The sequence below is a fragment of the Mustela nigripes genome, chromosome 6 (genome assembly GCF_022355385.1).
Source record: "Mustela nigripes isolate SB6536 chromosome 6, MUSNIG.SB6536, whole genome shotgun sequence".
Lineage (NCBI taxonomy): Eukaryota > Metazoa > Chordata > Mammalia > Carnivora > Mustelidae > Mustela > Mustela nigripes.
This window is the reverse complement of record NC_081562.1, coordinates 88,772,830-88,831,542: the sequence shown is the minus strand read 5'-3', so window position 1 is coordinate 88,831,542 and position 58,713 is coordinate 88,772,830. Positions and strand designations below refer to the sequence as shown.

The following is a 58,713-nucleotide window of genomic DNA, read 5'->3' as shown; positions in this document are numbered from 1 at the left end:
CTTTGCAGGTATTTTACTTCTATTTACACTTCTACTCAACTTTACTAGCTCCAACAATGAAAACTTTCAAGTTCTGATAGACGCTCTACACAAATAGCTGTGAGCTATGAAAAGCAGATGATGATCAAAGTGGTATGGAGTCTTTATGCTTTAAGATTCTCAGAAATGTGGTCTCGAAGCTGGGTTAGGGAATGAAAAGTTTAAAGCTTCTGATTCCTAATAGATCTGAAAACAGACGCCATGTCAACTTTCTCGAGAAATTGAAAATGCAGAATCAAGTTGTGAAGGGAAGTGCCTGGGATTACCTGTTCAGAAACTTGTTCACCTAAGGGACATCAGTTAAGATTTCACTTCTAAGGAAGCTCCCAAGTAGTAATTCTGAGGCAAAATTTGACCTGTACCCAACACTGAGCACCTAGGTTCTAGAACAGTTCTAGGCACTGATTTTATAATGGGGAAAAATGCCCCCATCCCACAGATAAACTGCAGCAGGTCAAGACCATACAAACAACTTAATACCTAACTAAAGCAAAAGGTGGAACGGTTTGGAGTATGACCTAGGTTCTATTCTAGAGGTTGCAAAAACTTGCAACAGGTAATCATCTAAAATTATAGTAACTTACCATCAACCTTGTATTTGTAAAGCATGTAGCAAAATACATGACAGATACAGGACTCCATTTTTTCCAACAGCAATGTTTTGCACACTGATGGCCTGAGTTGCCCTCCTTCTAAACCATGACCGTGAAGAGAAACCTGTTCTAGGTAACTTCAAGCAACATGTGATAATTAAAATCACAACAATGGAGACTGCATATACATTTACATCTTCCTACCCCTTCTATTAGCTGAAAATTGAGGCTGGATCTTCTCTTGAAGATGATTAAAGTTCAAACATTTGCTGGGGGATTTAATTACAGCTCCCAAATTTTGGGGTTACTTCTGAAAAACTTGTTCTTCCCCTCCAGTAAGCTTTACCTGGTTCCAGATTTTTTGGAAGCCAGAGATAGCTGGCCAATAAAGGCTTGTGGAACAGTTAACAGCTTACTTCTAAGTGAGCAAGAGCCAGTTTCATTTCACTAAACCATGCTGCTGATGGGATAAATTTTACGTAATGTAATAGAACCACTTACATTCCTAAAGGCCAAATAAGTTATCATTCACTATTTAGTTTGGGGAGAGGTGGGGTGGGGGGAGAAGCACTCCCAACAACCTAATTGTTCCCCCTGAATCTCAATTTCAACCTGTAATTTTAACATGTTTATGTTGTCCCACCTTTAACATACCTATTTTACTTGTTCATTTAGAAGGATCCAAGGAAGCATAAGTTAAGGAATGAAGGGGAAGGACTTCCAACTCCACTAAAAAATTCTGATTTATCATTATCATTTAAGGAAAAAAGTGAAACAGAACCAAGTTAAAAGCATTTTATTAAAAAGTCCATTCATAAAACTGAATGATTAATTCAAGCTGCATAGCAGCTAATAACCCCATGGCAGTGAAAATGAGGGGCAGTGGCTCAGATAAAGGTTGTCCTCATTAAAGAAGGATGTTGCTGCAAGAGAGAAAGAAAGAAAAAGTTATGAAGTGTTTACATATGCACTTGAAAGATTCTGCCAATTACTCATTCTGTTTACTGGGAATTCAACCGCTTTAGGTATTTTGTGGGCAAAATGGTAGACTATGAGATCCCATTTTTTTTTTTTTGTTCTTAGGCAGCTTGTCATTCTCTACTTTGGTAATACCAAGCACTTTTGCTGATTAAGTTCATAAAAAGCTTACCTTTTAGCCATAAATTTGGACAGATGAGTTTCTGATTTTTTTTGTATTTTTTTTTGTATTTTTTTTTGTTTTGTTTTTTTAAAGAGAGTTGATTAGCCTGGAGTAGCAGACTCCTCCCTAGAAAAGTAAACAACCTTTAGAACTAGCTTTTCTGAGACCAAGTCCCAACTCCGGGTAAATCCCCCCACCCGCCAAAATTAATGGTCCACCCTCCCTCCCACCATGTTTTGGGGAAGATTCTAATGCATTACTTTGAGCCATTGTTTTAAGGAAATGGATTAAAGGAAGGCATGAAATAAATTAAAATTAAAGGGCAAAAATATATTGTCATAGAAGAATTAGTGTTTACTTCCTTCATTTGGGAGCCAAGTCTAGGGTGTCAATTTAAAGCAATTGATCTCCAGAAAAACCAAGTTCAGCTTAACTGGACTAGTATTGGCTCAATACATTAAGAAAAATATAACAGAAAACTGGATTTTAGGTAACACTATATGGATGGAAGTAAAATCTGTTCTTACCTACCAGCATAGCAATAAAACCTTTCCTCCTGGTTCTGACTGCTAGTCCTAAGAGTCAGGTGTGCCTTACTCTTGTCTGCCTCCTTTCTTGCGATGGTCACTGAAACTTCACTCCCTCCGTGGCCTGCCCCTGGCTTATCTGTACTCCACATACCACAAGTGTCTACTCTCAGCTGTAGAGTGTCTGAGCTCGGAGCCATTCGCGCTATACTTGCTAGCAGTTCCTAGTAGCTGAACATCTCTCCTGGATCTTTACAAGGCATTGTCACGAATCCTGAGGTATCTGCAAACTCCCTCAATAGTTAAGGTTCCACCTGCCATTGCAAACTCAGCCAATATCAAACTCATGGAACTATCAACCATGCTTTCCCACCCGCCTCCCCTCCACCCCCCCCACCCGCCTCCCCAAACTTCCAAGTAACACACCCACGGGATGGAATACACAGTCCTAGTGATAAACAATTCTCTATGCTACCAGGTACAATGGCACTGAAATTGAGGGTACCAAGGGAGGGCTCAAAAGAACCTATGTAACAAATAACAATGATTGGATATTAAGTAACTGTAAAAGGCTTTAAATAAAAATCATTTTCTATACAATTAACATTTTAGGATGGTTGTGTGATGTACCATATTTAAAGGAAAACTGCAGTTAACATGAATATAATAAGGTTCCTCACCATCTCCATAATTTTAATGTCCAAACAGATTCAATAGTATGGTTAATCTATAAACCTCTATTAGGGACCCACCCACCAGAACCAAGTAAAACTGCTGTTTTCCTTTAATGTAAGCCTGTTTTTGTATTAAAAATAAGATATTCTTACTGGTGCTGGTCAGTTTAAAAAGGTCTCCCAAACACTTCTAATCTGTGGACTTATGGGGTGGCATTAGCCAGCAGCTGGTTTCTATTCTCTGGCAGAGTTTTGAACTTGAATTGTGATAGAAGCATTCAACATTATGAGGGGTAGTGGGTAGGGAAGTCCAAAGCTCTGCCAGTCCCAAATCCATACAGTTGTCATTCCATTCAAGAGAATATTAAATCGTTTATTGATTACACATGATAATGGATGATACACAAGCTTTAATCCCATCTATAATTTTATCTGATACCATAATTCAATTTAGATATATTGCATAGGATGTGCCAACAATCATATTAATAACCAAATAAACTCCAGGACTTTGCTTGGGTGACCTTTTAATGGTGAACTCCAGGTCACAACACATCAACTGTCAGTTCAACTACACCAAGGTTTGTGGAGACAATGGCTTCTGTGCCCAAGCAGTTTGCAAATAAATTTTGAATGGAACCTGGCATCACCCTGAAGGAATTCTAACTTCACACTGTTGGGGTAGTATACCAAGATGGCTTCAGAGTAGACTAACTTTACACAGCACATTTAAAAAAAAGACACATTTATTCAGCGTCATGATCAGACTATTACATTTAGCAATCAACAGCATGGGTGCAAAAAAAAAAAAAAAAAAATCTACATTAAAACCCTTTGTTGGAATGCTTTACACTTTCCACAGAACAGAAACTAAAATAACCTGTTATACAATTAGTCACAAATACAGTCCTCGAGTTTTTTTGCCCATACACATGAGTATTGTCTAAAACATGTCTTCTTTGTAGCAGCTAGGCCCTGCCACCACTGTGCTTGGCTGAGTTCACAAATCTGTTGTAACCTGTAGCTTCCCTGTCACTTCTCTGGCTCTCCTCTCCTGCTAAGCTTTGTTTCCTGTTGAACAATATGGAATAAAGTTGTTAATCTAAACATATTAAGACTCAAGGCTACAATCCAATAGCAAGTTTTTGTTTCCCACAAATTTTGCTGATCTGAATATTAACTTAATATTCAAAATTTTACTGCAATTATAATGTTAACTACTTTGCACTGCTCAGCTACATTAGGGTTACTGGGTTCATTATCATTTACAAAAATTAACTTGTAAGATAAAAAGTTGTTTACTTACCTGGCAGTAATTAAAACCTTCTGCCACTGCCATAGCTGCTGCTGCTGCTGGAACCACCATAGCCACCTAAGAAGAGAGTATGTCCCTGTTAATCTTTGGAAGTGCCAACAAAATTTTTTATACTGGGGGCAATGGATGTCCATATTTTCCAGAGTTTGAGCTCACTTGACTTTCCCAATTTGACTGCATATACCTAAAAGCTTTGAATTGTCAGTGTTTCACTACTATACAAACATTACCTAAAAATTAGTATTTTTTTGCTAGAACCAGCTACAGGTAACTAGCACTTCCAACACTGCATATATACGATACCTTGGTTTCGTGGTTTGGCGAAGTATTGGCCTCCACCACCATAAGGGCCAGAGCTTCTGCCTCCAAAATTGCCTCCTTTCATGGGTCCAAAATTTGAGGATTGATTGTTGTAATTGCCAAAATCATTATAGCTTCCGCCACCTCCAAAGTTGCTTCCTAGGAATGAGAAGAGGGCCTTTATATGCTACTGAAGATGGCAATTGTGAATTCTATTTAGTCCTCAGAGCCAAAAAAGCTGCATGTTCTGCTTGCCTTCCTCCCAAACTGATGACTCCAACATTCGATTATCTGTTTCCTCCTTTTCTGGGCAAGGCACTCAGCTGAGTAATCCACTACACTTTAAGAAGGTTTACCCAACTTACCATGGGGTTAACAGATGGTCTAGAGCCTTTGAAGGCTACTACCCATCAAGGGCACTACAAACACATGCTGGATATATCAACTAAGTGCCTAAGATCCCAAAGGAGTTGAAATATTAAATCCTGCTAGAAGCTAATCTAATTCTGATTAAAGACACCGCTATCCACTTAACCATCTATCTATCTTGGGAGTGAGGCGGCCCCAGCTTAAAGCTAGGAGGAGGTAGCATTAGCAAGCCCATTAAAAAAGAATACCATGCACTGTACCACATAATGCTTTTAAGAGCATCAAATCCCCTTATGGGCGTAAACTCTAAAGGGCTAATCTAGCTGTTGCACCAAGTACTTGGATCACTGGATACCTACCACTACCACCGCCATAGCCGCCTCCGCCTCCTCCGTTGTTATAGCTGTCATAGCTGCCACTCCCGCCATAGCCACTGCCCTGGTTTCCATAACCCTGTCCACCACTTCCATAGCCTCTGCTTCCTCCAGAGTAACCAGGGCCGCCTCCTCCATAACCACCTACAAGAATACAATTCTTCTCAATAAGACAAAAGTATTCAACAATCAAAACCTGTGCAAACGTAATGCCTAAAAGCCTGCACACCGCATGCTGTTTGTTATCAGAGCTAAGCTTATCATGCACTAGTTTACTAACCTAGTCTAAAGGTTGCCAAACGAAAGTTCACCTATATACTCCTTAAACTTACCATCATTACCAAATCCGTTATAGCCATCCCCACTGCCACCATATCCACCACCACCTCGACTGCCACCAAAGCCACCTGGAAAAAAAAACAAAACAGAATTTTAAACTACTTTTTAAAGTATATAAATTATACACAATTTATGCCCTTAATTTTATACTCAAGATTTAACCTTCTGGTTAGTTGAGAAGCCAGAACTACACTTAGATAAAATTTAACTTTAGGGATAACTGAACCACAAGGCTCACTATTAATTTAGTGGTAAACTATAACCACACATACCTCGACCACTGAAGTTTCCTCCGCGACCAAAGTTGTCATTCCCACCAAAACCACCTCCACGACCACCACCAAAGTTTCCAGAACCACTTCGACCTTTAAAGATAAGTTTTAAAGGTTAAGTTATACAGATTATAATTATTTAGCTGTCTGTAAAAATTATCAAATAAACCCACCTCTTTGGCTGGATGAAGCACTAGCCATCTCTTGCTTAGAGAGCGCTTTCCTTACTTCACAGTTGTGGCCATTCACAGTATGGTATTTTTGAACTAAAAAATTACCGAGAAAACACGATCTCAGGGCTTTGAACAGAATGTGGACTTCAGAACCCCTAGCAAAGAGCATGCCCCTGATACTTACTGACAATCTTGTCTACAGAATCATGGTCATCAAATGTTACAAAAGCAAAACCCCTCTTTTTGCCACTGCCTCGGTCAGTCATGATCTCAATCACTTCGATTTTCCCATACTGTTCGAAATAATCTCTTAGATGATGTTCTTCAGTGTCTTCTTTAATGCCACCAACAAAAATCTTTTTCACAGTTAAGTGGGCACCAGGTCTTTGAGAATCCTAATAGAGAAAGCCCAATTAAGTTTCTTGTATCAGCAAAAGCATCCTTAACAAAGATCACTAAAGTGTGTTAAGAACCCCAAATGGGAAATGCACTTAGTGACACACTTCTAAATTGTTAGAGGCAGGAAAAAGTATCACTCACTTCTCTTGAGACAGCCCTCTTTGGTTCCACAACTCTTCCATCCACCTTGTGTGGCCTTGCATTCATGGCTGCATCCACCTCCTCCACAGTGGCATAGGTGACAAACCCAAAGCCTCTGGAGCGCTTGGTGTTCGGATCTCTCATTACCTGAAATGTTAACTCATTTAACACACAGTAAAACCCCAGAACCCCTGGTCATTTCTATCCCGGGTAACGTAATAAATTCTTTCAGCCCTTTATGCAAAGTCCTCCCGTTTCCCACTACCCGTCTAATCTAAATTAACTAGTACCTTCTAATTAAGTAAAACCACACCTTCCCTTGCCAAATTATTTTCAACCACAATCCTGTTAACAATCTTCATAAGCACAGTACTTAAACAACAAAATAATCCAAGTAAACCGACTAGTTCTACTGGCCTTTTGTCTCTCCCAAGTCTTACCACACAGTCCGTAAGTGTTCCCCATTGCTCAAAATGGCTCCTCAGACTCTCATCGGTTGTTTCAAAGCTCAGACCTCCGATGAAGAGCTTCCGCAGCTGTTCAGGCTCTTTGGGAGACTAGCAGCAGGGGAAAAACTCGTTACATATGGGCTATAACGCTAGACACTTTTCAGTTAGGAACCGCAAAACTAGGCAGCAACGTTACGTAGCCCTTATTGTTCCTTCGGGTCACAGCAAGCCACGTGCTTCTCCCCATTAGTGGAGACGTATGTGGGGGCTGGGAACCACGAGCGCATGCGTCTCTACTGTCCCTCCGACGCACGCGCAACAAAAGGACTAGGCTAAAAAATACATAACCAGCAAGGAACTATAGCTGTTCTTTAGAAAACTCGCCCCCTGTGACGAGGTAAAACAAAACCAATCGAATGTGCCTAACTGTTTTGCCAGGAGGGGCAAGCCTGGCGTGATAACCAAATGTTGCAGGACGGCGGCCTCATGGCGACGACGAGGACAAAATGGCGACCTGAACTTTGGGAGGGGTAGGCCCTGGCAGAAACCGAAGAACTGCCGCAGGAGCTGGCGCGAGCAACCCAACGAGGCTACATCCTACAGAACTCAGGAGGGAGCGAGGAAGAAAATGAGATTGGAGACAGCGTGTTACTCACCTCTGACTTAGACATGACGGCGGTGGGAGGGGAGACTTTAACGATGCTTACTCGGCGGCGTCCACAGGCAGAAAGGAGTAACCTAACGAACGTATCTGCCAGCCTACCTTCGGCCTCGCTTTTTTATCCCGCCTCCTCGCTTTAGGCATTGGTAGACTCCGCCCCTGAGTATCTCTGATTGGATATTTACAATAGCTTCCCCTTGCTATTGGTCTGTAGTCCCGCATTGCTGTTTAACGTCATCCGTTTGGGCGTTCTACGTAGTCTCCACCCCTTAGAGGCCATTGGTTCCCGAGTAATATTACCCTTAACTAGTGTGATTGGCTCGCCAACCAATCATTCATATTTGAATGTACCTAAAGTATTTAAGTAAATTTTTAATCCTTCATGGCCCGAAATTACGTTCAACTCACTTGACAAAGCACGGTTAATACTATGTATTAGGAAAGAAGTTATCAGGTGACTTTTTTTTTTTTTTTTTGCAAAGACCGCCTGCTGAGCGCATGTGTAGTAAAATGGCGAGTTTACGCAGGCGCATTAAGAAGTTCCGCTTGGCGCTTGGAGCACGTGAAATGGCGGGCGGGAGACGGCGGCGAATCTACAGCGCCTGCGTAGTGGCGGGAGTTGTGCCTCGTTTTGCGCAGGCGTAATGGGCGGAGAAAGGGTTCAGTCCCAGGATTGGTCGCGCAGGCGCAAGGAAGGATCCGTTTTGGCGGGCGGTTGGCGTTGCGCAGAAGGCGGCGGCCGTGGTGTCTTGTGGTCCGGCCTCACCACAGAGGATCAGGGAAGACATTAGCGTGAGTGATCGGTCTCGATTCCGGGTAAGTGGCGGATAGTCTTGCCTACCCATACTAGGTCTTGAACTGATTCCAATTGGGTCCGTTATTGTGTGAAATGAATGGACCGCGGGGTGGGGGCTAGTGAAGGGGGAGCGGTGGGTTCGGCCAACCAATGGAAGAACAGGGGCGGGATGTTTTATTCCTGTAAGTTCTGTGGAGCGTTGCAGTCGGAGAGTTTGACTGGCTTCTGTATGGGCCAATTGGCTCTACTTTTAGCTGCCGACTGATCGGTCCTTGGGCCATCGGAATGTGGGAGGCGGGTTTTCCGCTCCTGAGCAGCGTCTCCCTAAGCCAATGAGCACGGAGCGCGCGGTAGGTTGGGCTCCTCCAAGAGGCAGCGGGTTGACTCCAATGGGGAATGCAGGAGTCGGGCGGCTAAATGGATGGACCAAATTTGGAGCCAGTAGGCGGGTACCCTACGGAAAGCGCTCGCGCAGGTCGTCCAATCAGCGTTCTAGAAGAGGAAGGTCTTAAATTTGGGGTTGTGACGAGGATTCAATGTCTGTGATGGCGCGGCGGGCACGTATTTTATTCACAGTGACTTCTCTAACAAAGTCTTTAGGCTCCCATCCACATAGCTTTCTGGTAGGGAAACTATAAGTTTGCTCCTGTGTTGCTTCGAATTTGGCATCCCCCCCCATATCGTTACTTCTCACCACTTCACACTTTTTAGGTTTTTTTTTTTTTAATTTACATATAATGTATTTGTTTCAGGGATACAGGTGTGTGATTCATCAGTCTTAAACAATTCACAGCACTCGTCATAGCACATACACTCCCCCATTGTGCATCATCCAGCAACCCTCAGTTTTTTGGTTTAGAGAGGGGCAGGATATGTCTTTGGGAACTCACTTCTTTAGGACGACTGACTTGCAATGTTTGAACCAAAAGGATAAATCTCTAGTGTCGTGGAAAGGCGCCCAAGAAAAAAATACATAATGATGCATGTTTCTACGGACAAATAGATATTTGTAAATCCATAGAAAAAGTTTTGGAAGTCTACACACTAAAGTGTGTTATCTTTAGGGAGAGACTGAGATCTAGGACGTTGGATCTCTAATGTTTAAGTCTTTCAGGGATTGTAATTTGTGTCTAAAAATGAAAAAGTCAGTTTTTGTGTTTCCAGTCATAATCACCTGCTTCTCATATTCTCTTTTATCCTTACACCTGGAGAAGGTGCTGTTTTTCCAAAGAACTAAGGTGATCCTCTGGATAAAAATACAAATTTTTAAAGATAATTTTTTTGTGTGTATTTAGTACCTGCTAGGGAGACATTGTGCTAAGGACTTTATAAGCAATATTTGTGTCTCAATGCTTTTATCTTAGTCTCTTCTTTGAGGAACTTTCCCCCTATGTATATCTTTACACCTTTAAAGAGAGTTTCTAAGCCTTCTTTCTGCCCTTCCTTTAAGGATGCCTTAATTTTGATAAGTTGCTTAACAAGGGTGGTATTTAGGGTGGTAGGGACAGGAGGAGTCAGCCATCACCTGGATTATTCCATTGCCTTGATTATATTTCCTTCAAAGTGTTTTACAGACATTGTAATCACCTGTTGGTAACAACCACTGAGCTGATTTGAAGATGTTTTATAAAAATAAAGAAATTTTCATTACATGATGGTTTTGTCAGAACCTAAATTGCTCTCTTGTTCACTGACTTAAAGTTAATAGAAAAATGTTTAAATACTGTAAGTTCAACTATATATGAAGTATACTTCTGATTACAGACCTTTGTGACATTGTACAAAAAGTTAATTTTACTTGCTCTTAAAATGAACAGAGGAGAGATTTCTGTGATCTCTGACACTTGCAAGAGGACAAATCAGTTTCGTATCATTAAAAACTGTTTGTAGGTATGCTAATAATGCAGCTGCTTCTGCTGAGTTTATAAGAACTAAAGGACTCTAGATTAAGGTTATTTGTCCCTAATATATTTAGGTTCAAAAGGAATACAATCTTGATCTATAGGGTTTCTTGCAGCATTATTGATGTTTTGAGCTAATATATGCCTCTCACCTCTTCCCTCACCCCCATTTGTGACTTATTAGAATGCCTCTACACGTTGCCAGATGCCCTCGGGGTGTCAGTGGTGGTGGTGCAAAATCACTCGAAAACTATTGATGTAGGGGCGCTTGGCTGGCTTGGTTGGGGGAGCATGTGACTCTTGATCTCAGGGTGGTGACTTCAAGCTTCACGTTGGGTGTGGAGATTACTAAAAAGAGAGAGAGAGAGAGAGAGAAGAAAACCATTGATTTAAAGTGACAGATGCTGGGGGTTCCTGCATGGCTCAGTGAAGGAACATGTGATTCTTGATTTCTGGGTCATAGGTTTAAGCCCCACATTGGGTGTAGAAATTACTTAAATAAACTTATAAAAATAAATAACATGACAGATACTGGAGTTGATTATCTTGTCAAAATCTTTTATTTTAGTAATTGGAAATTGGAGGGAGAAGATGGGTGAAGTGTCTAGGAAGTAGCCTTTGATAAATGGATCACTACCTAACGGTTATCTCTTCAGAAGTAGAGAGATCATCACTCCATTGGATAAAAGGAGAATTTAATTAAGTTTTTACCATTTCTTGCACTCTAAACATGATTGCATCCTGTGTTTGTTTGGCTGCCTAAAATAATGGCAAATGTGTTTTGGACAGAGGTGGACTTTGCATTAGATGCTTATTAGATTTTCTCCTCCTTTAAGCCTTTCCTTTCCTGGAATTCTTTTGGATAAATGTGTCTCAGACTTTTGATCTTGACCCTTGCTAAGATACACATTTACATTGACCCCGTACACATATGGAAATAAGTTTCACTATATGAATATATGTGCAAAGCAGTCTGGTACTTTCTCATCTACAGTACACTTTCATTTTTTTAAAAATGCAGGTCAGTTTTTGGTGGTTTCGTGGCTGTGTTTAGACCACAGATAGGGGAAAAAAGAAAACTGATCTGAAGAATAGGTAAATCATGTTGTCTTAGAGTACTCTGAATGGATTCCACCCATCTCTAGCCCAAGCTCCTTGGATTTATAAACAAATTAACCATGACCCTTTATTTGATTATTTTAATTTGAAAGATTTCAACATAAGCTTCTTGGTTTACTATGGTATGCAAGTACACATTGCTTTTTTGTGAATTCTCTTACAGCGTTAAGAGTTAATAGGTCTGATGAACATTTCTCTCTGGTAGGGAAATTTTAGTGGGTTAATTTTTCATTGATATTCTGAGACTATCACATTGAAAACTTTTTTTTTTCCCCTTAAGATTTACTTTATTTGAGAGGTGCGTGGGTGGCTCAGTGGGTTAAGCCTCTGCCTTCAGCTCAGGTCATGATCTCGGGGTCCTGGGATCAAGCCTGGGATTGAACCCTGCATCAGGCTCTCTGCTCAGCAGGGAGCCTGCTTCCCCTCACCCCTAGTCTGCCTCACTGCCTACTTGTGATCTTTCTCTCTCTGTGAAATAAATAATCTTAAAAAGAAAAAAAAAGATTTACTGTATTTGAGAGAGAGGGAGAATGTGCACGCTTGTGTGCAGGAGCCAGGGGCTGGTGGGGGCAGAGAGTAGGAGAGGGAGAGAATTCTTAGATCCAGATGCGGGGCTCAATCCCAGGACCCTGAGATCATGACCGGAGCCAAAATCAGAAGTTGAATGCTTAACTGACTGAGCTACCCAGGTATATTGAAAATCTTAAGTTTGGACTGACTGACTTGCCTTTGGAGAACCTGGTTTGGTTCATTTATACTGGTCTGTTAACAAGACCAGATGTTTAGCCTTTGTTACAAAATTAAATTTCAAGTACTTGTGCTTACAACTTAAGGATATATTATATAATTGCTGGGACACGTGGGTAGCTCAGATTGTCTTCAGCTCATGTTGTGATCCTGGGGTCCTGGGATTGAGCCCCACATCAGGCTCCCTGCTGAGTGTGCTTTCCCCTCTTCCTTCCTCTCTCCCCTGCTCATGTTCTCTCTCTCTCTCTCTCTCAAATGAATAAGTAAAGTCTTTTTTTTTTTTTTTTTAAAGGATATATTATTACTGCCAAACCTAAAAGGATTAGTGTTTACTAAAAGGGAACATAACACATCTTCACTGGTCTGTCTGAAAACCAGTAAGACAGCTATCTGGATAGTAGGTGAGCAGGATAATGGTTGGGGCAAAAAAGGAAAAAGAGAACATTACTCTGCAGTGGCTGGATTTTTATATATCTGGGAAGGTTTTGGTAGTTTTTTTTTTTTTTTAATATTTATTTATTTGACAGATCATAGGTAGGCAGAGAGGCAGGCAGAGAGAGGGGAGGAAACAGGCTACCTGCTGAGCAGAGAGCCCGACGGAGGGTTCGATCCCAGAACCCTGGGATCATGACCTGAGCCGAAGGCAGAGGCTTTAACCCACTGAGCCACCCAGGCACCCCTTGCTTTGTCTGTTTTTATTTTCAGTTACCTTACGTGAAATTGGATTAAAGCTGTGTGCTGTGGATATTGATTTTAGAAGTAGTAGATTACAGGGGCTCCTGGGTAGCTCAGTCATTTAAGCGGCTGCCTTTGGCGCAGGTCATGATCCCAGTTTCCTGGTATCGAGCCCCACATTGGGCTCCTTACTAAGATGGGAGCCTGCTTCTCCTTTGCCTGCCATTCCCCTTGCTTGTTCTTGCTGTCTCCCTTTCTCTCCCTTCTCCCTCTGTCAAATAAATAAATAAAGATCTTAAAAAAAAAAAAAAGTAGTAAATTACAATGTGAGATACCACTTGTAACTGACTCAGTATGGCTGCTATTTACACATTATTCATGAACTTGAATTCTGAGCAATTAAATCTTTTTTCTCTGACATAAAGTTTGATTTTCCTTTCCTCCTTATAAAGGATGCCTTTTAGCTGATCATTGTACTAATGGGAAAGAGTCCAGGTCATCCTGAGAAGAGTTGGCTTGTGCAGAATCCAAGATACAGCTTTGTTGAATTTCTGTAAGCTACTCGAAGCCACATATTCATTTCTGATGACAACTTTACACTTGTGTTGGCAGAACACCCACAGTGACAACTGGTGCCTATGTTTAGTCTGTCCAGGAGCTCTATCAGCTAACATGTTTGGGGAAAAACCTACACTGTTCTTGTTAGCAGCTATGTAAATATTAGACCTTGCGGAGTTTGTCTTCCTGATCTGCCAGTATTTTGTGGGGTAAGTTACATTCTCTGTTTGCCTCAGTTTACCCTTTGAAATGAGGGATTTAAAGGTTTTAGACATTCTTTGGGTTACTTGAAGTACAATTCTTTTTGGATCAGTAATTGGGTTTATATATATCCAGTTTATGATTTTTAAAAAATTTTATGTCCCCTGTGTAATAGTCTCCTGTGGCTGCTAGCCCAAATTACTGCAGACTTAATGGCTTCAAACAACAGGTATTTATACTTAAAATTCTGGAGGTCAGAAGTCTGTAATAAAGGTGTTGAGCCCCCTCTGGAGGCCCTAAAGTAGAGTCCCTTAATTGCCTCTTCCAGCTTCTGGTGGCTGTCAGCCTCACCTCTTCTTTGTTTTCTCTGTGTCTCTGCCTGTCACAAGGATGGATGTGATTGTGTTTAAGGGCCAACCAGATAACTCTAGGATACATTTTTCCTTTCGCATCTTTTGCCATATAAAGTAATGTTCATAATTTCAAGAGATTAGGACTTGGATATCTTTTGTGGGGGGCACCATGCAGGCCACTACACCCTAGTTCTCTAACCCTTATCCATAAATTTTACCTAGTTCACAAAATAAAAAGTTATAGGGCACTTGGCTGGCTTAGTCAGTTGGTTAGACTGCCGACTCCTGGTTTTCATGATCTGGAGTCTTGTGAAGGAGTCCTGAGTGGGAATCTGTTTCAGATTCTCTCCCTCTAGCTCATGTCCACTTGTGCACTGTGTGCTCACACTTTCCTTCTCTCCAATAAGTAAAATTTTCTAAAATAAGGAAAAAGTTCTTTAAGTGATTTGTCTTTTTGGTTTCAAGAAAAAATTATTATTTTTTAAAAGATTTTATTTATTTGACAGACAGAGATCACAGTAGGCAGAGTAGCAGGTGGGGGGAGGGGGTGGGGGGGAAGCAGGCCCCTTGCTGAGCAGAGAGCCCGATGCAGGGCTCTATCCCAGGACCCTGGGATCATGACCTGAGCTGAAGGCAGAGGTTTTAACCCACTGAGCCACCCAGGTGCCCCAAGAAAAAATTATTTTTAAAGATTTTATTTTACTTACTCCACTAGGGCACACACAAGCAGGGGTTAGTGGGAGAGGGAGAGGGAGAAGCAGGCTGGAGCTGGATGTGGGGCTTGATCCCACAACCCCAGGATCAAGACCTGAGCCGGAGACATGATTGAGCCACACACACACCCCAAGAAAAAGTTACTTATTTATTTTTGAGAGAGAAGAGGGGCAAGGGAGAGAGAGAATCTTAAGCAGTTTCATACCCATCGTGGAACCTGACCCTGGGCTCTATCTCACTACCCTGAGATCATGACCTGAGCTGAAATTAAGAGTTGGACGCTTAACCGATTGAGTCACCTAGGTGCTCCAATAAAAAGTTATTTGAAAAATGAGAGGCAAGTGGGAAAAAAAGCTCAGGAAACCTAGATTCTTTTCCCTCTTCTGTCATTAACTACTGATATAACCTTGGTTGAGCCATTTGCCCTCCTTGGTCCCTAGTTTCTTCATCTTACATGGAAAGAATTGGATAGGTGATTGCCAATAGCTTTCTAGACCAAAGACTTTGATGAAATGACTCCTGAATTGTCTTGGAGTTTGTTTTTTGAAGCCAGTGATTTTAAATGTGAGCAAAGAACTCATTCTAGTATTTTGGGCCAGTGGAGGCCTTTGCCTAGGATTTGAGGGATAGATGATTGACTTGTTGGTTGGCTGTCAAATCCTTGGGGTATTAACATAAGGTAACAAATTTGTTAATTGTGTGTGGTTTTCAAAAATAAGGTATTAATGGACAGGTTGGGCCATTTTTCACACTCATCCTACTGAGGCTGTGGACTGTATAGTCTGGATTTCCTTTCCAGGAAGAGTAGTTTGTCAAAAACACTGACAGATTTTTCTTCATGAAACTAGATAGTGAAGCTGGTTCTACAGTTTTTCACATGCAGTCATACTCTTCAGACTTAACTGAGTGCCTGTTCGATCATACTTCATTGCTAGAAACAACACTTAGAAAATGTGGGATTGAGATGGTGTTGTTGAAGGCACTATTCAAAGGTCAAATTTTTAGTACACTCTTATTATTACATGGAGAGGAGGAGGAACCAAATTGAATTCAAGTTTTTCTCTGATTATAATCTTCATTTCTTAGAATAAAGCAAGTTCATATCTGAGTCAGCAGGCATAATTATGTCGGAATAAAGTGCCCTGCTAAAGAGGTCAACCAACAGGCTGGGAAATCTATCTTAGGTTTGGTTTCTGCGACAGATCCTTGAACTCCATGTACCTTCTTTCTCATCCCTAAATCAGTAAGACTCACTTACCTCACAGGGAGTTGTGGAGGGTAATATACTGCTAATTTGTTCAGTATTTCACAACAATAAATTATATCTAGGGATCTGATAAAACATTGGCAAACTGCATTTATATGAGTACTTGGAGACAAGCATAGATATAACTTACAGATAGTTCAGAAAATTTATTAAAAAGTTATTTTAACTTCCTCTGTTATCAGATATCTTACCTTCTGTTTGCCGTATACTTTCCAAAGAGTTTTTTTCTTGTTTTTTTCCCCTAACAGACATGAGGTAGGTAGGGCAGATAGCCAAAGCCTGATTAGATGATAAAGGGATCAATTCATCACGAAGACACAAGAACCCTAAATTTTACATAACTAATAATAAAACTTGAAAATAAATGAAAGAAAAACAGTGGAATTGAAATATATACATTATAACTATATTAACATGCTTCTAAGTAACCCATGGATCAAAGACATCACAAAATTAGGAAAGATTTTGAACTGAATAAAAACGATGACATGACCTTAAAATTTGTGGGATATAACTAAGACAATGCTTAAAGGGAATTTTATAGTATTAAATGCTTCAGATAAAAAGCAGAAAGATCTAGTCAGTGACCTACATTTCTACCTTAAGAACCTAGGGAAAAAAGAGTAAGTTAAATTCAAATTAAGCAGAAGAAAGAAAATACTAAAGATAAAAACAGAAGGTAGTTGGTAAAGTATAAAACAAAAATAGAGAAAATCAATGAAAATCAAAGTTGGGTTTTTTTAAAATTTATTTTTAATTTTTTAAAAGATTTTATTTATTTATTTGACAGAGAGAAACAGTGAGGGAACACAAGCAGGGACAGTGGGAGAGGGAGAAGCAGGCTCCCTGTTCAACAGGGAGCCAGATGTGGGGCTCAACCCCAGGAGCCTGGGAAACTTGAGCAACTTTCGAAAGTTGGTTTTGGAAAAGATCAATAAAATTAATAAACCAAGCAAGTCTGATTGGGGGTGGGGAGGAGACACAAATGACCAATATCAGGAATAAGAGAAGGAATATCACTACCGATCCTAGAGACAGTGAAAAAGTACTAAGGGACTATTATGAACAATTATGCCAGTGCATTCAGTGTCTTAGATGAATTGAATCATGTCCTTGAAAAGTAAACTGCCAAAGTTCACTTCAGAAGAAATACAGAACCTCACTAGCTCCATATTTATTAAAGAAGTAACATTTGTAGTTGAAAGTGTTCCCCGCCAGTGAAAGCTCCAGGTTTGAATGGCTTCACTGGCAGGTTTCACCAGACCTTCCCCCCATCCCCCTTCCTTTAAGGAAGAGGTAATATCAATTCTACAAACTCTTCCAGAAAATAGGTGAGAGAGGAACAATTACCAAAGCATTCATTATTTTTTTTTTTTTAAAGAGTTTATTTATTTGACAGATTACTAGTAGGCAGAGAGGCAGGCAGAGAGAAAGGAGGAAGCAGGCTCCCTGCTAAGCAGAGAGCCCCATGTGGGGCTCAATCCCAGGGCCCTGGAATCATGACCTGAGCCAAAGGCAGAGGCTTTAACCCACTGAGCCACCCAGGTGCCCCAGCATTCATTATTTTTAACATCATCTGTTATCAGGCAAGCTTATATTTCTGTGTGTGTGTACATTTATATAAATATTTAAGATTTTTTTCCTGAAGATTTATTTATTCTAGATAGAGAATGAGCCTATGGGGCAGGGGAGCACAGAGGGAGAGGAAGAGAAAGAATCTCAAGCACACTCCCTTCTGAGCATGGAACCTGATTCGGGGCTCTATCCCCAGACCCTGAGATCATGACCTGAGTCAAAATCAAGAGTCAGACGCTAAACCAACTGAGCCACCGAGGCGCCCCAAGATTTTATTCTTTTTTTTTTTTTAAGATTTTATTTATTTATATGACACAGAGAGGTATAGAGACCTTGAGAGAGGAGAGACAAGCAAAGGGAGTGGGAGAGGGAGAAGCAGGCTCCCCACTGAGCAGGGAGCCCGATGTATCAATCCCAAGACACTGGGATCATGACCTGAGCCAAAGGCAGCTGCTTAAAGACTGAGCTACAAAGTCTCCAAGATTTTATTCTTTTTCTTTTTTTTAAGAGATTTTATTTATTCATTTGATAGAGTAAGATAGCAAGAGAGGGAACACAAGCAATGGGAGCAGCAGAGGGAGAAGGCGAAGCAGGCTCTCCGCTGAGCAGGGAGCCCAGTTTGGGGCTTGATAGCAGGACTCTGGGATCATGACCTGAGCTGAATGCAAACGCCTAACCATCTGAGCCACCCAGGCACCCCATCAAGATTTTATTCTTTTTTTTTTTTTTTTTTTTTAAAGATTTTATTTATTTATTTGACAGAGAGAAATCACAAGTAGATGGAGAGGTAGGCAGAGAGGGAAGCAGGCTCCCTGCTGAGCAGAGAGCCCAATGCGGGACTCGATCCCAGGAGCCTGAGATCATGACCTGAGCCGAAGGTAGCGGCTTAACCCACTGAGCCACCCAGGCGTCCTCAAGTTTTTGTTCTTAATCTCTACACCCAAGGTGGGGCTCAAACTCAACCCTGAGATCATGAGTCACATGCTCCACCAACTGAGGCAGCCAGACACCCCATTTATATTTTTAAAAGTGTTGTCCAGGTTTTTTTTCTTCCCTTTGCAGCAGACCTATGAAATAAGTAGGGCAAATAACACCGTTAAGATGAACTGAACTGTTTAGTTTGACCTTTAAGTTATCAAACTGGGAGAGGACCACATCTCTTTATTCCTAGTCCTCATATTACTACTGTTAACAAGCTGCCCCTTCAGTAGCTTTTTTGTAACAGCCTTTGGGGACAGGACTAACCAGTGCTGACTTCAAGGAGAAACTTAAAATCCTCAGCCCTTAAATTGAAGACTGGGTTAGACTCTGTGCCCATGCAATGCTTGACACTTATCAAGCCCTCAATAAATATGGCAGAACGAGGATCAGAATTGCAATATTAATCATCCCTTCGGCATAGGATTTAAATTAGGATTGCAGTTGGAACTGGATAAAAAGAAACATCTTATTTGGTTTAAGGAACACATCAGAATGCTCAGTGGAAGAGCTGGGTGGTCTGAGATTGGCTATCCCTTTTAGCCGTTAATCTGGTGGTGGCCTTTCTTTGCATTTAACTATCAATATATCTGAAGTGTAAAACACACTTTTATGATATTGTGGCATAGTAACTCACACTTAAATGTCAATAGAGACACTTGCAAAGACCTACAAGGTTCAATAATTTCTGGTGTGGGTTTGTTTCTCCTGTCATCACCCATTATGTATTTTTTTACAGCTTTTAAATTGCCACGGAGAGAAATTGGTCAGGATCATAATAGATGGCCAAGGAGCTGCCAAGGATACTGTTGCATGGATGGGAAAAAGTTCAATACTGCCTTGATTTTATTTATCTAAATTGTAGGCTATGACTTCAATATAATTCATGTTGCTAATATACCAAGGTAATGGCAAAGCACAAAATTATGCCATATGTTGAAGGAATGCTTTTACTCCATGAAGTTTTATAGTCTGAGATACGTTTCTAACTCCAATTATATAAAAACTCCTTTTTGTCAGCATGTATTAATCAGATTTTAGCATATTGACTTAAATTATAATTGCATCTCAACAGTTAAATTAGAGATATTTTAGAGTTTTTAGTTTATGGTTATGCAAATTAATTTTTATGTCTCTTGAATGTCTTCTCTAAACTAAGGCTATGAGAGAGTATAAATTGTCTGGTAATAGCAGAGGCTTTTTCTTAAAATAGAGGATTTGTTAGAATAACCTGAAGGGGTCTTGGTAACCCTTAAACTGCTGATGTCCAAAATCTGTGCAAGCTGGATGATGCCAGATAAGCACCGTGTCTTAATTTTATGGCTGTTTGAAAAATATGACTGTTACTTTAGTTGGGGGTGGATACTTCAGTTCTCCTTTAACCCTTCCATGTTTTGTGAATATGCTCTGCCAAAGTGGTATGTAAGAACCCAAGATTCATAGTAACTACTCCAACATTGCTATAACCCATTTTTCTTAAGATTTATTTATGGTGAAATTGCCAGGTTCGTCATGAAAGGTGACTGGATCTACTAGTTCATGCTTTATTCCATTTAATTAAGAGAGGAGTGAGTGTCAGAGTAACACCCACCTGGGACTGTGGTGCCTTAAGGGGAGTTCAGTACATTACAAGGACAGAGTTGTTGGAAAGCACCATCTGGAAGACATTTGCCCATAGTGGTGCCAAATTCTACTTTCTCATAAATCTTGGAACAATTGCATATCTAACCTTGCCCAGTGATGGGTTTAGGTGTGGCCTAACTAAATTTAAAGAGGACTGACACTTGAGAGAAGAAATTCAGTAGATTTTAATAAAGGAAAAAAAAAATACCATGTAAAATTATTTTGTGGGATTGTGATCTTGTAATGAGATATCAAGAATTTGTGTGTTACTTACAAATATGCCAGTGAACTAGACTGGTAACTTCAAGCAGTTCTGAGAATTGCTATCGTACACATTCTTTTCTTTTTTTTTTTTTTAATGGTGATCAGAGCTTGGAGGAGACTACAGCTGAGTAAAATTTATAAGGCAGCCTTTATCTCTATTTATAATGTATATGTTTTAATCTAAAAGAACAAAAGGCCCTTTACTCCCTTGCTCACTGGAGCAGGAGGCTTAGATAATCAACAAACAGGATACTTTGCCCCGGAATAATTCTGTGACTGGATGAGGCAGTGCCTTGGCCTGATTTTTAAAGATTCACAAACTGGAGTTGCGCTAGCCAAACGGAGAGCAGTTCCTCTCTCCACACTCCTTTCTATTAATAAAGTTTGTGTTGTCTATATGTGGCTTGTTAATGATATGGGTGTTAACGACCACAGTTAATCTTCCTCCTCAACTCTTTCTTAATCCAGTCTCTTAAATAGACATTTAAAAAGCTTTTAACTCCTCTTGAATTGGGTGCTCATGGGCTTTTGGTGGAGGTGGGGTGATAGTTATCAGCCCATTTAACAAAACCTGAGACAGCCAGGACAGCTGTAATGTGTATCTCTATGCCGTGTTTTTGTTAAAATGCCACATGGCTAATACTTTGGAAATCATAAATCTAGTGGAAGAAAACATCTTTATGGAGGTTATTTTAGTTTTATGCTGAATGTGTTACAAACTTAAAATCATTGGTGCTTCTAGATCCATAAAGAACAAAGAATACAGACCAGATTAAAACGGTTCTGTAGGGGCGCCTGGGTGGCTCAGTGGGTTAAGCCGCTGCCTTCGGCTCAGGTCATGATCTCAGGGTCCTGGGATGGAGTCCCGCATCAGGCTCTCTGCTCAGCAGGGAGCCTGCTTCCTCCTCTCTCTCTGCCTGCCTCTCTGCCTACCTGTGATCTCTGTCAAATAAATAAATAAAATCTTTAAAAAAAAAAAAAAGAAGTGCTTTAAAAAAAAAAAACGGTTCTGTAAATTTGGTTTCTTTTCATTTGTTTTATTTATTACAATAAGGCTATATAGAGGATGCCTTGAAGACAGTGCTGCAGCTGACAATCAAATCTTCACTTAAGCCACTAACTTTACCAAAGCCCTTTGGGGACAAATGGGAATTTCTCAAGCCTGGGCCAACTGAAGTCACCCATCAGCAGCATATTTAATTCATACATGTGATACGGAGCTTTGCCTATGCCCTCACTCCTTTCCCCTCTTTCTGGAGTCTTTCTTTCTGGAGAATTTTACCTTCTTACTGGGCTTACAGATTTTATATTGGAACTCTATAATAGGGGTGCCTTGTTGGCTCAGTCGGTAAAGCATGAGACCTTTATCTTGGGGTTGTAAGTTTGAGCCCCACGTTGGGTGTAGAGATTATGTACATATAAAATCTTTGGGGTGGGGGAAGAAAAAAGAAACTCTAAAATGAAGAGAGAGCTCACTGATGATGTGTTTTGACATTTAGCCTGACTACCACCTCCAGATAGTTCAGTGGGTGGTTCAGTGAGGCAGTTTACCATTTGGTTCTTCATTACTTTTTTAAAAATAACAAAGCAAGCTCAGAGAAAGATTTAGAATTTTGTTGTATATATACTTTTGCTCGTAAGTAGTGATGAAAATAAAATGTGCTACACCAAGATCTAAGAAAAGCCACCAAGACAGCTGGCATTGCCAAGTAGTGACTGGAGGGACTAGAGCAGAGCCTGAACTGGACAAACAGAACCCAGAAACCCTATGTGGGCGATTCTGTGAATCCAGGATTGACAAATGGAAATAGCTAACCATTCCCTCTGTTCTGGATTGCCCCAGTTTTCTCTAATGGCTTCTCTAACTTCTGGGGACTTACAGTTTCTTACATATTTTTTCTAAAAACCTTTATAACGAGTGGAGTTTTTTGGTCCTCTTTCTGCTTCACTTCCTCACCTCTTCCTTCCCACCCCCCCTCCCGTAAGATTTATCTGTTAAAGAAGTCTGTCATCGACTTGGAATGTGGGTTCTGCCTGTGCCTGACCACAGTGCTCTTTGATGTTTTTCCAAGGCTGACTTCTCACCAGATCCCTGGTTTAGGGGATTTTTTGCCCAGCACTCAGAGGCCTGTAAGGTAAATTTGCCTTGTGTCGTTGATATGAACGGTTGGTGGGGCCTGCTCTTTTCTCATGTCCTGATGGGCAGTTAAATTGCCAGAATCTATGTGTAGTTGTTGATGCCTTTACCAGAGAGTCACTCTGTGTCGTTACAAAAGGGCTGAGAGCTGTTATGTCTGAAAGACTTTAGAAACTTGAGAAGCTGCTCACCCCTTCCTATAGAGATTTCCACAAGGATAGGGTTGCACTCAGAGGCTCATCCTCTCTTCCTTCGTCATGGTATCGGGATTCTACCTTAATCACTCCATCATCCTGCCAGCCATGCCTCATTTCTCATACTCGAACTCTCCCTTCTCTCAAGCTCAGCGTGAACCACCAGTCTTGATGCTTTATCTGGTACAGGCTCTAGCCCTTAAATTGTCCGTCTGGCTTTGTGTTTCATTTGACCCTAATACACTGGGTCGCACTGTCTAAAAGAAAATTATGTCCCCTCCGATGTCTGAGTGCATTTCTCATTTCTTACTGCTGCTCCTGAGCAGATCTGTAACTTCAAGGTTAAGATAAGACACATTCCATCAGAACTATGTCGTCATCCTTGCCAGCTTCTGATCTGTGACTGTCCCAGAGATTTACAAGACAGTTGCGTGCCATTCTTTACAGAATATTATGGTTGGACTCTGACTTCTGGCATCAGGCCCAATTTGATTTGTCAGCTGTTAGAAAACCCATTTCCCAAAGAGAAAGGGACCTTAGCTGAGTGCCCTTTAGGCAGTTCTTGAAGAGGGGAAAAGGAGGAAATTGATCTGACATTATTTCCGGATGTTTTAGGAAGGGGGTAGACACCAGAATATTTTTGTCCTTTTCCTTGTTGATTTCACTTTTTTTTTTCCTGAAAGGTTTCACTAAAATAATAATGTTGCTGTCATTTTTTCCTTTATCTCTTCACAGAATTACTGTTAGTCTTTTTATATTGCCATTTCCAGTGCTTTTCTGAGTGTTAGGGAGTAAGACTAAGCTAAGTATTTTGCCTTTAAGAGAGAATGTACCTTGTTCTCTGGAGCTTTATTAGTTTACCCATACCCGTACCTAGTTAACAAAGATAGTCCCCTTCTTTCTTGCTGTCTACTAACATTTTGAGCTGCAGGAGTTACTGCATGTGATAAGGTTTACCGGCTTAGGAATTTGGAAGGTCACATATTTCCTGCTGTTGAATTTGGCCCTATATTTTTACAAAAGCTTCTCTTTGGGGGACTTACCAGCTCTTTGGTCTCTATTTAAACTCACTGTTTCCCTAGGAGGTAGGCAGTGGGGATTTGGCCCATTTTAGTGATTCTGAGGTTAGGTCTCAAACTATTTACTCGAGATCATACATGGCAAGTTGATCACACAGTGAGAACCCTGATCCAATTCCTTTCCATTGTTTTTATATCCCTTAACTACAAAAGTATTAAAAAGTTAGGAAGAGTCCAAAAAGGCCTTTTAATACCCAGAGATTTTTCTGACAGGTATATTCAAATTTTAGGAAATCTTCTATAGTTAAAAACTGTCTGCTCTCATATCCTATAATTTCTTCTGTTTGATAACTAAAATAATCACTGTTCTCCACCTTTTCCTCAGTTGGGGTCTTTGCTTTTGATTGTCCCTTTTTCTTACTCTCTTATGACAGCTGCCTAAAGCTGTCTTAAAGACCAGAATCCTAAAGCAGAGGGAAGGCTTTGGAGCTCTCCAAAATGGTCTTTAGGGCCAGGAGAAAAGAAACTTGATGGGACTGCTATCTCTAAGTAGCTCTCTTCTTTATTGCAATCTTTTTTCCAAGTATTAGGGATTATTGATATATGGAGTTTTAAATTACTATATGGTAATGTTTTGGGTGGGTAGTAATTATTTAAAAATTTGTTTCATAATATTACAATAACAATTAATGGAAAGTTTTTTTTTTTTTTTTTTAACATTTTATTTATTTGAGAGAGCAGAGAGTAGTAGCTGGAATAAGGGGCGGGGAGTAAAGGGAGAGAGAGAAGCAGACTTCCCGCCAAGCAAGGGAGCCCTGTGCAGAGCTTGATCCCAGGACTCTGAAGTCATGATCTGAGCCGAAGGCAGATGCTTAACTGACTGAGTGAGCCACCCAGGCACCCCAAAACGTGTTTTTTGTTTTTTGTTTAGATTTTATTTATTTGACAGAGATCACAGATAGGCAGAAAGGCAGGCAGAGAGAGGGAGAAGCAGGCCCCCCGCTGAGCAGAGAGCCCCAGGAGGGGCGCCATCCCAGGACCCTGGGACCATGACCCGATCGGCCAAAGGCCAAGGCTTAACCCACTGAGCCACTCAGGCACCGGCCCCCCCCCCCCCAAAAGTGGTTTTAATGAAACAATAATGGTTGTGGCTGGACTGCTGTCCTCTTTAAAAACTACTTATTACATTTTTTTCTACTTGTAATTTCAATGGATAGGTTCTTTGGTAGTGCTTCAAGTGTCTGGATTCTGTTTCTGTATCTAATAATCCCTCAAAGAAGGAAAGTTGTAGAGTATTTTGAAATACTTCCCTTCCCCCCTTTCTGTTATCCCGCATTCCCCCAAGCAATTTTAATTAACTGTTCAGTGACAGATGGTAGAAAAGGCCTTAAAGTGTTTCTGCTGTGCTGGGTTAGGGGTGAGGGGTTTGTACTGATCCTGTTGTAGAGCGACCTAGCTTTTCCCCTCCCCCTTCCAGTTGAGCTATAATCCTGTTAGATGACCTTAAAATGCTATTGATTAATTCCCGGTGCTCTTAGAGCAATAAGCACAGGTTTGGGGTTTAAAACCCAAGAATCAATTCCCTTGAGTTCTGAATGCCTTCGCTTTGAGGCTAGGAGAGTACCTTCCAACTTCTCCACCCAGTCTTCACTGAAAAGGAAAGTTAAGCCTTTTAACTTTTCCATTTGCCTTTCCGCACCCCCCCCCCTTAGTCTAGTACTGCTGCCAGTTGCCATGGCAACGGGCTGGGACAGCTGCGCAGTGGCTCCCAGGCAGCTGGGTGGGGGCGGGGGAGCTGCCAGCCCGCCAAGCCCCAGACCTGGGAGGGGAGGCCCCTCCTGTTAGCCCAGAGGGAAAGAAAGAACTGGGGCGATCCGGTAGGTAAAGGAGGGAACCCCCATTCATCTTCTACCTTTGGGGCACCTCTTCTGCATGAAGGTATAAAGGGAGATTTTCCTCTTTCCTCCCTCAAACTGAAGAACACATATGTAAATCCTTGTTTTTCCTCGTGAGGCAGGGGAGGCCATAGCCACAATGCTTAACTGCATGCATCTTACCCGGGGCTGGTTTTAACCCCAGCGCTCTGACCTAAACTGCTCAGCTCCCGGAAATTCCAAGGTGAGTGGGGGTGGGGGTGGGGTACTCTCCCTGGAATATGACATTTCCTGTCTCTGGTGAGATCGGAGGCTGTTTGTATTTTAAATAAATAAGATTTTTTTTTTCTTGAAGCTTAGGACTCTCTTCTAAATTCATGGGAAAATTATTTTGAAACTCCTGTCTACATTCTCCCCCTCCATCCCCTCTTCTGAATAAAGTACTTTAATAAAATCTTAAGTTTTTTTTTTTTTTTTTATAGGGGAGTAATGGGTACAGACAGTTTTTTGGGTAGGCAGACCTATTTATTGCTAATAGGTTCTGGAGATACCGTTTCCAACTAGATGTTCTTGGAATAATTCCTTAAATTTTGCTAACTTGAAGTAAATTGATAAATGCAACTTTTAATGTTACTTGACTTGAACACAATTCTGAGATTAGTAGTGGCCTTCCCTGTTCCTGGGAGATGTCTTCTAGTCAGGATGGAAATATTTTTAGAGAGTGCTGAAAAAAAATCTTTTAAGAATTACGGAAGAATGAAAATGGAGTTCAGCTAAGAAAACAGTTCTGCTACTCTATAATCCAGACTGTAGGCACCATTTAACTTGGTTAAAGAATTCTTAAAAGTGATTATAGAAACAACAATGTGGGAATTTTAAAAACTAGATCTGTGTTGAGTACCCCCTGGTGTGCATATTTCTGAGTTTAACTCAATTTCCATTTGTGTTGCTCTGCTTCAGCTTTCCTTGGGCCTATGAATGGTTCCTCTGTGTTTTGAGGCTTCGTGTTGATGTGAGTTTGGGGCCAGACTTCTTTTTCCTCCTCTTCTTCCTTTGGCCCAAAGTCAACTCCAGTTAAGAGAGGTACCTCCTTAACCATTTGGATTAGTTGAGCCATGAGAATTACCGAATTTTTTTAGTTTTTGGACTAAAAATGTTTGTTGTTGTTCTTGCCTATCTACCATCCCTAAGTGGAAAAAAAAGGCTTCATGTATCTGAGATGCCAGCCTTGCTTTTGTGAACTGATGGACGCTTTAGGGACGAGCTCAGTTTGTTTGAGGGAAAGATATACCAAGTCGCTGAAGACAGTGGAGAAAGATGCCTGAGCAGGCCTTTTTGTGCTGCCAAGAGACTAGTCAAGATCCTTAAAGCAGGGGAAGGTTACATTTTGGGGCTTTTCTTTTTTCATTTTTATGAAGAACCTTATTCACCTTAAAGGTAAGGTTTTAATTTTGTCACTGTTCATTTAACTGGTAGTTTTCTGCATTTGTTTGAGATCCTGGCTTGTTAACAATTATAGAGGTACCCAGGAGTAACATACCACACCACTTGTCTTTTGGAATCTGAAATTAGAGGAATTAGTTGTGTGTATAATAATGATTTTGGTCTTGTGAGCTGGAGAAAAAGCTGTTTTTGGGAAAGTGGGGATTGACCATTTTCTCCTTATATTCTTAGGAACCGTCTGTAGAATGCTTCAAGACCCAAGCGAAGGGTGCATGGCAACTTTGTGTTATCCCCTCTGCATTCCATCAAGAAAAGACAAAGTTTTAATTCCTTGCATGGATTTCGATCATTTTGTCCTTCCTCTTTGCAGGAACCCGGTGGCCTTAGTCCTTCAGGTGGAGCAGCGTGCAACATGGGAAAGAAAACCAAGCGGACAGCTGACAGTTCTTCTTCAGAGGATGAGGAGGAGTATGTTGTCGAGAAGGTGCTAGACAGGCGTGTAGTTAAGGGGCAAGTGGAATATCTACTGAAATGGAAAGGCTTTTCTGAGTAAGTGTCTTCTTTAGGCCTTAGCACTCTGCAGAGGTGGACACCTTTGGTTTCCTTCTCCATGAGCCACTGCCATCTTCGTCTTTTTCTCTCCTCACCTGCACCCCTCCTAAGAGTCAGAAGACACAGCAATAAACTAGTCTCTCCCTTCGAGCTGGTGTTCTAATGATAATGCTTTTGAGAGATACTATAATGAATTGGTTAGGTGCTTAGATGAGGAGCCAGATTGCTTAGGTCCAGATTCTTGTTCCACCACTTATGAGCTGGTTGACCTTGGTTTAGTTATCTTTTCCCTCCTCAATACAGTAGGAAGAGGAAATAGATGTTGGGTATATGTAGAGACTGACAGGTAAGATCAGTGTAAATATAAACTATTATTAGGGCTGGCCCAGTTGGTACAGCATGTGACTCTTGATCTTGAGATTGTGAATTCGAGCCCCATGATGGGTGTAGAGATTACTTAAAAATAAAAATAAAATCTTCTTTTAAAAAAAGTATAAACTGCTACTATTAGTATTCTTTTGGGTATAACTAAGCTAAGATATATACATTGAAACAAAAGTCATCCATTCCATAGCTCATAGCTTTCCAGAATGATCCTTGGATCTCACAAGTGACCTAGAGTGAAGGACTCCTCTTAATGAGAAACTTAAATCTGAGGCCACGTTTTTTTCCCTCCCAATATTTACTTTTTTAATTTCAAATCTACAGCTTAGGCAAAAGAAATTGAACACTCAGATACATACCACCTAGTTTCTGCAATTAATACTTTAAAATCTATCTGGCTTTTTGTTATTGTTTTTTTGAAGACCTTAAAAAACCTTTTTTTTTTTTCCCAATGAGCTTTAAGAACGATACTGAAGTATTTACTAGAATGTCTGTTAGGAAATAACTGGTTTTAAGCGGAAGGGCTAAAGGTGATTATTCTTTTTCCTTGGAATAAACACAACTAGACACATTGAAGCACAGAGGAAGTAGCTTGAAAGGTAAAATATGTGTAATTGTTAGACATTTTGCCTCAGTTTTTGATTAATTCTCTTCCTCAGGATGACTGATAACAAAGAATGGATTTTCCAGAACCCAGTGCACTGGTAGGAACTGGTACAGGCTTCTTGGAGTGGCTTGGAATAGAAATATAATGCAAGGCACATGGGGAATTCTACATTTCTGGTGGCCACATTAAAGAAATTTTTTTTTTTTTAAAGATTTTATTTATTTATCAGAGAGAGAGAGGGGGAGAGAGCGAGCACAGGCAGACAGAATGGCAGGCAGAGGCAGAGGGAGAAGCAGGCTCCCTGCTGAGCAAGGAGCCCGATGTGGGACTCGATCCCAGGAAGCTGGGATCATGACCTGAGCCGAAGGCAGCTGCTTAACCAACTGAGCCACCCAGGCGTCCCAAGAAATTTTTTTAAAAAAGATTTTATTTATTTATTTGACAGAGAGAGAGATCACAGTAGGCAGAGAGAAAGGGGGAAGCAGGCTCCTTGCTGAGCAGAGAGCCCGATGTGGGGCTCGATCCCAGGACCCTGAGACCATGACCTGAGCCCGAGGCAGAGGCTTAACCCACTGAGCCACCCAGGCACCCCAAAAGAAATTTTAATTTATCTAACAGTGTATCAAAATGCTTTTTCAACATTAATAGTATAAAAATAAAGATATTTTACATTACTTTTTTCATGCTGAGTCTTAAAAATCTTGTGTATTTTACATTTTATAGCACATCTCAGTTCAGACTAGTCATATTTCAAGTGTTCAGTTAGCCACATGTGGCTAGTAGTTAGCACATTGAACATCACAGCTTTAACATGTAGGACTTATATGTACTAAATGGTACATATAAGTACATATAATGTTACTAAATTTTGACAGTACTTTTGGACAAAGGTCTGAATCAGGAGCCTTTGGAACATACCTAAGGTTATTTTATTACATAAGTCAGCGTTTCTCATTTGGAGCACTTTTGGCGTTTTAAGTGGGACAGTGCATGCACTACAGGATGCTTAGGATCTCTAGCACAGAGAGCATGAAATGGGGGTAGCATAGCAATCAGAGTATGTCCTCCATATTTCTGAAGAGGAGTGATATCACCACATCCTTTAGAGTTGAGAAATTATGAGTTTGAGAGACCTAGAAATAGGAATTAAAATAACATTGAAAGATTTTAAGGGTGTTTATTGGGCTCATTGAATCACCATTTGAAGTTGTTGGTCATTTCGAAGGTTCGTGAGACTGTCTGTATTTGAGTTACTGGTAACTTAATAGATTAAAGAGGGAAAAGGAAGTTTGAGGTGGATGGATTAAAGCACTTATCCTTACTTTCTCAGAAGTGCCCAGGATTTCATTAAAAGACTAAAACAAATTTTGCCCTGTTAACATTAGCTAACTAAGTACCTACTACATGTTGGGCAGTGGTCAGATTCTTCTACTTCATGTGTTTTCTTTCATTCTCATAACAGCCTTTAGAGGTATTTTCAGTTTATAGTTGAGGAAGTTAGTGAAGCTATTTGCCCAAGATGGCATAACTGATAAGTGCTGGCACAAGGATCTAGTATCAGATTTCTTTGGCCCTAATGCCTAGGCTCTTTTTAAATTATACCATGCTGTCTTTTGGGTGGAGATTGGTTGTTGTAGAAGCAGCAATACCAATATGGTAGGAAAAGAGAGTCCCATTATAGGACTGTCTTTCCTTGCTATCCGTAGAGATTTGCTCCTCTCCCTCCAAGTCTGCTTGCTTGTGTTCAGTGTTGGCACACCTCTTGCTTTTGGTGTCTTAATTTCTTTTGGTATCCTAGAAGAAACTATGTGGTTTGTGGATTTGGGGAAAGTTACTGTATGAGGTGGGGTTTTTGGTTTTTTTGCCTTTTGCTGAAGAACCAAGAAGGAGAGGCTTTTCTAGTTTTAGCTCAAATGATTTTGAAATAAATCTTGTCTCATTTCAAGCTCTTTTTGCAGAAAGTTTTAAATCTAGAGTAAATACCATATTTTTCCATTATTCTCCTTCAAGTCTAATTATGGTGTGTGTTCAAACCATGCCCATCTAAAGATACCGTATTTGAAAACCAAAATATTTTAAATGGATAGTACATACATTAAATAATTTTTACCCAGGTCAATGAAAGGATTGTAGAAACTGTTTCTATGATATATTTCCAGATATACTTTAATATAAACTAGTCCTTACTATTTAACCAAAAGAACTTCTGCCACTGGCTAGGAGTGAAGAGGATGCCTGGTCTGGTTTTTCCTATGGAGGTACATCTCATGATTTGATTCCATAAGCCTATAATGTAGTTGGTAGTTTGGTTTTCTGAAACCCCTGCCAGGAATAGAGAACAACTTTGTGAATAATAACTGTTTTCCTCATAATAGGACTCCCTTGACTCAAGTTTAGTTAGATTCAGTTATTCGGTTTTTTAAAAATATTAATATTAATATTTGTTTTTTGTTAATATAAAAATGTGTTTTGACTGCCTGGTAACAGTAGACTTGATTCCACAACATTGAATTAATGTACTCCAATCCCACTTCTGAGTCGTGTTCTTACTGTTCACCTATATTCTAATGATTTAAGCCCTTATACTACCTTTTTTCTTAATAAAAATCTTGCAGTACTTCCAATCTTGAAATAATTTATGGACATTTGTTCAGAATGTAAGTAACATGTTAAAGATAGTGTAAACTGGGGATGCATGCTTTGTTACATTCTTCTCAGGATTTGCATAGACGATTATATGAAATCACATTTTATAAAGCAGAATTCATATTTTGAGTTTTAAAAAACTTTTGAGGTATCATTTAGATATTTTAAAATTCATTCATTGAAAGTTTACAATTCAGTGAATTTTAGTAAATTCATAGAGTTGTCAACCATTACCACACTCCAGTTTAGGATACTCCCATAATTTCCCCAGATTCTCTTGAGCTCATTTATAGTTAATCTCAATCCCACATTTTGTCTCTAAATGTGTCTTTCCTACATTTCATATAAATGGAATCAGACAATATATAGTCTTTTGTATCTGGTTTCTTAGCATATTATTTTTGAGGTTCTTTCATGTTGTGGCATGTATTAATTAAGTATTGTGTACCTTTTGTTGCCGAATAGTATTCTCCTTTATAAATGTACCACATTTATTCATCCATTCATAAATTGATGGACATTTGAATTGTTTTCTGTTTTTGGCTATTGAAATGCTGCTACAAGAAATTGCAAGTTTCTTTGTGGATATATTTTTTCATTTCTGTTACCAAGATTCTTAGGATCAAATTTGTTATCTCTTTTAAGTGTAGGTTTTTGTTTTTGTTTTGTTTTGTTTTTCATTTTGCCTACTTGTCTTCTTTAAAAGAAAGCACTGGATTTTTTTTCCCCTCCTCATTCTTTTCTTTCTTTCTTTTTTTTTTTTTTTTTGAATTCTTTGTGCCCAGGGAGCACAATACTTGGGAACCTGAGAAAAATTTGGATTGCCCTGAGCTAATTTCTGAGTTTATGAAAAAGTATAAGAAGATGAAGGAGGGTGAAAACAACAAACCCAGGGAGAAGTCAGAAAGTAACAAGAGGAAATCCAATTTCTCGAACAATGCCGATGATATCAAATCCAAAAAAAAGAGAGAGGTAAGTTTCTTTCCCCGCTTTTTCCACAATTGTTTTTGCCTCTTGCTGGACTCTCCTTACTCCCCAAGTGGTATTTTGGTGGTTTCTGTTCTAATGATGGCCTGCAAGCTAAATTGTTGAACAAAAGAGCTTCCAGGGTGGTGTGTTGATTAACTATAGCGCCCCCTCATGGCTGAATGAGAAATGTACTGTATATTTCACTGAATTGTATTAAAGTGGCAAAATTAAGACCCTGTAAAACAGCAGCTACTCCCTCTTTTCTCCATAAATGGGCAGCTAAGTTATCTTAGCAAGGGAGGGACTTGGTGAAGTTTTTAAGGGTAGAAAATGGCTTTAAAAAGTTTAGTACTTCTTGGAGCACCTGGGTGGCTCAGTGGGTTAAGCCTCAAATACATAAATAAAATCTTTTTAAAAAAAAAAAGTTTACTAAGTCTTTCTTCCTTTTGTTTCAAAGATAGCACTTATTTTCAAACTTTTATATTCCTTTTTTAAAATTGATGATAAATTCACATAACACACAACCATTTTATTTTTTACTTTTTTATTTTTTAAAAGATTTATTAGAAGGGCGCCTGGGTGGCTCAGTGGGTTAAAGCCTCTGCCTTCAGCTCAGGTCATGATCCCAGGTCCTGGGATCAAGCCCTGCATCGGGCTCTCTGCTTAGCCAGAAGCCTATTTCTCCCTTTCTCTCTGTCTGCCTCTCTGCCTACTTGTGATCTCTGTCGAATAAATAAATAAAATCTTAAAAAAAAAATTTATTAGAGAGCGCGTGTGCGAGTTATTGGGGAAGGGCAGAGGGGAACGGGATAGAGTCACAAGCAGACTCCACCTGAACACGGAGCGCAACGTGGGGCTTGATCTCAAGATCCTGAGATCACAACCTGAACCAAAACCAAGAGTCGGATGCTCAACTCACCGAGGCGCCCCACAGTTAACCATTTTAAAGCATACAGCTCAGTGGCATGTGTATTCTCTTTTGATTCTATTATTTCTGCATTTTCTAAATAAATTAATTTTCATCTTCCTTTTGAATCTTTATTGTTCAGTTTGAAAAGTATGCTTATGAAATTTTGATTTGATGTAGTTTCTTTAGTTCTTCTGATCATTAATTCTTAAGTACTCGTATAAGCACTATTCTTGCCTTTCTTTTTTCATCTGTATCTTTTTCATCTTTGTACACACACAGACACACACATTCCCCCTCCCAGCTTCCATTCCTTTCATTTATTTCAAGGTTATGAAGACTTTTGTGGTGAAGCATGTATCATACCCTTAACGTTTAATAAAATAAAAGCACAAGTCCACTTCTGAATCTTCTAGCATCACTGCCATAAGCATCTCTGTTTATCTTCATTCTGCTTGATACCCATCTTTCCAGAACTTTCATTCTCAGCCCTGGCTGCACATTAGAGTCATAAAGGTAGGGCGGGGGGATTTTTAAAAAGACCCAGTATCCAAGATTCACCCCAGACTAGTTAAATTCAGATTTCTGTGAGCTGGACCTAGGCACAGAATTTTAAAAGACTGACACAAGTGATAGAGAAAATGGGAGATCAGTGTTCCAAAAAGAATTGAAGTAAGTGAAAGATTGGAGGCTGCAGGTGGAAGTGGACTCTAGGTTTGTGTTTGTCTGTTTCCCTGATTAATTTTATTTTTTACAACCTTACTTTTAAAACCACTCTATTCTGGTGAGGTGTGTATATCATTATGATATAGTGTACTGATAAGGAATTTGAGAGTGCCTTCTCTAAGGAGCTAAGACTTGGTTCTTTCTTTCTATTTTCTTTTTTATTAGTCCTTTGTATTCTGGCTTTTGGCATTTGATTCATTTTCTAACTAAGTAAAGAGACCAAAAAACAGCACAGCAGAAGACTTGTGACTAGCCATTTGTGACATACAGTGTATTTCCTCAACCTAAGGTTTCTGTCCTTTTCAAAAAGGAGCAGTTTGACTTTAGACCTGCTAGCCAACATAAAGAGTTTCATTCCTAGGCCAGGTTCTGTTGCTGCTGACCTTGAAAACAACCCCCACACGTCCTTTGTAATGTTCACCTGGGGCCCCTGGCAGCATTCTCAGCAGTGCTGGCGGCTGTCAGGTAGATAGCTGGCAAGATAGGTGATTGTATGTATTAAAGGTACAGGAGGGGATTGCGTTTCGTTCTTTAGACCACTGCAGAAGAAATTTGTTAGTCGGCATTATGCCTGATTTAAGATTACTGCCTGTGTGATGATTTTAGCATTTTCCTCGCCTCGGCTCCTTTTCAGCAGCTTGAACATTTTTCTTCCCTTCCCTCTCTATGTGGCAAACTGTTTTCAGCCCCCAGCTATGATTTACGACTCCGTTCATGCGCCAGCATTCCAGCTGTGAGCAGCTGTGTGCACATCTGGGAACCTCCTCCCCTTAAGCGCCCCAAAAGAGGCTGTGTTTTTGAGTCAGTATCTCCCCTGATCCGTGGATGGAATTTCCTTCCCAGTGAGGGTTCTGGTATCTTTGGGGACCACCTGGATCCTGAATACTTTGTATCTCTCAGAAAAAAGCAGGGTGAATGTCAGATCAAAGAGATTTTATTATGAAAATCAGACATCGGAGATTTAGTTCATTTGGGCAGTCTTACTAAATCTTTTTTATGTTGCCACTAGATAAGTTTGCATAATGTTCCATAATAAGGTTTTTAAAATTACCTGGTTTGTTTAAAATGTCACTGTTTTGTGCTTAGCAGTGCCAGCACACCCGAATCTGACTCTGCGCCTTGTCTCAGTGGCATGATTGCATTTTGAATAATCTTCAAGAAAATTGCCAGTTTGTTTTAAGTCATTGTCCAGTTCTATTCTGTAGTGCTAACAACTCATCCACATCAGGAGGGGATAAGCACAGACTAGGGCCTCTTCTCCCAAGTGTGTGGGTATTGTAGTATGTGAGCTCTGAAGGAAATCTGTTTTATGGTACTGCCTTGAATGATTCTTACCTCTGTTCTTTCATCAGTATAGACAACTGTGTGAAAAGAAGTATTAAAAATATTGGTCAGTGTTAAAAAGTATATATATATATATATTGGTCAGTGTTAAGGTAATAAATGTCTAAGAAAATTAAGATTGAGAGGTGGTATATTTGAAGTTTGTAAAATGAAAAAGGCTTTAGTTCAGATAAGCATGGACTTGTTTATTATCTCAGAAGCAACAATTTAGGGGTATCAGTTCATAATATCAAGGAGATTAGAGAGAGTTCTTAGGTGATGCCTCTAGAATATCTTAAGGGCTATGAACAAGTTTTAAGGGCTGCTTCTAATTCTTGAAGGAGTATGGAAGAACAACTGCATCTTCTTACAAAAATATTTCTTGGCATCACTGTCACTGGCTGGCCCACTACTGTATTTCTTAAGTTGTAAGAATTCTTTGAATTGGTGACAAAAATGAACTTAGATTGTGCTTTGTTGAACTGAGAAACAAGTTTTTTTGTTTTGCTTTCTTTTTTTAAGCTGTAATCTTTCTTTATCTTCTATTTATAGCAGAGCAATGATATCGCTCGAGGCTTTGAGAGAGGACTGGAACCAGAAAAGATCATTGGGGCAACAGATTCCTGTGGCGATTTAATGTTCCTAATGAAATGGTGAGAGAGATTGGGCCTCACTGTACAGTTGTCTTCTTTGCTGGTGGCTTGAATTTGTATGGAAGATAGGGAGGGAAGATGGAGTATTCCCCAACTAAGAATTTTGATTATCAAGGATCTTTGGCTAGTATCACCTGTTAGTATTAATAGAAATTGTGGTTGGAAGTAGATTTAAGACATTCTCAGGCTTTGGTGTTAAGCGAAATTATTTTAGCCCCAGTACCTAAGATAGTTTTGAGGTAGGAAACATATAGACATGACCTAACCATTTATTTACACAGTTCTGAATCATTTACCGTCAGACCATGAGCCTGTGGCCATAAGATAGGAGTTGAGTGAGGCTTTCTGCCATCACTGAGGATCAGAACAACTGAATAATGTCTAAAGAGAAGAATAATCTCAACAAAAAGCATTAAGACTAATACTAGCCAAAGTGTAAGTTACTTCATCCGGTGGAGGGGGCGTCTCTTAGAGGAAAGCGTAGTTACTTCCCCTCAATTGGGTTTCTTAAAGACAGGGTGAGATTTATGGTGTGGCCCTCACTGCCTCTCTGTTTCCAAGTGTTCTGGGCTTGTGATTTAAATTCGGTCTCTAAATAGAGGCTTCATGCTGCATTGCCACTGAGGAAGCTAATTTACTTTAAAGTTGTAGAATCAAAAGGTTTAATATTTTATCTGATCGAAATTTTGCTGGTAAATTACCCAGAAGCCTCGATTTGAAGAATCATTATACTCTGTCAGAAATAAGGAGCTGTACTCTTTTTCCCACTCAGCCATATGTGTTACTTACAATTTACATTCACATACTAAGTAGCTTTTTTTCCCACCACAGTCCAAATTTGAGTGTCTGCTCCGAGCTGTGTGTTTTCCCCTCCTCCTCCTCACTTATAATACTTAACCTCTATGAATTAAACGTCTCAGTTTTCTCGAAAGGGAGGTAGTTGTCTTTGCTCAAATCTCAGTGGAATTTTAATTTAAGATACTTTTTTTTCCCTCAATTTGGAATACTGGTTAAGGGATTTGCTAGATTTTTTTTTGTTATATATGGTAGTAGAGCCTTTGTAACTTGGATAATTGAAATTTGCAGCTAATTCCTACATTTCACTTTAGTGACTAGATTTTACATTCTCTCTTATTTCCCCATATGTGAATACTGTTGTAGACTTGAGTTTCTGTTTTCTTATTATTCCAATCCATAGTTCTCACTGAAAGGATGAGTGTTTAAAAGGCCACAAGATGAGGAAGGTTAAGACCCTTTCAGTCAGATGATCCGGAAACTGGATTGAACATTCTGTGCATAATCAATAGGACTGAGTGTAGGTTTGATTGTGTTCACTCAGTACCTACAAATCAAAATTATGGGAGTAAATTTCTATAACTTCATTTTCAGCCTTTTGATTAAGCCTGCTATGTTTTCCATCTAAGTTCTAGCTGAAGACTTCTGGTTCTGTCTGATGTGGTAGTTAAATGATACTCACTGATAATTTATTCACTTGAATTTCTCCTAGAAAATATTGAGCTGTTAGGGTCCTTCTCACCTTGAAAGCAAGACGGAGAGGAAATTAAGTCGGTTAAACTCATAACAATATAAACTTTGGTTTAGGTAGATTCTCTCTCACTCTCACTTCCTCTCCTTCTATCATATTCTCTCTTTCCAGGAAAGACACAGATGAAGCAGACCTGGTTCTTGCAAAAGAAGCGAATGTCAAATGTCCACAGATTGTGATAGCATTTTATGAAGAGAGACTGACGTGGCACGCATATCCGGAGGATGCGGAAAACAAAGAGAAAGAAACAGCAAAGAGCTAAAGGAGGGGGTGGTCTCTGTCATTTCTCTTTGTATATAATACATTCACCTCCCTGCCTCCTCTCCCTTCTGCCCACCCCCTTCTATCCTAAACACATCCATAAAAAAATGTGCTTATCACTGTGCTCCACAGGAGAAATGTTGGTATTGGTTCTCTTGTAACATAACTGATGGTCTGATTCATGATAAGTGTCTCTCTGTGAAGACCAGGCATTTACATACTGTGTGTAATTCCCACAATATTTTCCTATGCCCTCATCTCTTCCTTCTGCTTCCCTGTGACCTCAAGATGAATTTTAACTTTTTAATCACCTTAGAGTCTTGATCTTTTCAGGGTTGGTTGCTTTTTAGATTGGGGGATTTTGTTACAATGATGATGAGTTTTGGTTTTTTGCTTTGGTTCTTAAACCTGTTGATGACCAGCTAGCTTTTGTTTTGAGATGTTGGGATGGAAAAGATGTTCCCATCTTTTTTAAAAAGCCAGTAGCAACTGCCTACCTGTTGGGGCTTTCCCAACCTCGTTCAGCTCTACCCAGTAGAAGACAGGGTTCCTGGTGTGGTCATCTGGGCCACCCTCTGCTGTTCGTCTCCACTCATCCTCGCAGAATAGCTCCGTTCCTTGGAGAACTTGAAATGTTACACTCAGATTTGTCAAGACACTCTCAGCCCCAGGACTTTTGGCCTTGTTTCATAGCAATCCCTGATTCTGCTTCTGCAAAGTGGTGTAGTCTGTCCTAAAATGACAAATTATGAACTGTGGAGATTTTTAGCTATTCGTACACGAGGATGTTGGGGTAGGATACAGTTGTCTTTATGATCACCTTTGGTATATATGTATTTTTTCCTCCATCTCTCACATTTGGACTATATATGTAGGTGTGAGTGACTGCCTGGTGCTTGCTTGTGCCAAGGTGCTAGGCACCCTCCAGCCCTGCCAGCTTTTGTGGCCTCCCAAAGCATTCCTGGTACCAAAGAGGCTTCAGACCTGACCCTCACTTCTCAGTGGACCCAAGTTTCCCCTTCATGCCATTATTTTCTGTGGGGAATTCTTGGAGGGGAGCCATCGGCCACAGTATCAATTTTAAATATTCATAGCGTTTGTAGTCGTAAATTTCTTGCTTTGTTGACTCTTGGATTTGCCACCAAGAGTCCCCAAAGGATTACTGCTCTTCCCTTTTTCCACCCTCAAACTCTTTGTTGTATTTTATTTTTAAAAATACGTTTCTGTGGAAGACTATCGCCTCAGAGTGACAGGTCCTGGCATTAGCATGTTGACAACAACCACCTGTTCCTGTTCAGAGTATTTCCCTTTTGCTTCTTTCTGCCTTGCCATTATATTGAGAGATTATTACCTAATCTTATCCTTCCATCCTTTTCCCCCCAAGAAATGCCCTATTTCTCTTTAGCCATTTTCTTTTAGTTGGGGGTGGGGGTTGGCTAGAGGATCAAGACTAAAAGTAAGGAGATAGCAGGGTTATGAGCATCCGTGTCCCAGTCCAAAGCTGAGGAATTAAGAATAAATGCTTGAACTAGCCTTAACTCTAGATTTCACCAGCCATTGAGGGGTTTTTTGTTGTTGTTGCTTTTGATTTTTAAAACATATAGCTTTCTGGCAGGAGCAGTCAGCCATTTCTAGATTCAGAGTAATCAGGGGAATGGATAGATTGCTCCAGTCCACAGATGAGCTGAATAATATGCAAATCATATACCCATTCATAGCATTTGTTACCATTGCTTTCCTGCTCAGCTGCTGATTGAATTCTGTGTGCTTGTATAAATTATGTCAAAAATTACACTGCACAGTTGAGAAGACAGCTGTTGCTGCAGTGACATGACAGACTGGAACAATGAAGCTTTTGGTTTAAGTCACCCAGGAAAATCCTTCTGAATGGTAATGTGATTGGGTGAGAACTCCTAACCCATACCTCAAGTGGGTAGGAGTTTTTAATCTCCATCTTTCTTTACTCTGAAAGAATTCAAGGCCTAGATCGAGTGCTAGATAATTGACAGTTGGTTAGTACTTAATCTGATGGGCATCTGAAAGAAAGAAAGGATAGTCAGGAAACAGATTTGTCATACAAGTAGCCAAGGATATAATTAGGATAGACAAGAATAAGATAGAAGTAGGCCAGAGCCCCTGAGGAGGTAATCTGGGCCTGTTGATTTGCAGGTGGAGAAAATGACAGCTTGTCCACAGAGCCGGTTTGTGTCTCCCAGGGGCAGTGGGCATGTAAACTACAGTGACTGTTTTTCAGACCAAAATCAACATGTGAACAAAGAAAACAACAGAATTAGTTGGTGCTGAGATTGGTCCTAAAAAAGCTGGGGCACGTGTTTGCTGTGGTTATAGGTAATATTTAAAACATTCATCAAAATGTGATTTTCTTTTAGCAAAGGAAGTACCATCTACTAGTCAGCTTTTTAATATCTCACTTTTCACTCCATCTTTTCTGTTCATAGTTTACTGAATCATGATCTTGTACTGAATGCTGCCAGAGCAGTTGTTTTCTCCCTGCCTACCCACAACTGCTTCTGTAGGAATCTAGGGAGCCAGAGGCCAGCTCTGGCTTTAGCCCTCAGAAGAAAGGAAACCAGATGCCTGCCTTGTGTCTCTGGCATTTGTTAGTTCTGAGCAGCTCTCCTGGCCCTTGCAACCTCAAATGGAAATCTGTCCTTATGGGGCTTTCTCCTCAGAAGAGTTAGTAGCCATGGGCTAAGCACTCTTAAACATCTAGGTCTATGTTGTTTGAAGCACATTTTTGCTGTATTTATTTAGTCTTCTTCCAAAACATCTTTCTAATGCTGAATTTCTTTTAGTAATCAATGTTCAAGGGTCTCCCTTTCCATAGGAGGTAGCAGAGCAGAGTTTACCAAGGTCATTGTAGCTGCTTTTTGAGTCCTGCACTGGGCCAGTACCCTCATGTTAGGATTAGCCATTAGGTACATCAGCCCTGATGAAAGCACCCATTTTTAACCTGGAGAGAGCCATATCATTTTTCCTCCCACAGTCCAGTTTTAGTCTGCCCAAGGGAGCATTTGAGCCTGTGGTGGTTCCTTAATACAAGTCTAAGTGGTCCTTGGCTGTCCCCCAGCCATATCTGTGTACTGCTCTTTGTTCGTGATGCAGGTTAGTCCTGTGTCCATAACTTGAACAGTTAGGTTATTCTTAACTCTCTTCATTCTTGTTCTGTGGCTACCCTACAGTCCATTTTCCTGCTGTACAGGTCAGATCCTAGGGCATTTTGGAAGGTACTTGGCATTTTCATCATGCCATTTTTTGGATCTGTGTTTAGTCCAGCTCACTGAAAGTACAGTAGGAGTCAGAGGAATCCATCCTGTGTCTGGGCTGGGGAGCACTTGTCTTTGCCCTTAAGGTTTGAGTTTGAGGGCCTAAAATACTGCCTTCCAATGACATGAGAACCCCAGGCTGGGTTAGGGCATTAGATTTGAAATGTAGAGGTTGTTTCTCACCAGTGAGGTCAAAGGAAAAGCTCATTTTGCATCTGTGATTCCATCCTTTTGGTTTAGGTTTTTAGATGAAAAATTGTAGTGTGGAGGTCTATACCTTTGTAATCAGATGGCCAAGCAAGCATACCTATGGCTAGGTGGAGAGACAAATGGTTTCGATCCAGTGTATTCTAGTTTCATGCTGGCTTTTTGGCTAATCATAAAAGTTACATTTTCAAAAACAGATGTTAGCAGCCTTTCACCCAGTAGTATACGATATGTTCAGAATTCAGTGTCCCCATCCAATTAATAGTGGTGGATTTGTATTGAGCTGTCCATACGGCGGCCATCTTAGTGTGCATCAACATTCATTTTACTCCACAAGCATTTTTTTTCGTTTTGGGGGTACAAAGTACAAGAAGATACAGTCCCTGACCTCAAAAAACTTTCATACTGATGTGGGATGAACTGACTGTTAATAGTTCAGTGTAGTAAATGCTGCAGTTGGGTACACATTTCTGTGGGGGGACAATAGGAGGGTGATCGTTCACAAGGGTGTAGACCTGGACCTTGGATGAATTGAGCTAACTGGCCATAGATGGACTACAACAAGGGCTTGTTTTATTCTAGAAAATAAAGATAACTGAAGGTTGGTTAGCAGTGCTGTTGCTTAGAGAGAAAATAACAGGTGAGTGGGGATTGAGAGCCCCTCATTTTGATCCCTGTTGTGGGCTCTTTGCCAAAGTATTTAATGGTCTAGTTAATCCTTGCCTGTGGAAAGTATTATCTGTGTTGCTGATACAGTTCTGTGGTGTTACATTATCATGGGTTCTATAACATTTATTCCTCTCGGACATTTTATCAGAGTTGCTCACACCTTTTTCAGTTTCTCATCCCTTTTGGAAAAATTAACATGAGGTTGGCTTTAAGCCTTAAACAGAAGACATACTTTTCAGTGACAAGGGATTTGCTCAAAAGAAGGCTTGGGGGTGCAGGTCTTAACACGTGAGCATCTACTGTGTACAGTGTAGTTTTATTCAACACTGCAAGGTGGTGATTTCTAGGCATTCGTGTGTCAGCTATGTGAAAACCTCTCCTGAAAGTGCACATACCCTGGCGTTTCAGATTTAAGCAGTCTAGGGAAGGCTAGAGGGAGGCCCAGCCCTGCTAAGAAACAGTTTGACTTTAAGAAGTTTCTAAATTCTGAACTGTGTAACCACAGAGTTGACTAAGTTTGGAAGTCAGAATTCCCAGGAATGAAGAGTAATTGTTCTGGAAAGTTAAAATGTGAAGGTTCTGTGGATAGCTTCATAAAACAATTCTAATTTCTTTGTGCTTGCGCTGGATTTCTTGAATTTTAAACTACCTCATCTTGTCTATTTAGAGTTAGCTTCAGCTTGTTATTGCCACTCTTTAACATCATGCTTGACTTTGGTTGTTTTCTGGCATGAAATTTTTTTTAATGTCCTGACAGCATGTTCTCTTGCCTTTTCATCCTGATCCTCATTTCATCATCTCATATTGTTGTTCTGTCAGAGAAATGTTTTAAAATAGTTTAAAATCTTGGCTTATGGGAAGAAAGTGATCCTTAATGGTATTTGTCTCTGGGATCAGTAAGAAAAAGAGTTAAAACAAGATAGTTGGGGGAGGGGACAGAACCTGCACTGGAGGCAGCTGAGGAGGGAAGAGCCATTAATTAAGACAATTTCAAAGTCAACTGATTGTGATCATTAATGTCACAATAGATCAAAACCTAATTATCACAGCCTAGGTAAGAGCCATCAGTATTAATCGGAAAATCTAATAGGAAACTATTATCAAGAAATTAGGCTAAATTGAATGCAATGAACTTTTTATCTTGCCATTCTGTGTGTGTGTGTGTGTGTGTGTGTGTGTGTGTGTGACAGAGAGAGATGTCCCCTGGCATTGGCAGGTGTGACCCTCAGTTGATCTGTGTTCCAGTGGCTAATTCATCACACTTTTTGAGGAATTCCAAACAGACTGAACCTGAACAGTCTTTGTTATTTTAATGTCTTGAACGTTATCCTCACCTGGACTTGTCCATTGTGATCAGCAGTCAGTGAAAAAGGGTTAATATTTAGGTCTCGGGATAGTTGGTCCTTCCTGGAATGAGAGCATCCCTGGTGGGCATTATACTGTGTGTTGGCAAATCATTCTTTGACTTTCTGATGTATGTAGAGTTGTGCTGCTCTGGCTATTGTGAGGGGGTACAGAGGAAGAGAGGGGCTTCCTGCCTGGAGGTTCTTCAAGAAGACCCGAGAAGATAGAGTTTAAATTGTGTCACAGGGCTTTTAAAGCTCAAGTCCGTGTGTTGCAGTTTCTGGTAGCTTTAGGATGTGATTCTAAGCTAGAACTGACTGTGGTTTTAGATTTTTCCCCCTAGTTTTAGGAGAAGGGTCATAATGATTACTACCGAAGTCCAGTTGTAAGTTCAGAGGTGGGGAAGGTATTTTTTTTTTCAAGCTTGATTTCATCCAAGAGTTACGCGCCTGTCGGGATGTTAAAGAATATTACAAGAGTCTTACAACTAGTTTTAGAGAACACTTTATCCCCCCTCTCTGAATGGAAAACTAGGGGTCACTTTTTATATCCTTATTCTCCAGAACCATTCATGAAGATCCTGCCAACTCCTGCAGTTGGGCTGGCACAGAAAGGCTGGAAAGATGCTGCCTTGTGGGCGTTGAGGGGAGGGACAGGCGGCAGCAAGAGGGTGTCTGGTGGCCAGATCCTGCCGCCTGGCTTAGCCTGGACAGAGTGCTGTGGCCACCATTGCTGGTTGCTAGCCTTGAGCCCCCTCCTCCGACCTTGCAGCTTAGAGCACTACCAAGACCACCACTGGGGACAAAGGTTCTTGCTCAAATGAGGTCTTGTTCTTGGATTTTAGGGCTTAGGAATAGGAGTTACTCAGTATAGAACTTTGGAAAATCAGTATGACTTACTCCCTCGCCTCTTATGATAAAGTATTCCTTTACAGAAGAATTCATGCCCTTAATGCTTAAAATGTAATTTTATTTGCAAAACATCCATTAACACATGATTTTTAGAAGCAGTCTGTGTTTCCAGAGTTCCTTACATTATGCCAGATAAATCATAGGCCCTCTGTTAATACTCAAGGGTTGGTTGAGTTCTTCTAATTTGCAGAGTGACGTGTACCTGCTGACTTCCTTTTGCTTGCACATGCACTCCAAGAAGTAAGGTGCCCTAGGGAGTGAAACAAGAATTGAGTGGATGCTGACTATGTGTGCCAACCTCATCTGACTCATAATGGCTGACCTTGGGCAAGTCACTCCTTTCAATGCCTCAGTTCCCCATCTGTCAAATGGGGTTGATGATACTGACCTACCTCACAGGGGTGTTGTGAGGCATTGTAAATCAAAGTTGGTAGAATACTTTAGCCGAAGTCTAAAGTCTAGACCTGACATAGGCTTTCCTCACTGAGCTATCCCAAGGTTGGAACTCCTAGTGACCTCGGCAAGTTCTCTGCCCCCCACCCCTCATCAAAGCTGCTAGTTCAGATGTTGACAGTGTTTTTGTGAATGTTGGAGTCTTAGTAGTCCAGACATAGGATGTTACGGGGGAAGGCACTTAGTATTTTCCATGTCTTGCATCCACGAAGAGAGGCTGTTTCAGACCCAAGAGCATTGGATTAGGGAACTATGAGGCAGGGATGCTACTGCTTGTTTCTTTCTGCAGGTTGGGAATTAAGGTCCCATTCCCCATGGGATTGGAACAGACTTCAGCTGTCTCAGGAGAAAAATGAATACAGTGGGCTTAATTTATATCATTGCTTTTATCATGTCCTCCCCCTACCCCCACCAAACTGAGTCACTGCACCCCTTGCCTCCCCATAGGAACAAGCTGGCTCAATAAACATAACCACTTTCTCCTTCCCCTACCAAAAAAGAGCCACCTTGGGAAAATTTTTTTCTAGAGCTATGTTTAACACTCTTAAAGCTTCATCCAACTTAACTGTACTCATTTGTCATCTTTTCTCAGTGTCCACAGTCTGAACCAGACTTTGACCTGTTTTTCCCTCTGGTTTGGGAAAAGTTTGGACACTTATTCCTATTTGCCCAAATGTGGGCTCAGCCAGCTCCTCTTCCCAACAGGGCTCTTTTTCCTTTCCTTCTCTTTGGCCCTAGACGTGTAACCCATTCAAAAGCACAAGGTCCTGGCCCCTTGCTGCAGTCACATTCTGGTTCTCCGTGCTTTATGGACTTGCTCTGTTCCCCAGCTCTGGTGGCACCAGGTAGTTTTGTGGTGTTCTGGAGGATGGAGAGAGCACAGTCTGACTTCCTGCCAAGTAGCCAGGAGTTGATTTACCCATGGCCCAGCAGCCTTGCCGCCTTTCCCACAGGATGGGATGGGAGAGAGACTGAGAGGCTGGGCATCTTTGCGTACTCTGCCCCATCCTGAATAGCAAAACACATCACATTTAGTAGCCAGATTTCTAAGTGGAAAAATGGGAAATTGAATTCTCTATGGACCTTTTTGGTTTGTGGGGGAGTTTTGGTTGTGTTTCTTGGTTTTAGTTCAGCCAAACATGTCGGCTTTTCATTTTTTAATTTTTTTTTAGGGTAAGTGATATATATATATGTTCGCCTTTTAAATGTAAATGTTTAAAAGTAGGCAATTTATGTGTTTCCACAACTGACATTGATGCAGACCTCATTCTCTCCCCCCCTTCCACCTTCCTCTTTTCCCTCTTTTCATACTCTTGTATTGGTTCTAATAAATGGTTGCTTTTCAAATACGGATCCTGAGTGGTGGTTTGAAAATGTGGGTCTGACACCCTTCCTTAATTTGGTCCCTGGAATGTCAGCCAGTTGTCACACATGCCTTTCTGAAAGAGCCCCGATACTTCCAGAACAAGGACTTTCATCTAACAATTGTTGGTCTCTGACTTGCCACAGGGTGGCGCAAACCTGAGGTAGTAAGAGACCGTGTTTCCTGTTTGTAGTCTGTTCCCTTAACCTGGTCAGACTGTGCCTTCCTGGGATCTGCACTCCTCTCTGCTGCCAGGGGCTCAGAGAATAAATACTAACCTTCAGTAACCCAGAGATCCCAGAAGAGTCAGCTCCTGGTCATTAGAATTTGTGGAAAACCACATTGACAATCTAAATCAGGCTTAAAAATCCCAGTATATGTGAGCTTGCAAATAGAGCTATTTTATTATCTTTTCTGATTTGCTTCACAAATACTAAAGAAACTATTTCTCTGATGACCTTTTTCTCTGCATGGGTTGGCAGGGGGGAGCAACTGGAAGTTGGATTAAGAGGGAAATATATAAGTAACTTACTAATTGGTAAAAGCCTGGTGCAGTTTTAAATCTCATGGACACAGGCAGAAACTCTCACAGAAGAGCAGTGAGGAAGGCAGAGGGGTCCCAGAACATAGACCTGCTCCCACTGAGATAGAACATCCCTGAAGGCTGAGCCCTTTCCCACATCTCGTCTGCAATTTCCCCTCTTATTTTCCCTTCTTGCTGCTGAGTTATAGGGTCTCCCCAGTCTAATCTCGTAAAGTCTTATGAAGACATCTGTAGGTTGGCTGGTTTAATGGTCCATGACCCCATAAACATGGGACAGGAGAGCCATTTGGTCCACTTCAGAGCCAGCCCCTTCTGGACATTATTTATTTCCCACCTCTGAAGCCTGGGACTGTTTGCCCCCTTCCCTTCCCTTTCCTAGTTCTCTCACCCTCACGCCACTTTGTCTCTGCCTAGAGCCTGCGCAAGGCGCGGCTCCAGGGTTTTGACACCCACGCTCCCACTCCTAAAACAACTGTGTCTTGGTTTTTGTTTCCCTCCAGTGTGTCAGGGGGGACGTATGCATGGCACTCATTCAGGTGAGCTCATCATCGCACATAACTCTTCTCCCAGGACTGTTGCCTCTCAGTGTGCTGGAGGAGTCTGGAGCCCGGCTGTTTTGCCTTCCTTTTGTCTCCACAAAAGGGCTGCAGAGCTAGTGGGATGGTTGCAGCACCGGCAGCCTGGGGAAAATGGAGGACCGAGTACAGGGGGTCTGTGCTTAGGTGGGCTGCCACGGGGCATGCGCTCTGTTAGAGTAAGAGGCCCCCCAGGCAGCCTCCACCTTTGGAAGGAAGCGGGAGCCCCGGTGTGGAGGGCTGCTGCCCTTGTCATGCGTGCTTGCAGACGGGAGCCCATTACAGCCTGCGGACATGTCACGCTGCTCCCCAAGCCTTGAGGGTGACCTGTGGAGGGGCATGGGGGCAAGCCAGACAAAAGCAGAGGGATCAGCTGGTGTGATGAGCCTGCCACGCGGGACTGGGGGGCTCTTCCGCTAGCAGGGGTAGGGGAGGTAAAGACAGAAAGCTCACAAATGCTTTCACTCAAAACCCTCCTGCTTGAAGTCAGGGACAGCCTGAAGACACATGCTGGGAGGGGTCTGGTCCTGAGCTCTCTGGTTCCTTGGCCTTTGTTTCCTCCTCCCCTCCCTCAGCTCTTCTGCTTCCCCCACCCCCTCTGCAGCTGTTAACATCTTGCTTTCCAGGTGCCGGCTCCCTCCTCTCTCAGCTTCTGTCTTTATTTGTGTGTCTGTATTTTTTATGGTTTCTCCCCTTTGTGTACTATATCGCGTGTGTTTTTCTCTTTCTTTGTCTTTTTTCTTCTCATTTCTGTTCTCTCCACCCCATGTTCTCTCCACCCCCTTTAAATTTCATAAACAGCCTCAATTTGGACATTTAATTTCAACCCCATCAAATTATTATCTTTCTTGCAACAATCTGGGACTCTTTACGAGCTCTTTCTACCCCATGCCACCTCTGGAAACAGGTGCATCTCTTTCTGTGTATAATGGGATGCTCCCTCCCAGATGGGGAGAGGCGATGCCTCATGCCTTTTCTGAGCAAAGCCTTGTGGTGTGATCATTTGGTTATGAGCCAGGGAGAGAGGAAGAGAGGCTGAGAATTGCGCTGGCTGATAAATCTGGGGGCTGCTGAGATGAAAAGGTTTGGGCTTATCGTTGCACCTCTTCCTTTCTTTTCCCTTCCTGCTGCTGCTGTCTTTTGGGGAGGAGGCTGGCGGTGAGCTGAAGGATGGGCCCTGGCTACTGCAGGCTGCAGCGAGGAAATTCTGTTTCCATGTCTGCAGCAAGGGTGAGGGTGGGAGGAGGTGAGATCTGCAGTGCGGGGGAGGAAGGCAGGTGAACTGAAGCCCTTGGCTGTGCTGTGCACACACAGGATGGACCATACCTTCCCGCTATTTCCAGCACCGTGAAGCACCTCTGTGCTGCCTGTTCCCCAATAGCCCTGCCCCTGCTGGAACCCTCTGCTGCCTCACGTTTCAACTCCCAGAGACCTGTGCCTGATTCTGCCCCTTTTGTCCTGTCATGCAGCCCCCTCGTCCAGTAGCCCCCTCCTCTAGTTCCTGTCTCCCTGTTCCAGTCTTACCTGCACAAGGAGCAGGGAGGCAGAGGGGAAGGAGCCACCAGGATCCTCCCAGCAGGGGGCAAGGCTGGTCCCCCTGTTTCTTGGAAGTGCGGAGGATGGGGAAAAATCTCTCTTGCTCTGAAACCAGCACACAGGATGCTCCCTTTTTCCATCTTTTCTCTGCCCTTTCTGCCTCTTCCTTTTACTCCTGTTCATGTCCTTTCTCAGTACCTTTTTCCCTTTTTTTCTCTCCCTGTTTTAATTTCAATGTTTCTAGGAATAGACAGCTAATAAGAGGGCTCATGGGAAGGAATTGAGAGGGAAAGAAAAGTACAGATTTTTTTTTTTTCCTCCTCCCCTTTCTGCTCCTGGGGAATTGGAGCATCTCTCCACCCTCGACCCTCCTGATTCTCTCAGCAATGATGTCTACAACAGGGACTCTTAACCTTGAAAAACCGCTTCTATTTTTAATTGGGTTGTTCACATTTTTGTGTATGAGAGAGACCCTTGTCATCCCCACAAAAGCAAAGTCAGTTCTCTGTGGTACTTTTCTGGTAAAAAATTTCGAGGTGTTCACTTTTGATAATTTTATAACTCTCCTTGAGGTGATGGGAGTCTGGGGTGTTGCTGTTCAGCTACACCAATTGCATCCTTATTTCCGTCTGAATTTGTGGCTCCCTTTCAGCATAGGAATATAAACTTCGTTCTAGGGGCGGGTGGTGTCTTGTTGCTCCATTCATCAACCTAAGGGATCATGGGGCAGGTAGAAACTGTTTCCCTGATTCCCTCCTCCACCCCTAAAAGGCAGGCCCAGCCTGCTGATAGAGGGAGGCAGGGAACAGTGGTTGGGTGTATTATCCCCACCTTGCTTTTTTTACTCAAAGCAGAGAAGAGGGTTTCCAGTTGGATTAGGGAGCTGGGTCCAGTGTGGCTAGGAAAGACACTGCTTGGATAGAGGGCGTGGAAGAGAGAGAGAAGGAGGCACAAGGTTGTCTCTGTGAGAAACTGGGAGGATGGAATGAAATAAGGAAGGGTGGGAGATGAGAGGCTTGGAAAAACCAGATGCTGTGCAGGGATGTGTGTGTGCCCCAGCCCAGATGCGAGGACCATGGAAGCTCACAGAGGAGCCTGCAGAGCCCTCCGAGGCTGTGGGCACAATGTCGTCTTCACCCAAACACAGACGGCTGGCACTTTACTTCTGAAGAGCTCTGGGCAATGAATCAACTTAGCATTTACCCTCATGTGTTTGGAGTCAGAATAGTCTTTGCTCTGAACCGGATGAGTGCCCTGAAAATTTAAAATATATTTCTGATTACTTCAGGAGGCCCTCTGCAGCATCCTGAATGACTTCAATCTCTACCCTGGCATGAGGGATGCAAGGCCTGGAATCCTCCTGTTTTCTGCTCTCCATCCCCAGTCCTGCTTCTAGTGTCTCAAGAAGTATAGGGGGAGGGGAGATTGTGGGTTGGCAGTGCAGGGGTCTCACCGGCTGCAGAGAAGATGTTCCATCCCTCACAACTGACCAGCTCTTGCTGTCGCCAAAGGAGAGGAAGCCAGCAGCTCCCCTCCCTCCCAAAGAAATGGCAGGCACACACAATTGTGTGTATATGAGAATTCGGAAATAACTCTCAATATACATTTGTGCTCATATGAAACTATTCATCTCCACTGAGTCCAAGTTGAGTCTAATGGAGGGGAATAAATGGTCTAGGAAATTCAAGGTAGTAGATAATTCTCGAATCATTTATGAATATGATTGAAAGGTGCTTTGGATGGCACACAGGCTTTGGAAGGTGCTTTGTGGGCTTCTCTGGGCCAAGAGGAAGAAGTTGTTAATAGAGGCAAACGAAGGCAGTTCTCAGCTCTGCACCAGGACAGCCATATGGTTCAGAAGCAGAAAATTGCAGGCAGCGTGTCTGTTCAGGTGGAAAGGCAGGGAGGCTGGAGAGGGCCTCAGGGGCAGCATGCGATTGGAAGGCCAGTCAGCATGTTGGAAGGCCAAAGGCACAAAGAATGGCAGGATGAAGTGTAGATTGAGAGAGGTTAGGAAGCAATAGAAGCTCATAAATGACCTCACTCTAGAATTGGCCAAAGCACCAGCCCAGAACAGCCCTAGTACTGGGAAAAAATCATTAGCTTGACTTGAATCATTAGGCTTTGTCATTCAGAGGCTGTGTGATATTGGGTAAATTAATTTCCCCCTCTGGGTATGAGTTTCCTGGTGGGGGCAGGGAGGGGGAAGGACTTGCATCAAATACTGAGTAATAATTTCATTTTTCACAAAATATTTTGCCTTTTATTATAATAAAACTGATATAAGGAAAAACTGGAAAGTATAATTCTATCATGTTAATGTAATTAATATATTTTTATGTTTGTGTGCTTGACTGGATTTTGTCCATATGAGATAAATTCTTGTTTTTATGTAGTGTGTATACCATTTTGTATTTTTTTCACTTAACATTATAAAATAGTTCCACAGCACTATGTATTCATAATGATCACTATTTTTATTTATTTTTAGGATTTTATTTATTTGAGAGAAAGCATGCAAGAGTGCTCAGGCATGAGCAGGGGGTAGGGAAAGAGGGAGAGGGAGACACAGACTCTCCTCCCCTCCCCCCAGCAGGGAGACAAGGACCCTGGGATCATGACCCGAGCCCAAGGCAGACAGTTAACAACTGAGCCACCCAGGCGCCCCTAAAATTTTATATATTTATTTGTGAGAGAAAGAGAGAGAGAGCACAAGCAGGGGGAGCGATGGGCAGAGAGAGAAGCAGACTCCCCACTGAGCAAGGAGCACGATGTGGGACTCGATCCCAGGACCCTGGGATCCTGACCTGAGCCGAAAGCAGAGGCTTAACTGACTGAGCCACCCAGGAGCCCACAGTCACTGATTAAAATGATCATGATCTGTCATGATCAAATAAATACATAAAATCTGTCAAATAAATAAATAAAAATCTTTAAAAAATAAAAAAATAAAATGATCATGAAGGTAGGAGGTATGGATTCTGCAGAATCCCGGGTCTGCAAGGCCCCCTCCTACCTCTCTGACTGCTTTATCTCACCCTTCTACACTGAAATAGTGGTGGTTCCAAGGTTTCCCTTCTCAACTCTTGTTCTCATTGCCCTGTTTCCTCCTGAGATAGTTCATCCACTCTCATAATTTTGGCTACTGCTTACAATGAGGCTCATGACCCCCAGGTCTATATCTCTGCACCCCAACTGTTTCTTGTTTCCCCTGTATCCACTTGCTTTCTTTTGCTTCTTTCTGAGGATCCTGGAGAGTTCTCAAAGCCAAGAACTTTACTGATGGGAGTTCCATGTCATCCCTGCCTTCTGGAGCTCATGGTCTAAGGCACAGTTGGTACTGGGGGGTGGTCATTGCAGACTGTGAGAAGGATGAACAGTGAATAAGGATGCGAACATAATTTAAAGAATGACCTGTGGGGTGCCTGGGTGGCTTAGTTGGTTAGGCCTCTGCTTTTGGCTCAGGTCATGATCCTCGAGCCCAGGGATCAAGCCCCACATTGGGCTCCCTGCTAAGTGGGGAGTCTGCTCTTCCCTCTAACCATCACCTGTTTCATGCTCTCTCTCCACTCTCTCTCACAAAAAATAAACAAAATCTTTTTTTTTTTTTTAAGATTTTATTTATTTATTTGACAGAGAGAGAGATCACAAGTAGGCAGAGAGGCAGGCAGAGAGAGAGGAAGGGAAGCAGGCCCCCAGTTGAGCAGAGAGCCCGATGCGGGACTCGATCCCAGGACCTGAGATCATGACCTGAGCCGAAGGCAGCGGCTTAACCCACTGAGCCACCCAGGCGCCCAAAAATAAACAAAATCTTAAAAAAAAAAAAAAGACATGATATGACATCAAGGGAGACTGTATTTGTCTTCATCATCACAAACGGGTGAAACTCACCGAGAACACCAACAATAGTTGGCAAGACCTTCACTGCCCAGACTCTCTGGCCACCATTGGCCTCAGCCCCACAGGCCTTCCTCCTGCCCTCCTGCTTTTGGCATGGGACTGTCCTGGTCTCAATACCCTTATCACTGAGGCTTTCCCATCAGTGGAATTTGTGCTTTATGTCCCTTGAAACACCAGAAGGCTGTTTCTGAGTTTGGGATCTCCAAAAAAGTGGCTCATAAATCATTCAGGTCCTGGTGGGGAAGCACAAAAGACAAAATGGGGGAATTGGAGGAGGGTGATGGAGAGCTCACCGAGGAGAGCAGGGGAAAGCATTGGAGATGGAGAAAGGAGAGGATTTCTGGAGGGTAAGAAGGAAGAAACTAAGCTTGGAAGAAAGGAGAGGGGAAATGGGAGTGGAAAGGGTGGGTGCATAAGGTAAAAGGAAAAGGAAAGAAGAAACAGAAAGGTGAGCTATGGGTAGGGAGTGGAGGGAAGGCATCACACGAGGGAGGGGTGCACAACCACCTGGACACAACCACCACCCAAAAAAGGTGATGGGAGTCTTAGCAGGGACAGTTTCAGCAATCCTCCTGTCTGGGGGAGTAGGAGGAGAGGGTGAGGCAGTCCAGCAGTTCCCAGCCCCGGGGAGTGTCAGAATCCCTGACATACATGTATACCCATGGCCTCTTGTAAGCTAACCGAGTTGCTGGTTGTCTCACCCAGAAAATGCCCCTTCGAAGCTCTGTGGGTGGGAGTGGGCTGGAAACCTATATGAATTCCTTCCATGTTGGGCACACTCTTCTCCGGTGTGAAGCTGGATCCAGACTGCATCTCTTGGGGGATAAAGTCAGCGTTAAGAACGGTCCTGGGGGCGCCTAGGGGGCTCAGTTGGTTAAGCATTCAACTCTCAGTTTTGATTCATGATCTTGGGCTCCTGGGATCAAGCCCTGCGTGGGACTCTGTGCTCAGAGTGGAGTCTGCTGGTCTCTCTCCCTCTGCTCCTCCCCCTGCTCGCTCTCTAAAATAAATAAATTAATTAAAAAAAAAAAAGAATGAAGGGTCTTGTCATCAGAGTCAGAGAGACCAATGTTTAATAAGACAAGCATCCAACAAACTGGCACTTTCCTGCATTGAATGCATTTACCCTTCACAACTCAAGAGTTCTGCCCTTTGTGATCTGCCCAGGTGCCCGTTGATGAATGGAAGAGCCAAGCCTGGAACCCAGGTCTGCCTTCCCCAGAGTTCCCTACTATATCCTGTTCCCAGAGGTTTTGCCTGTGCCCCTCCCCCAACGCTGGGGTGCCTGCTTAAGGCAAGACTGTTCACAATCAAGTGCAGGCTGGGCACTTAAGGGGCCTGGGAGAGCCTGCTGTAAATTGGCCAAGGGAGCACAAAGCCCCAGGAAGCAGCAGGAAGCACTGGAGAAGGGGGGAGGGGAGGGAGAGGACGTCAAGATGTGCCAGAGAGGGAACAGTAAGAACAGGGGAAGGAGCTGGAGGATCAGGCCTCCCTCAGTTTACAGGAGATGGCCCAGAAGGGTGGCCTGGCCTCTAGCTATTAGCCAGCCTGCGGTGTTCTGGGGGTTTGTGCTGCCCCCTGGTAGCCATTGAGGGAAGAGCAGTGAGGACCATTGAGCCCACAAGCAGGTCTGGCCCCCACCCTATGGGAGAAACATCTTGTTCTTGCAGAATGCGTACTGGTGAAATTCGCCCTGGAAACCCCAATACTTTAAAGCTTCTTGGTGTGGGTCACTTAGTGGAAGTGCTCTCCTCCCCAGGGAAATTGGCAAGATGGATCCTCATATCATCTGCCTGCAATGAAATGTAGTAAGCATTTCATTCAATCATTATGAAGTCCCTATTAAGTGGTCAATAATATTTTCATTATTCCCAGTTGAGGAGAAAGCCTCTGAGAAAGTCACTTTTCCAAGGTCATGTAGCCCTAGAGTTTAACCCTAAACCTCTTGACTCCTGAGTCCAGTGCTCTCTCTCTGCATCAGCTCTCCACTCGTCCTCCTGCTTTCTCACTTCTCACAGTGTTAGGGGTGCTTGGGCCAAAAAGATGCTGGAGAGGGAGGAGGGACTCACCTGTGGGCTCACAGACATCACGTAAGGGACGGCACTCTGCAAAGCCCGAGTGTCTCTGTATGTGTGCCATATTCCACACATTCAAGAGTGCCTGGGAGAATCGGGAGCTTCATCCATTCATTTCACTCTTCAGTATTTCTGATCATCTCCTAGGCGCCTGGCTCTGTGCTTGGGAACTGGGAAAATGCAAGGAACAGACACAGTTCCTGTCTTACTGAGGGGCCCCCAGAACCTGGTGGGTGAAACTACCCAAATGTGTATGTGGCAGATGTCATTTAAAGTTTCCAGAGGTGAGAGAACTTAAGATGTCCCCAGAGGAGGGCAAGTTTTAGGACATAAGGATGTGTGTCAGCTTGTCAGTCCTGCTGGACTGTCAGCAGCAGTCCAGGTGGAAACCAGGCTCAGGTAAACGGCAGGTGAATGGAGAGAGCTTTTGGGGAGGTTAGTGGATCTACAGTTTGGTATAACCAAAGCACAGGCTATTTGTGTGCCTGGGGCTGACTACAGAGCAGGTGATAAGGCTACAGCTAAAAAGAAACCGCCAGAACATGAGGGGTTCTCCTTGGCAGGAGTTAACAATATAAGCTTGCTTTTCCAAGCCTAGGGAGTCCACGGAGTTTTAAGCTGTTGACCATGATCAGACCTGTTTTTTAGCAAGGGATCCCTGGAGGCACGACTACCTCAGAGGCTAAACACACCAGTCCTGGCAGGAAAACCTTACCAGAAGCGCCTGGCCAGAGGCGTCAGAGAAAGGTGACTTCGTGCAGGGGACAATGACCAGGTTGAGTCCCAGGGAGATGGGGGAGCCGGGAGCGGGGTTTCAGGCCTGGAGTGCGGCCCTGCGGGGCACACAAATGCCCAGAAGGTGGCGTGAGCCGGGGGAGGTGTGGAGGGCAGGGCTGCTCCGGCCACGGCTCCCTGAGCCGTGAGAACCCGCCGGCACCCGGGGCGTGACAGGAGCGGCTCAGGGGCGCGGATTGAGCGCCCGCCCCGCGTGGGGCCCGCGTGCCCGGAGCCGCCCGCCAAGAATTTATGTCCCACAGCCGGATGCAGCTGTGCACAGCTGGGCATGCAAATGTATGCAAATTTACACTGCCGGAGCCTAGTCGCTAGGCACGTCAAAGGCTGGGGGAGGGGGCGCAGCAAGGCTCATGCTCTTCCGCTCCCCAGAGGGGTTCAGACAGGATGGGTGGGGGCATCTTCCCCGCCCAGACGGTCCCATCTCAAGACCCTGACGGTCGCTTGTGATGAATATGGGGTCCCCTCTCTGTCCCCTTGGTGACCTTGTGCACCCAGCCTGAGGTGCGGAGAGAGCGGCCTCTAGCAGCGCCGACGCTAGCTGAACTCCCGTGCTGGTGGTGCTTTCTCTCGCTTTGCACGGGAAGCAGCCGCTGATAATCCCACACCCGCCCAGGGCCTCAGAGCTGTCCCTCTCCACAACGCCAGGGAAGGGGAGGGTCGGAAAGCCTGTCTTCTTTCATCCCTTCTTTGCGATCTGTCCTGTTTCCCATCCGCTTCTAGTGAACTCCTTCCAGACGTCTAACCACAGTCACACTTGCTACTGTTTCTGTTTTTCCTCCTGTGATTTGGAGAGAAGACTCTATTCCCGAAATCCCAGTTGGGTTTTAAGGGTGTGGTGCTGGGGTGAAGGATTCCTGGGCACAGGTAGCCACCGAGACCTCCCAGGGAAAAAGTCTACCGCAGGCTAGACCTAGAAGGGACTGTCATCTCTCTGCTCTCGCCCGCTTTCCTTGCTGGCTTTTCCCACGACAGCCACAAGGGGTCTTCCTTGCGCCAAGAATGGGAAATCCAGCGCCTGGCGTGAGCGCGCAGGCGGGGGCGCCTGGCGCAGTGTCCTCTCTGCGGTCCCCGAGCACCAGACCCGCAGGCGTCCGACCACCCCGTCCTACCCAGGGGACTCGACCCAATCGGGGACGACCTTCAGGTCTCTTACCCCGCGCCACAGACTGGAGAACGGCACTCCTGGATTCCTGCTTCTCCTTCCGTTAAGGCAAGAGAGGAGCCAGAGGGTTGGGAGTCAAGGGGAGGAACTGGGACCAGACACATAGTAGGCGCTCAATAAATGTTTTTGAGATGAATGAATGTGGCCGTGTCCTCTTTAGTAGCTGGGGGAGGGGCGAGATGACCTAGATGCGGTTGAGCAGGATCCTGAGGACAGGAGGGCTCCTCCCTCCCCGGGGAAACTGAGGGCATCTATGGGCCCTGGCGCGTGGGACTTGGATATCGGTACAGCTGGGGAGGTACAGTACTGAGATGGGGAAATTGGAAGCGCCGGAGCAGCCAATCAGAAACAACTTTGGACAATGAAAGGCAGGAGAAAAGAACCCAATCCTTAACAGAAGGCCTTGTTGGGATGGGAAAATGGGATATCAGTGCGGGTAAGGGACAGGAGGTATGCATTGCTTAGCTAAGAGAAGGAAAGTTAAAGCACTCACTTTCTTCCGCGAGGACAGAATTTGTTAGGTTTAGCCGCACCTGCAGCAGGAGGAATAGTGGTCAGACACCAATAAGGACTTCCCGGCTGGAGTCCTATGGGGAATTGTGGTAGTGTAAGGGAATGATGACGTCATTCTCGGGGTATAGAGACAAATTACCTGAAAACCCTATCAGGGGTGGTGGGGACAGGAGAGAGAATATAGAAAGCTAAAGGTTGGATGCAGGTACTAGAAACCTAGGTGAGGCGTCTTCCCCTCCCCCACGGAAGCGACTGCAGGGCTCGAGCTTCTGACCAGGTGCTCTCACTCTGTTCCGCCCACCCGGACAGACTCCTGGGTGGCCTCTCCACCCGCCCCCCGTCCGGATCTTGCTGGGGGCCCATCCCTAGCCGGATGGGGCGAACTGTGTCTGGATGAGCCCGAATCTCCAGCCGCACGCTGGCGGCACCGACCTCCTCCTCCAAGATTTGCACATGGGCTCCCACGGCACCTCACCCGCCCGCCCACCACTTTGATGCGCTCAGGGCACCTCCTGAAATGTCCACTCTGCACCCCAAGGAAAGGGGCTCTTTCAGGAGGCTGGAGCTACTTGCGCCGGCAGCACCGGGAGTCCTCTCGCTCCTCTTGCTTCTTTTCCTGGGTGACCCTTCATCTGTAAACGGGGACCACACCTTGATTAGCACATAGTAGGGACATCAAATATAGCCTGGGGTTGGAGGCCTGGTTTTAAGTCTTGCACTTACTAACCGTGTGATCGCGCTTTGAAGCCTCCCATTTCCTCATCTGTGAAATGGGGATGTATTGTCGTGTTCCCTTCCTAGGAGGTTACAAGGAGGACTTTGTGAGGTAATGGAAGTGATAGCGTTTCGTTTCGTGCAAATTGTGAGTAGTGGGAGGTCAAGCCACGGAAGACACGGCATGCAGAAGCATATTCACATACACACATGTTGAGGCTCTTGGAGGTGGTGCTAGGTCCTGGTGATGATCAAATCAAAAGCTGGAGAGCCAACTGTTAGCGATGCTAGCTAGACAGGGACCCCAAGAATGAGAGGACTGTCTCAGACTGTCCCTAGGGTCCGATTTTCCAGGGTGAGACCCTGGTTTTCTGTGGGATTCTGGACGCGGCCCCAGAAGCCTGGCATGGAAGACCCCACTGTAAGCGTCCCGAGTCCCGGCTTCCAGACCCGGCTCCCAGCAGAGGGCGCCCAGGCCCGCACGACCACCGCCTGAAGCCTTCGCTGGGTCCGGCCCGCTTCCCTCGCGCCCTCTGCTGGCCACCGGGGCCACCGCCCCGCGGCCCCCCACCCCGTGGCCACCATTCGGGCAGGTTTCAGCATGTCTGTCCTCCTGGTCACGCTCCCCTGTTGAAGCCCGACGGATGCCAGACGCCCGACTCTCCACCCAGACCTGACTCTTAACTCGCTCTACCTCAATTCTCTGTGGAGGAGGGCCCAGTTCCATCCCACCTCCTGGAAGTGTGAGTTCATTAAAGTCCCAGTGTTCCTGCTCATCTCCCCACACAGGCCGGACAGAAGGCAGTGGGTAGTAAGGAAAATCTTAGCAGCCTCATGCTTATAGCCTTTATATGACTTAAGGAGATTTCAAATCCAAACTGTGCTTC

General features: G+C 42.9%; 2 protein-coding genes across 7 annotated transcripts; one reads left to right on the top strand and one right to left on the bottom strand.

The window, feature by feature from the left end:
• Window positions 1-1,412: 1,412 nt before the first annotated feature.
• HNRNPA1 (heterogeneous nuclear ribonucleoprotein A1) lies at window positions 1,413-7,868 on the bottom strand. 3 transcript variants are annotated; one of them, XR_009404845.1, is made up of 12 exons: window positions 7,762-7,868; window positions 7,097-7,213; window positions 6,657-6,803; window positions 6,301-6,511; window positions 6,117-6,209; window positions 5,944-6,036; window positions 5,665-5,739; window positions 5,318-5,476; window positions 4,593-4,748; window positions 4,281-4,346; window positions 1,783-1,899; window positions 1,413-1,555 (listed from the first exon to the last, which is right to left on the bottom strand). XR_009404845.1 is itself a non-coding variant. In XM_059403312.1 (11 exons), exons 1-10 carry the CDS (start codon window positions 7,774-7,776, stop codon window positions 4,291-4,293), a joined length of 1,122 nt encoding a protein of 373 aa, XP_059259295.1. In that variant the 5' UTR covers window positions 7,777-7,868; the 3' UTR covers window positions 3,334-4,045; window positions 4,281-4,290. The 3 variants fall into 3 exon arrangements, 1 of the variants encoding a protein (XP_059259295.1); XR_009404846.1 differs by lacking the exon at window positions 5,318-5,476; XM_059403312.1 differs by lacking the exons at window positions 1,413-1,555; window positions 1,783-1,899 and adding an exon at window positions 3,334-4,045.
• Window positions 7,869-8,421: 553 nt separating this feature from the next.
• CBX5 (chromobox 5) lies at window positions 8,422-45,999 on the top strand. Of its 4 annotated transcripts, none has more exons than XM_059403311.1 (5): window positions 8,422-8,582; window positions 27,575-27,753; window positions 32,179-32,365; window positions 35,874-35,971; window positions 37,629-45,999. In XM_059403311.1, exons 2-5 carry the CDS (start codon window positions 27,617-27,619, stop codon window positions 37,777-37,779), a joined length of 573 nt encoding a protein of 190 aa, XP_059259294.1. In that variant the 5' UTR covers window positions 8,422-8,582; window positions 27,575-27,616; the 3' UTR covers window positions 37,780-45,999. The 4 variants fall into 4 exon arrangements, with proteins under 4 accessions (XP_059259294.1, XP_059259291.1, XP_059259292.1 ...); XM_059403308.1 differs by having other exon boundaries at window positions 8,426-8,582; window positions 35,871-35,971; XM_059403309.1 differs by lacking the exon at window positions 8,422-8,582 and adding an exon at window positions 25,660-25,764 and having other exon boundaries at window positions 35,871-35,971.
• Window positions 46,000-58,713: the final 12,714 nt, after the last annotated feature.

What these genes read in the sequence shown, in the direction of transcription:
- HNRNPA1 (XM_059403312.1), bottom strand. An exon ending in AGGAAACTTCAGTGGTCGAG is followed by an intron (nt 5,740 to 5,943) that starts GTATGTGTGGTT and finishes TTTTTTTTCCAG; the next exon opens with GTGGCTTTGGTGGCAGTCGA. An exon ending in CGCCAAACCACGAAACCAAG is followed by an intron (nt 4,347 to 4,592) that starts GTATCGTATATA and finishes CTCTCTTCTTAG; the next exon opens with GTGGCTATGGTGGTTCCAGC.
- CBX5 (XM_059403308.1), top strand. Translation starts at nt 27,617, where the DNA reads ATGGGAAAGAAAACCAAGCGGACAGCTGACAGTTCTTCTTCAGAGGAT. An exon ending in AAATGGAAAGGCTTTTCTGA is followed by an intron (nt 27,754 to 32,178) that starts GTAAGTGTCTTC and finishes CTTTGTGCCCAG; the next exon opens with GGAGCACAATACTTGGGAAC. An exon ending in AATCCAAAAAAAAGAGAGAG is followed by an intron (nt 32,366 to 35,870) that starts GTAAGTTTCTTT and finishes TTCTATTTATAG; the next exon opens with CAGAGCAATGATATCGCTCG.